This window comes from Pleurodeles waltl, chromosome 12 (assembly GCF_031143425.1).
Source record: "Pleurodeles waltl isolate 20211129_DDA chromosome 12, aPleWal1.hap1.20221129, whole genome shotgun sequence".
NCBI lineage: Eukaryota > Metazoa > Chordata > Amphibia > Caudata > Salamandridae > Pleurodeles > Pleurodeles waltl.
The window spans coordinates 633,948,929-634,021,017 of NC_090451.1; the positions used below are offsets into that span (position 1 = coordinate 633,948,929).

Consider the following 72,089-nt stretch of genomic DNA (forward strand, 5'->3'; position numbering starts at 1 on the left):
TGAGCCGTGCCTTTGCCTTTGTCTTCTTATGGCTGGAGTCAGAGTCTTGGATTTTAATGTTTTAGGGGTTTTACTGGTTGTCCGTGCTTTGGATCCTACATCACACGCCAGGCGCTTCATTGTGTGGTCAAGGACATTTACAGAAGATGCAACTATCGAGGGAGACAATGAAAGGGAGCCGGGGAGTAGCAAGCCGCATCCGCGCTAGGACAGACCACTTCCGCTGTACCCCTAGCACCTCGTTTGACCTTGCAGACTAGCTTAATGTTGCTGCAGCAGGTTGCTCAATCTCTTGTAGCCCATTTAGCAACTATTTTGAATCTTTTCTCTTCCCCTTTGCGCTAGTTCAGAGATGATTGTTTGCTTGACACAGTCAAGAGAACAATTCTATATATATGTACATAGGCAACCCACCTATCCTACATTCCTTGACCACCTGGACCCAGCATCCTTTTTAATTATTCTTGTACTTCCACGCCTAGTGGCCGAATGAGACGACACAATGGACGCACAGGGTAAAATATGAGGCTATTTCTCCTTTCACATGGTTGCTCAACCTTCAATGGTTCATGTAACAGTGCCACCAAGGATCATTTGAGCTACTATGTTCGTTGGGCAAATGGAAAGCCTCCTTTAGTTCAAACGCAGAATGTCTCAAAAGTTACGTTTATATTATTATTATTTTTTTTCCTCCTCCCCCTCGCACTAGATCGAAAATAATTGCATGCTCCATGTGGTCCAAAAAATCAACATGGACGAATACATTGTGCCGCTATCGCTCAGAGTGATATATCACCACCCGCCAGCCCCCTTAAGATTGGAAGGAAAGCCTCATCTCCCCTAGTGCTCTGGGAAGAGTTTGAACTGGATCAAAGCCCCAATACAGCTCTGAAACATCCACGCGTCCTCGAACTCACACAGCCCTGCCATCTTGCTGCCCCCCGGAAGGCTCAGTCACAGAGCATGACAGGAGCTCCACATGACTCACCACTGAACAAACCTTTTGCATTGTAAATATCCATTAGGAGGACGCACTTCAGAACTCACCTGATTACATCCTTACATTGCCTCTGAAAAAGAATACATCTTTGTCACCATGAATCCTCAAATATCTCCATCAATTAAAGGTATATACTGGCTGCTAAGCAGCCTTTAGATTTACTGATTAAATCAATTGCACATATTTACATTTCTTGTTTCTTCTTTTTTTACTGCCTGACTTTTCCTTGGATTTGCAGTACAGGTGGAGGGGGGAAGCCAACAGAGTAAAAGAGAGTCGAGCCATAGGTCTGGTCATGGCTCTAAGAGCCCTGGCATGAGCTGAGCTTTGAAAATATTTGACATGTAAATCAAGTTACGGATATCACATACTTCTTTAAAATGCGGAATGTTTTCACCTTAGATCATCAAAATATATCACTTCATTGAGAATCATTTATTAAAAGTGATAGCTTTTAACCATGAATTTAGAAGCGTTCGGTGCAGCATCAAACATGGAGTTATGTTACAGCAGTGCTCCGCACATTTCACATATTAGTGGTATCGTCCCCAGTCATATTTGGCACATTTCACGGTGCAGACGAATAATGCTATCCCACCCCATTACTGGTGTGCAAATGCTGCAGAAATACACACCGCACATTGCATGGTAAAAGCCTGGCACAAAATGAAAGGAGGAAGGGTCTTGGTCTAATATAATCGCCATCCTTCCCATTAACTGGCCACACAGGCCTGACAATAACTAGTAAACCTAAAGTAAGGCTCACGTAGACAAGCTTTGTATAACCAACATGGGCTATCTCTATTAGAAGAGCACATTTATAGAAAATGACACATTATTAACTAGTGAACCTAAACTAAGGCTCACCTAGACAAGTTTTGTATAACCAAATGGACAATCTCTATCAGAAGGGCACATTTATAAATATTGACACATTATTAACCAGTGAACCTAAGCTAAGGCTCATCTAGGCAAGCTTTATATAACCAGGTGGTTGCTCTCTCTCAGAAGCGCACAGTTAATAGATATCAATACATTATTAACTTGTGAACCTAAATTAAGACTCACCTAGACAAGCTTTTTATAACCAAATAGGCAAACTCTATCAGAAAGGCACATTTATATATATCAACAGATTATTAACTTGTGAACCTAAACTAAGGCTCACCCACACAAGCTTTGTATAATCAAATGGGCAAACTCTAACAGTACGGCACATTTATAAATATTGATACATTATTAGCTTGTAAACCTAAACTAAGGCACGCCTAGATAAGCTTTGTAAAACCAAATGGGCGATCTCAATCAGAAGGGTACAATTATAGATATCGACACATTATTAGCTTGTGAACCTTAAATAAGGCACTCCTAGACAAGCTTTGTAAAACCAATGGGCGATCTCTATCAGAAGGGCACATTTATAGATATCGTCTCATTTGCAAGCGTTGTGAGGCGTACATTGTTGAACACATTTTTATTTTGTCCCCTAAAGGCTGCATCTAAGGTGTACACAAAGTGGTTTCCGTAGAACCCCTTACTTTTAAGCCACTGGGTACATTAATAGATGCCAAGACATCCTGGATGTTAGTGACACTCTTGTACAATACTGGATCGCAAGAAGCCCTTGCGTGCATTCCTAATGCAAAAGAGAATTCGGAAAGTGCATTTAAAATATCATTGCCAGATACAGAATGGCAATACTGCTGCTCACAAGCCGCAGGAAGCTCCGTATAATGCTTTTCCCTTACTTGCACATGTTGTGCCACACTCCGCTAGCCCTGCACAGTGCCACAGATGTGGGGCTACGGGGGCTGATCGTGTGCACTTAGCTTGGAGCTGTTTGTGGATGTATATGACTAGTGGAAAGATAGTCTTGTCACTCTTTCAATAATAACTGGAGAGGAACGAGACTATATCCCAGAAGAGCATGGCTAGGCGTGGTGTGGGAGATCAGTAAAATGCCTAGGTAGCCAGTGGCGTTGGCTCCGCTGTTAGCAAACTAGGGCAGAAGGAAGGTGCAGTCTAGAAACCGTGAACATCAATAATGGTATATGGTAGTGGGTGACTGGAACTGTAGGCAGAGTTGCAGCCGCCTTCCTTGAGGACATGTGGGGCTCATTGACCAGCAAAGGGGAGGGGCTGTGGTCATACATTCTGGTGATGCCTGTGACCTGGCCTGCTACCATGAAGGGGAGTTGTAGTTAGTACGGGGTGATTTCCTTATATTCATTTCATATTTACAATATTCTCTGTTTAATGCCTGTTTGTGTTGGCGTGGAAAGTGCTGGTCAAGTCTCTTCGGGGCTGCTGGGATTCAGGGTTGTTCCGTTGCTCAGGAAACAACAGGTTAATGTTTTTGTGTAGTTAGCGCTGTTAGTGATACTGCACACATCCTGAACTCACATATATGAAGGTGCACTTGTGTGACAATGAAGAATAAAGCATTTGCAATGCAATGGGTCTCGCATTTGCTGGAGGTAGGACTATTTTCCTTGTAAATTCATAACTGTACCTTTCTTGCCACATATAAATTGATGAACCTTGCCTCATAATTTGGTCTTTTCCTGCAACATATTTTCAGTGGCCCTCCATATAACTAAAGCACTTCCATTTACCTTCTTCCTCTGTCTGCTGCCAAAAATGAAAAAGTTGCCATTTAGCATTCTAATTTAAATCTGCCATGCTAATTACGCTAGAATTCCACTTTCACTACCCCACCATCAGAGTTGCTGGCTGGCTAACACAATTCCCAAAACAAGACAGCCACAGAGGAATAACGAGATAAATAAACTAGAAGGGTCACACAACATATCAAGAGTGTTCAAACAGTCATAGTGTAATAAGAAAATCTGATGGAGACTTCTAGCTGCATATTCCTTACCTTAGAATTTCCTGGCGTCAGCTTGGAATCCAGAACTTTTGCTGAGCAATATTCTTGCGGGCGTGTCAGTGGCATAGTTCGGATCTGCGTGGTGTCATCGGTGCACTCGGGGAAGAGGCACAAGAAGAAGAAGAAGTCTAAGTGGACTTCGACTTCACCTAACCCATCGGCCGACGAGGCAAATCAGGAATGTCGACGTTTCACGCACAGTTCTGCAGAACCATTACTAGGGCTGACTCTGAGCCTCCCCCCTTTCTGGGAGCCAGAGTGAAATGCGTCTTGTATTTGAGTGGGCTGACCCCGCCAGCTCGCCTTTGTGCCCCATGGGGTTGGCAGGGGCCCCATCATGGTCTCTTGGATCCGACGTTGGATTCGTAACGACACTGAGTCCACACAGTCGGCTTCTTCTGATGTCACTCCCAAACTCAATGCCCCCGGCGCCAGCAGTGGCCGGAGCCTCATTCTAATAACTGATGATCCGGAGCCGGAACAGCGTAACCCAACGCCGATTTTGACGCTGACGGTGCCAATAGGTACCAGATCATTGCCTGAGCCTTTCTGTGATCAAGCAGGCATTGGTGAGGAATGGGAGGGATCGCAGGACCCTCTGGAGTCTCAATTGGAGCACATAGACTGGTCTGAGGAGTTAGGAGAGGCCAGTGGACTGGACACCTCTCCAGATACTGGCATGCTTTCTCCTCCTACGGTGGCTACGGAGGAGGGAGCATCATATGCTATGGTGGTGCGTAGGGTAGCTGAGGTCCTGGTCCTAGATCTGCCTACAGTGCCAGTCAGGGCTAACCTCCTGACTGAGGTGCTTCAGCCGGGGGTTACCACATCAAAACCGATGTTACCCTTTAATGAAGCCCTCACGGATGCCCTGCTGGGGGCGTGGCCTAAACCCAGCACAGGGGCTCCTGTAAATATGACAGTTGGCCGCCGCTATCGCCCAGCTCTGGGTGATCCTAGCTTCATCACACAACACCCTACCCCGGAGAGCTTGGTGGTCCAAGCCTCCACTTCCCACTCGCCTTCCCTTCTGCTCCCCCGGATAGGGAATCCAAGAGGCTGGACCAGCTTGGGAAGAAGATGATTTCTTCCTCCAGCCTGGCATTGAGGTCGGTAAACACCTCATGCCTAATGGGCCATTTTTCCCATATTTTATGGGATATGGTGGCGCAGGTGCTGCCTCAGGTCCCAGAGGGCATGCAGGACACTCTCTCACAGGCAGTCAAGATGGGAGAGATGCAGCCAAGTTAACTATCAGGTGTGGATTGGACATGACTGATTCGCTGGGTAGAGCGATTTCGTCGACTGTGGCCCTTCAATGCCATTCCTGGCTTTGTACATTTGGTTTTTCGGGGGATGTCCGGACAAACATTATGGGCATGCCTTTCGATGGGTCCCGCCTATTTGGTGAAACATCAGACTCGGCGCTCGAGACAGTCTCTGAGGCTGGTGGGCCTCATTGCATCCTGTTAGTAAAAAAAATTCCACATGGATTATGAGGGCTCTGCAATGGGACCTGAAATGCCACTGGGCACAGCATTAGGGAAATCTCACTGACACAGTTCAGATCTCGGAGGCAACTGCAAAAGATCTGCAGTGGTGGTTAATGAACCGCAATTAGGTCAGAGGCAGACTCCTCTTCCTTCCCCAACCAGATCCCACAGTAGTGACAGATGTGTCACTTACGGGATGGGGCGGCCATCTGGGAGAGGCTTCTGGTCTCCGTTGGAATCTGGACTCCATATCAATTTATTGGAGCTCCGGGTGATCTGACTAGCATTGAAAACATTTCTTCCTGTTGTCAAAGAGAAGATAGTGCAGGTGTTCACAGACAACACCACTGCAATGTGGTATGGCAACAGGCAGGGCGATGTGGGGTTGTGGACCATTGTCAAGAGGCTCTGCTTCTCTGGACATGGCTGGAACAGCAGGGCATAACCCTGATGGTTCAACACCTGGCAGGTTCTCTGAATGGCAGGGCAGACGACCTCAGCCGTCGATGCCTAGCGTATCACGAGTGGTGTCTCCATTAGGAGTTGGCACAAGGACTCTTTCAGCAGTGGGGAGAGCCTTGATTAGATCTGTCCGCCTCCGAAGGGAGTGCACAATGTCAGTAGTATTGCATGTTGGAGTTTCCAAGACGGCATTCGCTCGCCAAAGCTTTTAGTCGTGAGTGGAGCTCAGCTCCCCTCTACGCCTTTCCGCCCATAATACTTCTGCCCAGAGTTCCCAAGAAGATCAAGAACAACAGGGCTCAAGTAATCATGGTGGCTCCGAACTGGGCACGAAGAGTCTGGTATCCCGAGCTTCTGAAAATGAGCATTGATCCTCCAGTCAGGCTGCCCCTTCAGGAAATCTTCTGGCACAGCAGGGGAAGGTTCTCCCCCCGGAACCTGTGAACTCTATGCTTTCTTGCATAGAAATTGAGTGGCAACAGTTGACAGCGTTCAACCTTCCTCACGAAGTCTTAAATTTAGTTTGGCAGCCAGGCATCCCTCCACTAAGATATGCCTGCCGTTGGAAACATTTTGTAAATTATTGTACAAAAAGATCTATTGATCCTCTTTCTACTTCTCTCTCTGATATTCTTCTCTTTGTCTTATCACTTGCCCAGAAGGGCTGTGCCTTGGGCACTCTCAAAGGCTATCTTTCCTCCTTATCGGAGTTCCTTCGGGTGCCTGATCAGCCATCATTATTCAAATCATCTATTGAACATAGATTTCTCAAAGGGCCATGTGATGGGCGCTGGCCCCCATCGTAGAAGAAGAGGAAGACCCTGGGCTGTCAGCTGTACCCAGGGGGACTGGAAGGATCGAGGCATCGGCACGCATTAAAAGGCGCGATGACGAAGACGAGGCCGGAGAGGAAAGAGAAGACGGACGACAGAGAGAGGAGCATGCAATAAGGAAGATGGAAGAAAACAGGCAGAGGAAAGCGGAGAGGCGAGGAAGCAAACAGAGAAAGACGGAGAGGTGAGAAAGCAGACAGGACAACAGAGAAAACAAGATGCAGGCGGAGGAAAACGGAGAGGCGAGGAGACAGAAGGGGAAATGGAGAAGCAAGGAAAAAGACAAGCAGAGTGGGAGAATCGGAGGAGCGAAGAGATTTTTGGAGACAAGACCCAGAAGTCTGCCACATCCCTGGAGGGACGTGGCTTTCCCAGGTACGTGCCCGATTACGGGGTCTGGTGTCCGCATCCCGGAGGAGGGTAAGGGGAGGTGGGGAGGCATGAAGAGAAAGAAAGAACACACTCACTCAAGACGGAAGCTAGGTGAAGTCACAGGGCCAACACTAGAGCCCAGGTAACGTTGGGGACGTATGCTGGCTGGTGCGGTTTGGAAGTCACGTAAAGCAAGTGTGTGCAATCACCATTATTCTTTCTTCTTCTTCCCCGTTGCACTGATACCACACCTCTTCACCTGGGATCCCCCCCACCTCCTCTTTTGCATGTATATAAAGAAAGAACACACAGAAATAACAAACAATACACTAACATGAGGTTGGTCCTCTCTTTTCTTGGTCCCATATGTCTGAGTGCTGACACACCTCGAGGACACGAGAGCAGCTTGAAAGAGGAGCAAGAAAGAAAGCAGAGTGATGGACTGTACTAAAGTTCAAGTAATATAAGACAATACAATAGATTTCTTCAACAAATTCAGTTTTCAACCCACGAGAACTCTGTCACCTGGCTTAGTGTGGAATAGCAACATTATATGATTAGGGACCTCCCTGGTGGCCCTTGTACAGGCCATTACAATGTTTCCCCCAATGCCCTTTGTTAGGCCTCAGTGGGACTTAAATCTGGTTCGCACATTTCTTATGTGTGCTTGCTTTGAGCCGCTGCACAATTGTCCCCTCCGGCGGCTTACCATCAAGACGTCCTTGTTGTAGGGCTATTTTAGCCATGTTTTTAGACATGTTATTTTAGCAACTAGGCCTGCCTTTTGTGCACTCTAGCCCAGTTATATTTTATTCAGCTTCATTTTATTTTTCTAGCATAGGGCACATTTGCGGTGCTGTTTTATTTCCTTTATCTAGTTGTTCTTTCGCCTGGGAAAGCATTGCATTTCTAACAAGACATTAATTTCACCTTGTGCTTTCCTCAAGGCTGCTGCCAGATAGAGTTGCCACCAAAGTAGTACGCTGTGTCTCCAACATTCACAGAAACATACACATCCTTACATGGGGACATTGTCTTAGAACATCAGCTGTTTTATCGTAAAAACACGTCTCTGTCCCATACACGTTAGAGGGAGATACCAGCGAAATGACCACAACCGCATGCTGAATGCTGATTGCCTTCGCTACAGCTGCTTGCTTAGAGTACTGGATCCCTGGCCTACATGGGAATGGTGTCTTTCTAGACAACAAGCTTCCTTGCTCAGGTATGGGGGATGATGTCTTCCCAGGGGGAAATCTGAAGGGCAGATTAGGGCTTATCACACTGTGCTCTAACATAGCTTAGGTAGAAACCACAGATATTACTCCTAGTGACAGTATGGTGGGACCTTTCCTGTGTTTCACTCTTCTTGTCACCATTTTGCTTATAGCGTGTTTTATCATCCAAGTTATTGCAATTCATGCCATTTTATCTAAGATGCAGCTAGTTCAATAAACCTTATTGAACCATTCTCTGCCTCTGTTTGTCTTTGCATATGTGAGACTAATGTAACTGAGAGAAAAGGATAAGATCTGATTGACCGCGATTTCCCTGAGGAGTCAGTTCTGTCATGCACCCGATTGCCACAATCATCCCTGCTCTTGGGCAGAGATGAGATGCTGCTAGTTAGTCAGAAACCCAGATTAGGCCGACAGTTGTCACATGCTGTGGGATCGGACTAGTTTCCCTACAATTCAGGTGATTCCGCTGCCCGAATCCAGCAGCCTCCTTAGGATAATGAGAGCCTACGAAACAGCCTTCTTAGTGGCAATAACATCTGCCAAGAGGGTGAGTGAGATGCAGGCTCTTTCATCTAAACTGCCGTATTTCACCATGTTTCCGGACAAGTTGGTACTAAGAACTCGTGCCTCTTTCCTCCCTAAGGTAGTGACCCCATTTCATCTGGGTCAGAACATCCCCCTGCCCACTTTCTTTGCTCCACCGCATCCTTCAAAAGAAGAGGAGCGACTCCACTAACTGGACCTAAAAAGAGTGTTGTCATTCTACCTTAACTGCACAAAAGAGTTCCATGTGGGTGACCAACTTTTGTGGGGTATGTGGGAGCAAAGACAGGTCGGGCAGTGCTGCACCTAACCATTTCACACTGGGTCGTTGTCTGCATTAAGATCTGCTGTGCGCTGGCCAAGAAGCAGCCTCCTGAGGGCTTGAGAGCTCATTCCACCAGGGGCAAAGCTGCTACCACTGCGCTGCCACGAGGTGTTCCAGTCCTGGACATCTGTCAGGCAGCGACGTGGGCATCCTTGCACACGTTTGCAAGACATTACTGCCTGGACAATGAGGTCTGCAGAGACAGGCACTTTGCCCATTAGGTCCTGCAGGACTTTTTAGTGTGAAGAAGATGTGTCTGCAGCCCACCGCCAGGAGGTTATGGCTTAGGTGTCTATTCGAAGGTAAGAAATCTGCAGCTAGAAGTCTCTATCGGATGAACAAGTTACTTACCTTCTGTAACGCATTATCTGGTAGAGGCTCTATCTAGCTGCAGATTCCTCACATCCACCCATGCTTCCCCGCTCTGTGGAAACATCTTATAGGGTTAAGGATTGTCCCTTTCAAGGCCCTAGTTTTTTCCACAGACAATCTGGTAGTTCTTTCCATGGCTCTGCGCTTCTGGTGTGGAAGTTAGTGGAAAAGGAACAGACATACGTGCACCTGGGTGGTGCCTTTATAGGCGAAGTGATGTCACAGATGGCTCCAAGGAAGCCGACGACGCCACGCAGATCCGGACGACACCACCCAACAGCGCGCTCAAGGGTATTGCTCAGCAAAAGTTCTGGATTCCAAGCTGATGCCAGGAAATTCTAAGGGAAGGAATGCGCAGCTAGATAGAGTCTCTACCAGATAATGTGTTACCGAAGGTAAGTAACTTGTTTGTTAAGTTGGCCTGAATCATGGTCATAATTGCAATCAGGAGAGATTAATAAAACATGTACAAATATCATATAAACCCTATAAAAACCTTTAGCAGAAATTAATGTTTGCCATTAGAGTCTAATGCTCAGAACAGCTCCTAGAGGACACAACAATGAAAACAGCATTTGTAAGAAACATGGTCATGTTACCATATAGTTAGAACCTAGAGGGCATAACCACATAAAAAGAAAATTAAGCAGTGTTACCATATATTTGGCCCCTAGAGGGTATAGTGCATTACACATTTTCATGGCTACCAGATCTTCTGCAATGACTTTACAAACAAGACAATTAACTACTCTGAGCTGTAAAACAAAAGTTTAGGCTATGCGAGAGATTACAGAGACACTAAATGGAGGAAGGAGTTATTATTTTGGGGTCCCCATTAACCTAGTGTGGGACCCAGAGATGATCTGGAGGGAAAGTGCAGATTGTGTCGAATGTTTTGAAGGTGGTTCCATTGTCCTAGGACCACCACAGGGTGAGTTATGAGCAAAAATATTTGTCAAAGAATGCCCTGCAAAGCATTATGGGATGACTGAGTGCAGCAAATGTTGTAGTATGTTGACTGTAATGCTCAGAACAACCCCTAGAGAACACCACAATAAAATTATCATTTGTAAGAAACATGCTCATGTAACCATATAATTAGCACCTTGAGGCCATAACCACATGAAAATAGAATGGCACAAAGTAATGTAGTGCAACCATATATTTAGCCCCTAGAGGGCATAGTGCCTTTCAGGCCTAGCAGGCCTACTGCAATACTGCGGCCCATAGAACACAAACTACTCCAAGCTGTAAAACAAAAGTTCCAGCCATGAGAGTGCTAAAAAAAGGACTGAGTGGTGGTAGAGTTATTATTTTGGGGTCGCCACCCAGTGTGGGGACCCAGAGATGACCTAAACAGAAAGAGTGTGTCTTGCTGAATGTGTTGGTCATGGTTCCATTCTCCTAGGACCACCACAGGCTGAGTTATGGGAAAAAATGTTTTGAAAAGGAATGCTTGCAAAGCATTATGGGGCGACTTTTCCTGAGTGCAGTAAATATTGTAGTATTGGCTCTCCCGCTGTGCCTTGAGAGCTGCTTGTGGATTTCTGTGTTTTTTAGTAAAGCATTTATTAATTATAAGTGTTTTTGGGAAAGCTATGGAGCGTGATGGGGAGAGCCAAAATAAATGACTCTGATTAGGTAACAGGTGAACAACGTAACTAGCGCTCCAATAACTCCTATGGAGTTTGCGCTGTTGGCGCCATGGAGCACGAAGGGGGGAGTCAAAAGTAAAAAATTGTTCGCCGACGCTGAAGTATAAAGGCAATCGTGCAATCATCCATGGAACAGGGTTAGTCTGTAAGGCGGTAACAAAATCGCCCCAAGGTGGGACAAACGCAAAGCAATTACTATCAACATGGGATTTTTGAAAGGCAACCCCATGGACGAGTGGAAGTGATGGGCGTGAGGTCGGGGTGGTTAAAAGCCCACAATACTTATAACAGGTCAAAGCGCTTGCACCCTTGAACAAAAAAGGAGGCTCAGTGATATAAATATTTGCCTAGGATCACACAGTTCGATATTGTGGGGAAACCAGGATTTATTCCAGGTTTATCTGGTTTCACATTGTACAATTCAGCCACTAGATAGGTATCTCTTTCGCCCTCCTTTTTTATATGCAAGATCACTGTGTCGTTTTATTATTAATTCTTTGTGCATTGTTAGACTTTTCATCCTTGGTGTGGTCTCCCTTAACTTTTTGCCTCTGTTTCCCAGGTTGTTGATGTGTGCTGGACTCTGTTTTTGTTACTCTGGGCACTTTACCACTGCTAACCAGTGCTAAAGTGCAAGTGCTCCTATACAAAATGTATATGTAATTGGTTTATCCATGATTTACATATTTGATTTACTAGTAAGTCCCTAGTAAAGTGCACTAGAGGTGCCAGGCCTGTAAATCAAATGCTACTAGTGGGCCTGCAGCACTGGTTGTGCAACCATCAGTGTCACAAAGGGAGCTGGGGTGTAGTCTGCATTTCCTGATGAGCCATCTGTGCTAGGAGGGAGGGGAAGAGTGGTCACTCAAACCTGAAAGGGCTGTGCCTGCCCTCACACAATGCAGTCTCCAACCCCTTGGTGTGTATCTGGGGCCTGGCAGGGCAGCATCTCACAAACAAGAGAGACTTTGCTTTGAAGTAAGCCTACTTCAAAGGGCAAAATGGGTATAAGAAGGGCACCCAAAACCAGACTTTAGAACACTTCTGGAAACCAAGCGGAACCTCTGCCTGGAGAAGAGCAGAAGGGCTGAGGAAGAAGTGCTGCCCTGCCTGTGACTGTGCTTTGTGGAGCTATCCTGCAGTTGCAGCTTATGCCTGTGCTAGAGGACAAAGACTGGACTTTGTGTTGCCTTCCTTCTTGTGAAGAACTCTCTGAGGACTTGATTTAGAGCTTGCCTCCTGTTGCTTGAAGTCTCAGGGACAGCAAAGACTTCTCTCTGCCAGCACCTGAAGCCTCTGCTGAGACTCCTACTCTGCCCATTGGTGCCCATCCAGTTCCTGGGACCCTGAAAGGAGAAGCTGACAGACCAAGAGTGTGAAATCCATGCACCAACCGCCGTGCGGAGAAAAGATCGATGCAACTCCGATCCGCGGCTGAAAAATTTACGCTTCACCGGCTTTGCGGCTGAAAAGCGACGCCCGCCTGCAGCGCGACTGAAAGATCGACGCACGTGGCTGGAGAAAGGACGCGCAGCATCGCTGACAGAGGCTGGTGAGATCGGAACCCGCGCTGCGTGTTTTTTGGATCATCGTGCAGCAGGATTTCTGACGCAAACATCGTTGGGCATGTTAAAACGACACTAGGCCTGCCCGGCCCGAGAGTGCGCTTTGAATCGACGCATCACTCTCCTGCAGAGAGGAGAAATTACGTACACCGACTCGACTGAAGGAGAAACAACGCACGGTCTGGCTCGTGAGTGATATAGACGCATCGCAAGCCCTTTTTGACGCACACTCACCCGCGTGGGGTTATTTTTGACACACCCAGGTATATTTCCACGCTAACAGTGTTAGCGTTGTGTTTAAAATCCATGAAGACTCTTTTTGGTTTTTAATTGATAACTTGACTTGTGTATTGTGGATTTTTGTCGTTTTGGTCTTGTTTTGTTTAGATAAATATTTTCTATTTTTCTAAACGTGTGTTGTGTCATTTTGTACTGTTTTCATTAAGTTACTGTGTGTGTTGGTACAAATACTTTACACCTAGCACTCTGATGTTAAGCCTACTGCTTGTGCCAAGCATCCAAAGGGGTGAGCGGGGGTTAGCGGAGGGTGATTCTCTTTTACCCTAACTAGAGTGGGGGTTCTTGCTTGGACAGGGGGTAACCTGACTGCCAACCAAAGACCCCATTTCTAACATGCATGAAGTTGGAGTGTGGGTGGCAGGCAGAAGCCACATGAAAGCTTAGCTTCACCCTGCTTTGGGTTTGAGCATCCAAGGGATCTTTGAGTGGAGCCAGAGACAGACATCTGGCTCAAGTCTGGCTTCAGCCTTCAATCGCTCAATCACCTCTAAGTACAGGAGGCCACCTACCTTTCCTTTCAGCCAGAGGCACCTGACTGTCGGCATTATTCATTCTGGAATGTTTTTTTAAACAAAAGGGATGGAAAATGTTAATGTCAAAAGATTGGGAATGTCATTTCGAACAGATGCAGCCCTCCTCAACCAGTGAGGCCCAGGTGGAGGGCTCTTTGTTTTGTTTTTTTATTGCTTCTCAAGCCGAGCTCGCTCTGCTTAATCAGCCGGCTTGTAATGTGACCATAAAAGACATGGGCTCCGATTGGGATCTCTGCAGAGAGGAATTCCTGACTGCAATTCCATTCCACACAATTATAAGAGGTCTGGTGTTCATGCACTGAAATTTACTGGGTGGGGGAAGTATAGACCAGATTTTACTGGCTGGAAAATCCAGCATGTAAAATCACTGTAGCAAAATGCTCCATTGTAGCCCGGAGCCCTTCCATAATGCCTGGCCTCACCTCAGACAAGGCACCGAGAAAATGTACCTGCTCCCCATGCCAAGTAGATTCTCCATGCCTTCCTTCGCTCTTCTCACCACCTCTCTAACATCGGCCTTACAAAAGCTCTCTGCCCCCTTTTACCACAGCCCCCTGCACACTTGCACCACCGCCTCCGAGCAGTTGGTAAATGTACGCATTAAACCCCATGGGAAGGGCATACCATGCAGGATCCCACCTAGTAAAGCAGGGACCACAAGCAATTCCCCTTTTAGTGTGGATTAACTCGTAATTGCACAGTACTGGTGGATTGTTACTGCACAGTACCATAAAATAACTGGTGTGGAGATTGCACCCCTCCAGTACTATTTGGCTTGCAATCGGGCCATGCTGTGCTACATAAAGTGCATTGAAATAGAGCAACAGGGATGAAAGAACCAGTTATCAAATCCACCTTATCTACAAATAAAAGTATTGGGACTTCACCACAATTTAGCGTCAACAAAAGACAGAGAATGCACAAATCTATCAGAATGTAATAGAAAGGGGCAGTGATACTGTTTTGTATTCTAATTTATACTTATAGTACTTTCCTAACCATTGATTAGCCAAAACCAGAGATATGGTATAAGCATTCTTTTGTTTAATTTTGTTAACGCTTTCAACCATTCATAACATCAGATACTACCTAAACAGAAAAAGAACGAAAAAATATTATATCAGCAGCTTTTATCACTGATTAGAATTACTTTCCCTGCCCTCCAATGCCGATTCGCTTTCTTGATCACACATGTTGCCCAAAGCAAAGTGTAGTGTGGATGCTGCAGGCCCATTGTACTGTGAAATTATTATGGATTTTTCCTTCCACTGAACCTGTTTTAGAGTTGGTTGGGTGGGTGCACTTTCTGATCACATATCTGCCTCAATGTTTGGGTTTACTCCTCCTCAGTGTAGCTCTCTTCTTCTCTGTGCTCTCTCTTAGCCCCACGTTCTATGTGGCTCAAAATGAATGCTTGCAAACCACTCCATAGGTCGTTGAACCATGTTTTTCTTCACACGTCTTTCCTACACCCATGAGTAAGTGCAGCTAAAAGCTTATTTATGATGCAGTTTTGGCAGTTTCAGTCTTATCAACACACCCAAAAATGTCAAACGTAGTCCAGACTGCACTCACACACTTATGTTTAATTAGAATCAAAGGCTTAAACAAACTATCTCTCACTCATTTTATCTTTAAATTCATGTAGAGGCATGGCAAGGAAACCTACCTCTGGTCCTGATGCACAACATCAAAAAGACTTCCTATATAGGCACGAAGCAGACGATGGATTGCTAAAATAATGAGGCACGTATTATGGTGCCATTAAGGGGTATCCTAACCATATGACTGAACATTATTGGTGTTGGTTGGACTCAACTACATGCCCCCGTAGGATAATATGATTGCATTCAATTATGTGGGGGATGTGACTGTTCATCTAAGATTGAAACATGATATTTTGATGGAGTGAGGCCCTGGAAACGAAATGCGTTGGATGGCTGTATGTGCTGTCTATATTCAAGAACCTTTGGAAGGAAGTATACTTATGTCTTTGTGTGTGAAGCATCTGCCAAGATTGAGAACAAATGAAAGAGGAACTATTTAAAATGGACTTTTCTTGAGTCATGGATATTCATTGATGGTTCATCATCTTATGTCATTCTTTTACTTTGAGTGTGGTAAAAACAAATTGTTATTAGTTCAGCACCAAGATGTCATAGAGTGTTCATTGAACTTTAAAAGTTACAACTCAACTCATATCTTGCTTGTATATATTTCCAATATTTAGTGAGTGCCTTCAGGCACTAAACTCTGAGCCAGTGACAATTTTAGAAGAAATCAAGCAGAAATGATGGGTTGTTGCTATTTCCCTTTGCTGATGAATCATTGTCACCTGAGAGGTAGCTCAGGCGTCTGGTGCCTGACTTACGGCTAGACTGAAAAACAGCTCAACAGAGAGGCCTGAGCATATAATTCATGTCTAACCAGAGGCATACCTCTCCTGCCTAGAGCTAATGTCCCTTTCATCAGTTTCTCAGAGTGTATCGTAAGGCAGGTGTAGAATTTTCCTTTAAATACACTGAGTGTGTTTTTTTCTCTGGGATGGAGTCTATGCAGAGGAAGTACGCCAACACTCCCTTTGTGTATGCATTGCATCGCTGTCTTACCTCTACGACCTATTGTAGTTTTGCAGCAAAATGTTTATAAAACTTTAGTCTGTTGCTAAACTAGGTTTGAGTGTGTCAACAACCGTATAACTCTGATATTGGGTAGAGTAAGTTACTAAAACAAAAGCGTTGCACAACAAAAACCCTACTTTGTGCACTACTTCCTTCAGTGTTACAATGTCAAACTGGCATCCAGGTTGTCTGCTTGGTGCCTCTCTTGTTCTTTATTCACGGTTGTACTGTTCTCTACCTAGGCCTGGCTAACTTCTATAGTTACATATTTAGGGAAAACCTATATAGAGAATATGTTCATTCCTCTCAGGGAATTTCAGAAAAATTTGTAACAAGTGTATTTTACAATGCAATTGCCCCCAGCAGAACTAAAAAAACAACATTGATATTTTAGTGGCTTTGGCAATTTATGTGCTGTGGGTTTCAAAACAGAATTGAAAGCATGGTTGTTTTTACTGTAGCACATGATACTTACAGCCTCATTACGAGTTTGGCGGTCGGATGGCAGGACCGCCAAACTCGCGGGGAGGATGCCACCGCCATGACGGTGACTTCCCCACTGTGTGTATTACAATGTTCCCATCGGGCTGATGGCGGGAACCGTGCTACTATATAGGACTCTGCTCCCTTAAGATAGCTGAGTCCTATATGGTAGCACAGAGGGGTCCATCCAGCACCCTCGTAATGTGCACAGCCATGAAAAGGCTGGCAGAAGGTGGGGGTGCAATCAGAGAGGCAGCACTGAGTTCTGCGCCACTATGGCTGATTACAAGCCCGACTGCCGTCACCCCATCAGGATCTATGATCCTGGCGGGGACGGCGGGCTTCAGGCAGGTCCGCCTGCCAAAGTCGTAATTTGGCAACTGGACCTCCACAGCTGCGGCGGTCCGACCTCCACCACGAGGATGGAGATCCTAGGTTCGCCAGCCTCCTAATGAGGCCCTAAAAGCTTCAGTTTCTGATTTTTTAGGATAGGCCTTTTTACAGGATATTGCCTATCAGCCACACATTTTAGACGTTCTTGAGCTTGAAGAAATACTTGTACCCTTTGCTTGTGTGAACACAATTCATTTTTAAGTTATTTCAGGCAGTTACCTTTTTGTGAGTCTTTTAGGTCTGCTAGCTTCTCGTATGGATTTGCCTAAGTCATCTCATATGGGAACTGACCAGTCTGGTGTGCTAACAACAAATACTGAATTTTGATTTAGGATATCGCAGATTCCTGGCAGAGAAATAAAAAAATGGTAATATTGCCAAGGATTGCTATTCATTCTCAGAAGGAAAGAAAGATGCAATTAATTGTAAACCATTGGCTTGCCAGTCACAGATCCTAAAATGTGGTGTGTTAACCGTCTAAGCTCAATACTCTGAGACCTGTACCTATGAGTAACCTCAAAGAAGCATATGTTGCAACATCTCAATGAGCAGACTGAAAACGTACCTTGGGTCAGCAGTCATACAGGAGCCTATTTCTGAAGAAAGAATTAAAAATATTTTGTGAGTTTACTGTCATTTACCAGTAGGAATTGGAAAACAGGTCATTGTCTTGAAATAGCTTTGCGAAAACTGGCTTTAAGTGCTTTGTATTGAAATCTGTAGAAGTTACTTTTTAGTTGTCAATTCACTCTTTCCTCTTTTTTAAAGAGCTTTGTCAGTATCCTATATACATTGTCAAATGATTTAAAACGTGTTAGTTGTAATTGTATCTGAGTTCGCCAGTATGGTTAAAATGCACAATGTATCACTCTAGTTTCTTGTATTGGATCTAAGGATAGCACCACCCCATTGTTTGAAGTATTAACTCTACCTCCATTTTTTGACATATTAGCCCTGCCTTGAGGTAATGGTCTAGTTGTGCCCCTGATTTGATGCTACTGTCCTTCTCTCCCCCTAATCCTCCTCCTTACTGCTGATTATTATCTTAAATGAGGGGGGGATTTTATGTTTTTAGGTCAGGTCTTGGATGATTGTCTCAGCAGTGACTGGCCTGCCACACAAATTTTCCATTCCCTCTTCGCCATTACCACCTATTCATTCGCTACATTGGAAGTGTGAGGGAAGTGCGAGGAAGCTTAAGTGAGGAGAGGGGAGGGGGTGAAGGATAAATGTCAGGAGACAAATGAGTAGGATGAAGAAGTATGGACAAATGAACAGTCCCTGGTGGCCTTTAATAAATGAAAAACAGTTACCTAGGTCAGCTAAATAGGCCACCTCTCAAAATCTATGCGCCCTGGGCCTGGCCCAAAACCACCCATTCTCAAGGCCAGGTGTGCTGACCAGCCTTTGGTGAAATGACATTTCTATGCCCCCACCACTGCTTGTAAAATCTGAGTCAAAGATCGAAGCCTGAGCAAAGTAACACCCCACGTTTGAGTATGAGGACCTCTTGCAACCAAACCACCATGCTTTATCCATGACAAAGGGGGCAATGGTCCCTCATAGGTGAAAAAGAAGCCATCATCGTATTGAAATACGCAAGTGGCATTGCCACATGGAGGAGAAAAAGAACCTCAGGGGAATCCCATTCTGTCAGCGTGGGAAAAATATTCAGTCACAGAGAAAGCTCCCCAAGTCCCTCCCTGATCCTATTTTCCTCGCCGTCCATTCTACGTCTCACACCCCTACTGCTCAGCCAGCAGATATACAGAACACTTTATGTTGGGGCCTGCATTGCCTCCACTTTCCTCTGCTCTTGGCGTAGATAGCTGCGAAAGAACAACAGAATGAAAGAGTACACGGACAGAGTCCACTGGTACAAAATATTTATTATAAAAGCACATTTTGGCAGTGCTGGATTTTAATGCATTAATGTTTATCAGGACATATGTGCTTTTTCAGTATCGATGCAACGGCAACTATAAATGTGCCAAACTCTTGGAAAGTTACTTGCTTATCGCCATCGATGTCCATGTGGCCACAGATTCCCTTCAGCACATCCTCATCTTTTCCTGCTTTCTGTAGTAAGAAGGGAATGAAAGACATGTTTTGGTACAAGTGAATAAATTGAACACACTCTCAGTCCTTCCAAAGATGTGTCTTAAGAACTCTATGATTTCACCACAGAAATTACATTAATTACGCATCCTGCATAGCCCACCATTTGTCTGTTCTGTAGTCGCTAATAATATAAATGAATAATTATCCAGCACAACGACTGTCATCGAATGGAGGCAAACCAGCCTGTGGGCATTGTTAAATAACCATAATGATTTATATTTTAATGATAGTTTGCTATTGCACTGTGTGTGCCCAACGAGCTCACCAACCCATTTCTTTTTAGGTCAGTGTCTAACCACCGTAGGCCGTTTTATTAATTCTATTTCTGAATAAAACAGCATCACTTTTTATTCGAATTCCATATGAGCCTACAGTGTCCAACATCACTTCCTGTTCCAGGTCTACATCCGGATGAGAGGCCAAGCATCACTTCCTAATCCAAATCTACCTGCTGCAGTGTGGTCTCTCACCACTTCCTGTTTCAAGTCTAAATACTGGAGCTGCCAATCCTCTCTTACTATTCCAGCTCTGTGAGGTGCTGTGGCACTTCCTATTTCAACCCTACATAGGATGAGCCGCACAAAAACACGTCCAGTTCCAGCTCTATCCCTAGCCACCTAGAGGATCGCATCACTTTCTCCCATATTCTACTCCATCTGAAAGGACCTACATCACTTCTACTTCCAACTGCGTCCTTTGCACGTATGCCCCTTAGAAGCTCCTATAACAACTCTACCGGAAGCTGGGAGGCTCTGCATCACTTTCTGTTCCAACTCTGTGCATAGCTGAAAAGTACTCGCATTCGCTTGCTGAGAGGGCCTGTACCGCTCAGTGCATTACATGCAATACAGTTTAATGGTATTGTTTGTCCATATTCTTAATCTGTAGCTGCCGCTGTTTCATCAAGAGAGGCTCACCCACCTGCCCAGTTTTCTTGGAAATAGTCGTCTGTTGTGCTTTCCCTGAAAATCAGAGGAAGGGCATAAAAATGGACTCAAGAATTCAAGGGCAGGGTAATTGACTATCCTACACCTGTCCTTGAATATTTGCGTAAGCTCCTTTTCGTGTGCCTTGACATACTGTTGGCAGGCAGGGAGAGATACAATAGGAATATGTTCAGGGGTGTAATGCAAGCCCCTGCTCCGCTGGGAGGTGAGGGGAGCTGACCATTAAAGGGCCCCACTCCACTTGAGGGGCCCCTGTTCAACCCAAGGCCTATGAATAGCTGTGAGATATGGGCGACTCAGGGTCCTTTTCACATTTTGCAAGGGGGGTCATCGTTTCTCGTTATGCCACTGGGCATGCTAGTGCACATGCGTGTAGTGCATTTGCATGCGCTGCAGCAGGGCATGGACAACTGGGAAGCTTCCACAGACAATGCACCCGCCTGGCGCATTCAGCTGTGAGTGTACAGAAAGTTGTTGCATCTGACTCTGCATCACCCCCTCACTTGGACTGGAGGATGTGCCTTGCGCCAAGCCCTCCTGGCTGTGCGCGAAGTATCGCAGAAGGCCCCACCTTCGAGGAATGACTCCTGCAGTACAACACAGGCCAGTCCACCTTGCTGCCTGGTGTGCTTCCAATAAGGAGTTTGTTCCCTGGTCCCAGGGGCTGCAAGGACATATAAGCCCCTTTGACCCAACCTTACTCCCACCCCTGGGAATATTTTGGTGGCCAGGGGTCATGTATCATGGTTGTCACGTGTTCTATCACCACTCCCACACGATGGCAAGGAGTACCATTTTACACCTCTCATGTGGACAATAATTTCTGCCCCTCTGAGTGTGGTGGGCAGGCTCTGCTGGGTCTAGTCCAGAGCAAGTTTAAAAACCTAACTGCTCTCTAGGATGAGGGAATGGTTTACTCAAGCGTAATTCAACATTATTGGAGACCGTTTTTAGACATAAGAATGCTTTTGTCACTAGCTGTTCACTGAGAGGAGAGTCTGCTGAGCAGAAACAAGATCTGGCAGGTACCTGTGAGCACGGAGTGCTGCGGCTGCATGCACTGTGCTAGCAATGTTCAACGCCTCACTTTACGAACATTGAAAGGACATTGAGCAAATATCTTGCGTGACTTAGGTATACGATGTCATACCTCATACAATTTCCTTACGGGTCACTGCCTAGCATCATTTTTCGTAATATACGTAACTTTCACGAAAATTATTTTTGTATGCATAAAAAAGATCACATACTCTTACTCTTACACATACTCTTCTTTACTTACAGAGAGTGATGGGAATTCTGCCTTGGCCAGTTTGATCAGCTCACCCTGGCTCAGCGAACTGCTGTCCCCATCTGTGCAAGCATACTTGTCAAAGGTTTGAATTAACTTCACCATTAGGATTTCAAGATTCATGTCGTACGTTTTAGATGCCTGAAATATAGAAAATGACAAAAAGAAACATTATCTCTTATTTTTGCTCGCAAAGTAATTTACAGACAAGGGTTGTTAAACATTCTACAAATTCCTGTGGGGCGTCTCTGCTTAATTTGTGTTTGTGTGTGATTTTAAATTACTTTATCTAAATAAGATCTTTAGGTGCTTAGATGCTCTTACTTTCAGCATGTCAGAAAGTGCTGTGGACTTCCCGTAATCAGTTGTAACAATGCAGATGCATTTTGATTTGTGCTGCGAAGTAGTCTGCTTTCAGTTAGAGGGCGTGACAGGGTTCAGGGGAGGTACTCATGATAACAGTATACTAACTATCATAAGGCGGTGACATTTTAAAAATGTGTGAGGCCCCAGACAAGATATATTTTGCGGCCTCCTGTTGGGAACAGCTTTGAATTTATTAGACATTTTTAGGTAATTCTAAACCCTTGTGATGCCAAGCATATTGAATAATATGTCAGACCATCAGAAAAGTCAGGCAAAAACAGGTGAAAACTCAAACTGCCTGATGTCCACCACCCACAAAGTACCAAAGTAAAATTAGAACAAGAATTGATGAAGCCATTTCTTTTTGGGTTGAATCTATATTTTTTACTTTCAACCATAAGTGTTTATGACGAATTCGGCGGCGAACCAACTTGTTACTCCATAACATATGCTTTGATTGCCGATTAAGTGTAAAAAAAAGTATTCCCCCCCCATGTCTCCCCACCATTGGCGTTATTGCTGCAACAGTGAATCAAAGTGCTGCACTGAAGATTTTCAGAACACTGACACTATACTAGTGGTTCCTACACATTAAATGATGTTCCTCTGATGATTGGTTATGAGGTCCAGGGAAATTGACTCCATTAGGAATCTGGAGATAAAAAAAGTGCAATTAATGTAATAGATTGCATACTCTACAAAACAAATATGCTAATACTTTGAAATGTAGTACAAAGAAGTGAGTAAAGTAAATAAATTAAAAGTTATTATAGCCCATTGTTTGTGAATGTTCTGAATATCAATGGAAGTCTCATTGATTGATATTGTTTAAGGAAATTTGACTGTCCCATTAACTTTACCCGGGGGCCCCTTGGAAGGTGTGAGACATTGGCAATTGCCTATCTTTCCCCGTGCCTTAAAATGCCGGGCATACATTTAATGAAGGCAGGTGATGGGAAGTCACGGGTTCATTCTTGAAACTAACCCTTTTCGGGCACAATCCCCTGCAATTTTATTCCGTTGCTGTTCACATTTTACAAATACCTTATTACACCTACAAACTATACATCAGCAGTCCGATTTTTGTATCCCAGTCTCGTCGGCTCTGATTGTGGATTTTTTTTTTTTTTTTACTCTCCAGTAAAGTAGATTGATGATGTTTTAAACATCTCTCCTTGTCCAAGTACTGAGGCATTGGTGTCTCCATATAGGCATTGCTTATTCATTAGAAAGCGCAGAGCGAGAAGGAGCCACGACACACCAAGATTATTTGTCATGGTGGTTAAAGAGGTTATAAGAAACGCCTTCAAACTGCAAGGGAGTTTGGGACGTTCCTCAGCCAAGTAGAGGTGGAATATAACTTGATGAGAATTCTTGGCAAAATATACACAATCCAGTGTGTGCTCGTTGCTGCATAGGCAGTGGGCAACTGGGCTGGAATCCTAGCAATATTTAAGCTGAGGGTGACTCTTGAAAGTGCTTTTTTCATCTTCTGGATTCCAATGCTTTCAGTTACTGCTTCTGATACAGTGAGAATGCAGGAAGGGTGATGATTGAGAGGGTGATAGGACATAGTACCCAAGGCCCATGGGAGCTCTCAGTGTAGTGGGTGGTAAAGTGTTTAGCAAGCTCCATTGCTTGAGAGGAGTGTGAACGTTCGTTCATTAACAGTGGAATTGTATCATCGGCAAATGAAATGCAGTCACCACCCTTTCACTGACTAACCTTCGGTTGTTCCAAAAATAAAGGTCGAAAATCACAGTTTTTTTTTTTTTTTCAAAACCTTTTTCATGGTTGCCAAGTGGCTAATTGTCCGTTGTGATTCCTTCGGTCAGCCTTAACTTTTCAGGCACCACATTGCCACATTCTCGAACTTACAGATTTTTTTCTTTGTGTGTGTATTTTGTAACATTGTACATACTACTTACAAATTCACATGTGCAGTGTTGCTGTCTAAGAAGCAGGACTGTTTGAAAAAGTAATCTGAGACACTTGGAGACTATTATTACATTTTGCAAAGTGGGTTGGTCCATTTCCATCAATGTTAGTGCTTCATCTGCATAAGGAAACCAAATCTAAAGTCTTTTCGCCTATTTTGAGGAAAGACTTTACTTCGTGCACATTGTACATGAAAACGAACAAGCATTGACAATGCCATTTCTTTTGACATTGGAATAACAATAGAAAAAATGTTTTACAAAGCTTCATAAGGCCGCAGGCTTCATGTACTACTGGAGGAACTAGAAAGGCCTGTTTCTTAACCTCTGTATACCTTGTTATTGTTGGAATCAATATCTTCAATATATGCAAAGACTGACATGGTTAACCACGCAATAAAAGTTATGCATATGCTTTGTCTCAGGTGATCTCTAAATGGTAATGTTGAACATGGTAACATATATCTAACATCAAAATGCGTTCACAACAACACTAAGAGGTATAGCGGCAAACACTCGCAAACCTTATAGGTCTTTCTTTTAATAGGTGAATAGGACTTATTGGCTTGGCACTCAAATAGAAAAAGATGCCAACTCGGCAAGACACATGCATGTGCGCGCATTGCCACCCATGCACATGTATTTTTGAGATGCTTGCACACAGATGCCTTGAGACACAGCTATTTTGTCTTTTTCTACTTTACCATATGCGATGGGCATTTAAGAGTTATAAAACAAAAATAAAAAGTAAAGTATACAGTAGCCCATTAAAGGGAAGTGAGTAACTCAGTAGCGCTTTGCAGCTGTTAGGCCCTAAAAATAAATAAATAAAATAATGAAATAAAATACAAAGGAGGGCGGGCAGTGTGTCACTGAGTGATGCATGAGGGAGCATCGGAGCTCAGTGGAGAATGAGCCGGTGTAAGTATGTGTGAGAGAAGGAGGAGATGTTCTACTCTTAGGATGGTCATATACGCAAAACGCTATGGGCTTATAGCAGCGCTGACTAGCCCTTTTAGGCAGCACCTCAAATCAGCTGAAATAGAAGCCGGTGTCTGGAAGGGACTGTCCAAAAGGTCCTTTCTTTGCATATTTCTGTATATGTGTGTTTGTTGTGTATTGTGGTGGTTTGTGTTGTGCTTTGTGTGACGACAATAGGTTTCTCTACGACAAGACCTAAAAATTGACACTTGCATTAGTGTTTGTTTCTGCTGCCAGGAGCCAAGAGAGAAAATAGCACATGGTGAACTTCTTCTGAATTGCTTATTAGTAATGCAGGTATATCCTTCATTATTTTTAATTTTTCAATTAGTTTGATTGATGTCCTGGAGAGTCTGGGAGTAATTGTCATGTATTGTGTACGGGTTAAGAACAACAAAGACAGTTGAGGGATTCCTTAATGAGTGTATGACATTTAGGGGACTCTGGTCAATCCTACAGACGGTGTACTTTAAAAAAAGACATTGCAGGGTGCTTTGATTGCGTGAAGAGACACTCTTGAACAGGGTAATCAGGGGCAGGAGCTGAGGTTCGTGGGCAGAGAGTATGATAAATTTGGCCGTCATTGACAGACCGTGTGAAGTTCTTGGGATGCATAGGCAGAGGATGGTGATATTCAGGCACATGGACACGATGTGATGGGATTGAGCCATTACAGGGTGCTTGCGGGAGGGGGAGGCTGAGTGGGTTTTATGCCCATAGACGATGCACTTTTGCAGAGTCACGTACCACTCCGTTAAAATCTATTTATAGGTTTCTAAATCAAGCATGTCGGTTCTTTTATTATTAATGATGGGAAGTCAGCATAAAAACGCCACTATATGGTGCTAGATGCTGTGGCTGCTGTGCTTTCTGTTTCTCAGGAGGATATTTTTAGGTCTTAGGGTTACTAATAACATACATGGACTTGGAACTGCCCCACATTACTTGTCAATGGTTGGCTTTCCTGTCATTCTCATTTGCTTGCTACCCATATTCCAGTTTTTCAGTTTTGTGTTTCTTCCTCACATGAAGTATTTCCTCTTTACCATCACTTATGATTGGCTGGCTTCTGTGCTTTTAATGTTTGCGCGCGACCCTAAAAAGTAGTGCTTGAAAAGCAAAGCGCTCTGTCTCTGGTGTAATCTCTCTGTGGGCTTTTAACCATGCCCATGTCAAGCCCATCAGTTTGGCTGGCTTGCCTTTTAAAATTAGCTTGATTTAATTAGTGAATGGCATGCTTATGTCATGCCTTTTCCGGTGTTTAGCCTGCCTCGAGCGAACCGACCAACTACTGAAAACATACGAGACTCCATGTTTTCCGTATGGTTTCTGTACTATTTTGTCTCTTTATTTTATAGGCAACTCGATCTCCCTGGGCAGTAGTAGAGCGCTTTGCATGACATCGACCCTGTTACATGGATATTTGCACTTTTGCCGGTTACATGGATAATTGCACTTTTGCCAGTTACATGGATAATTGCACTTTTTCCGATACGTATCACTGCAAGCAAACTTCTGTTTCCTTTTGTGTGTTTGCTTTGCGCTCATGGCAGCCGTCGGCTTGCTTATGTGAAACTGTTTTACTTTTCAGTTTATTTTGCAAGAAAAGGCCTTAGGAGTTTACAACGCTAAATAGCTTTAACTCGAGTAAACGCAAGACCCATTGCATTGCAAATGCTTGTTTCTTTTGGGTTCAGTACTCCATGAAATGCATGCTTTTTACAGCTGTTTCTTTCATGTAATTCTCTCCCAGGGACTCTGTGTTGCTCTCTGCCGCCCATATACTTTCCCCCATACCCCTTCCATTTTGCCTTCGCCCCATTGCTTCCCATGTCTTCTTTTTAAAATGTTTTTTTAAGTTACCAATCCAATTTGCATCTGTAACTAAGCAGAATAAACATGCCTGCATCATTTTGTAGGTGTGTATATGCATGGTGCATGCACCTACAAAATGATGCGATGGACACATCAAGGTTTTTTTTCATTATCCTTTAGCTATACTGCACAGCATCAGAGATCAAAGATGCTGTGTATCATTGCTAAAAACCTTTGGCAAAGCCAGTAGGTCCAGAACTAAGACCCACTGGCTTTGTCAATGCTTGTTTAGCTCATACCATCTGGCATAAACAGAATAATTGGGGCTCTGGTTTTAGTTTTTGACCCGGATCCTGCATAAACGTCTGACAAGACTCAGGCACGTAGGCAATAGTGTGGTGAGACTGAGGCACATAGGCACAGTGTGAGGATGTCTAGGCATGTGGGCACAGTGTAAGGAGATTATTAGGGTAAATGGAAATTGTCAGAGAAGTTTGGTGCTCATGAACAGTGTGAGGATGGAGGGGCAGTGGGCAATGCAAGTAGATTAGAACTCAGTGAAAGGAAGTTCGATGGTATTGGTGCAATGTTACCTATTTGACCATGACACATTTTAGCAACCTCAAAATTGTGCAGATGTACAGAGATAGCTGCATGCCCTCAGCCCTTGGCTGATTTACTTCTGTTGTAATATAGTTACATCCTTTCTGTTTACGTGTAACTTCTAGACCCCATAACCAGAGTGGGACCAACCTAAAGGGTTATCTGGCAATGTCAAAGGGCTTGTCTGTGAGGTCAGTGTATGGGCCGATTTTTGGCTGTTAGGGGGCCTATCTTATTGTCTAGTGGGTTCGTTTTTACTTTTGAGTTCCCTGATATTACATCAAACGTTGACTGTAGCGAGAATGAACACATTCAGTCTCCCATACCTTGCAAAACAGCTCAACAGTGTGTCTTTATAAGAGGCAAACTTCCCCAATTTGCAAAGTGGGCCAGTTTTTTAGGTATATGATTCAAAAATCGGGGTCACTTTAATTTGTGTGCCCATGTCAATTTTCTGTACCAGTCTGACCATACCCATAACCTATTTCTTGTGAGCCACCTTTATTTTGATTTCTTTGTATCTGTGGACACTCTGCTCCTTTCATTTGTACCAGTGGTGGGCACCATCCCTGATTTATTCAGACCAGGACTTATATTCATCATTAAACTTTGACCCTGAACAAGAAGGAGAAGAGCAGAAGGAGGAGGAAGAGACAAATAAGAAAAGAGTTGTAGAAGAAATCAGAACCTCGATGGAAAGTGTAATCCGACTGCATAGGAAATAATTACAATTGGGCCACAGGGGCGTGGTTGGATCATGGCAATCCATCCTGCTCTGAACATACTCCAGAGCATGCAGCTGGCCGGTAAAAAAAGAACAGCAACATAATAGCATGTCCAGCCCTGGAAGAATGCAGAGATGAAGCCGAACCTGATAGACTGAGATGGGAAGATGGAGCCGATGTCACATAAAGTGAGCACTGGGAGATCTAAGTTAAGACAGAGGCCCTCATTATGACCTTGGCGGTCCAAAGACCACCATGGCCGCGGTGGCGGTCTCAACGCCGATGGGCCAGCGGTGAAGACCACCAAATTACAAGTTTGGTGGTTGCGCAGATACTCCACCCATCCTGACGCTTTTCGGCGGTCTGCCGGGCTGGAGGTGAGCACCTCCGGCCCAGCAGATGCCGTAATAGCGGTATTACGACGTGGAAGACTGCCAGTATTTTTCTGGTGGTCACACTGCCAGAAAAAGCTGCCGGTCCTGTATCCTGGCAACATAAATTTGCATTCCTGTCACCAACATACTCCCATACACACGTCCACATACCCGCCCACATGCACCCACATATTCCCACACACAAACACACCCTCGCATCATACACCCCCATTCACACTAACATACATACACAAACACCAAACTCACACGCACTCACTCCCCCCTCCAGCGCATACATACATTCACACACTCCTCCCCCCTGCACTGTATACATGCACTCACCTGCTCTCCCCGTTCACTCACACACAAACACGCACCCCGTCCCCGTCTACTTACATACACATGCACATGCATACACACACTCACCTCTTCCATCCTCTCAATCTCACTCATGCGCTCAATCGCTCACCCGCTCCCCATCCACAAACACTTGCACACCCCCACCACATAAATCACTCACACACTCAGACACTCACCCGCAAACACCCCCTCCCCCTGCAATCACAACATTCACACACACACTCACACATGCACCCCTCCCCTATCCGACGATCCACTTACCTCATCTGTCGAGGAGGTCGTCTGGAAGGGGATGGGTCCCGGCGCTTCCACCGCCGGCAGCTTCCCGCCATCAGGACACCGCCACACTTTATTATGTGTCGTACTATCGTGTGCAGTCCCTTTTTGCCGTGGCGGTGCCGTCGGTGGAACCGCCTCTTCACTGCCGACCACCAGCACCACTGGTGTCGGAATTCCTCTTGATTTCGGGCAGAATTCCGAAATCAGTCGTAATATGCCAGTCTTACGACCGCCAGCACTGGCGGTCTTTCGGCAGCCACAGCTTCAGCGGTCTGACGAAAAGACGACCGAAGTCATGAGGGCCAGATTCTTTGCCACTATATCAGACTGAGTGGTGTCTTCATTAGTTGAAGAACTGGAGCAGTGCTATTTCACCACCTTACATGGCTTTAAATGGTTGCTTGTCTCAGGAAATATCAAGGCATGTGCTGCTTTTGGCTGAAAACATTCCAGCACAAAGCGACATAAGACAATTAAAACATAGCAGAGTACATCACACCAAAATTGTCAAATAGAACACAGCACAAAAACCACAGTACGACACATCAAATGCACATTGCATTAACACTAAACAAAAATACAGCTGTTCAAAAGCAACAATGAAGCACTTCACCACCACATTAAAATGACAGACAATTTAAATGTTCTTGTCACACATTACCACTTGGAGAACCTTGTTCTCACAACAGTGAATAAAAAGTTGTTTGGAACAAGCACTGCATTAACTTTCCATCAACATGAAAAATCGCGATCTGGCCTAAGAAGTGTAGTCGGCGCTTAATTTATAAAATAATAATTTCCTGGGCCCAAAGCTTTGCACGGAAGCCTGCGGCGGATGATAATGAAGGTTGGGGTGCTGAATACCAAGGCTGTGTAGTCTGGCTGGAGTCCTGCAGATACCTCTTTTATGCACAACCCAAAACTCCATCTTTCTTTACCTCAGTCTTGCAGGTTATATTGTATCCCTGCTTTCTCCTTTTGTCACTGTTTTTCTGTCTTTCTCTTCCTCTTTCTTTCACGCTTCTGTGTTTTTCAGTCTCTTGCTCTGGATCAAAGTCTGTTGAAGAATAATAAAAGTGCCTGTCCACAAAAATGAGAGCCAGGGGCCCCACCTGCAACCACTGGGTGTAGGACAGTGGAAGAAAGAGGCGGTATATGAAATCATCACCAGGGCAGGATGGCCTAATGAGCATTGGGCACTTCCCCGGGAAGTTGGAATGGTGGCGGGCCAGTTTTATTACTGGTGGACTATTTTGCAGCAGTACTGCAAAATCAGCCACCAGTAACAAAGCAGGACTGGCCAGCATTGCATAGTCACTCACTTCTCACTCTTGCCGCAGAGTTTCTTGTATATCCAACAGTTTTCAGGCAACAATAAAAGTGACAAGATTGATATCTCTGATGCTTAATCTTTCTGCTGTAGCAGGCTAAGAGTTTTGCCTGTTGGCATTTTTTACTCAGCTGAAGTAGAGCAGAGGGTTATCATGCCTGCTGCTGTACCATGTAGATAATGGAATTGTATTTTAAGTGCGTATGTCAGCGGGCTACTGCTTTTGTCACAGAGATCCTTTTGTTTCTTGCTGTTAATAGGTTACAATCCTAATGTATCACAGTGAGCTATGAACTTCCATGAAAGAGCTGCATGCAAACTGCATATTGCAGTCTTGAACGTTAAGGTTTTTCCCCAGTCTGTCATTATCCTGATGTTGCTAAAATTGGGTTGTTTGGGTAGAAATACAGCCTTACAAGTGAATCTAACTTAAGCCACTGATTTACATTTTGAATCCTAAATTTGTTCTTCTCAGACCAAGCACTCTTAAAAAATGCATGCCAGTATGAATGTCCTGAATCTTACACTTTGTATTCCGTTTTATATTATGTAACATTTTCTATACATCGACTTACACATGGATTATTAATTGTGTGTGTGTGTGTGTGTGTGTGTGTGTGTTTTAAAGTGCTCCAACACCCTAGACTGGTATGAGGGCCCTATAAAACAAATGAAATACATTTGAGAGAGGGGCTATGGAGAGATTGAGGGGTCTGATCGAGTGTTATATTGAGGGAATCATTGAAGGGCCCACACAAACATTTTTGTACCCAGGTGCACTGTAAGTGCATCATTTACTATACTTTATAGATAATACCATTGAATAGATAATTAAAATTGAATAGATAATTAAACATGTTTTGTAGAAGTAGAATGCACAATTGTTGCAATTTTTCCCCATATTTTCTTGGAGGGAGAACCCTCAACCCCCTTCTACTACAGGCCAGGCCTACTCGTTGTGCTCGCCCGCTTTACACTGTACCGGGTCTGGTCTGAACATTTGCCAGGGCAGCTTTGGGTTTCCAGTCAGGTCCTTATCTTAACTAGGCAGCCGTAGCATTCGACAGATCCCTCCTTCGGAAGCGCTGTGGCAGGCTCCCGCGAATAACTACGGGCACTCGCACTCATTAATATTATAATTATAAATTTAACAGCCTGGGCGCGGATTGTTACAAATCTAACAAAATTCCGTTCACCTGCTTTATTCCTTTATTATGACAGCTAAAATCGGACTTTCATCGCTTTACAGCAGCCTCGAAGGACCGTCAGCGCCATTCAAACAAGCCCCTGCACCCGCACGCCCCCGAAAACGCAAACGCCGTTCACAGATGTCACAAGCCCAAGCTGTATCTGCCACATCAACAAGACATGCCACGAAAACTTACCATGGAAGCAGTCAGCGCGGTGCAAAGTTTAAAGGAAGAAATGTGCGGATGTGTGTGTTTGGGACGGGATAAAGATCTTTTATACGCTTAAAAAAGAAAGCCCCACCCCCTCACACACACACACACAAACACACGCGCATACATCGGGACAAACATACATTGACACTCATTTCTAGTGCAAAAGGTCATTTATTTAGGACAGGATTTAACATAAACAACAACAACTTTGAACTGTATGAAATCCCTTCTCGCCCAACTTTCAACTTAAAAGCTTCCTCATGCCCTTCCTTCTTTTCTAATAGCTTTCTTCCAATCCCCTCCCCTAGACACTCCCCTCTTCCTTCCATGCCCTCCTTGTTTGTAAACAAACCTCCCCCCATTCTGATCCTTCACCTCATTTTTCCCCCTGGAAGGGGGGAACAAGCCCGCATCTGGCTCTCCCCCCTCCCCCATTTCCTGCCAACTCTTATGCACCGCACCTGTCCTGACTGACGTCAAACCTAACCCTACCTACCTAATCCCGCCTTTCCCTTGACAAACCCTCCCCTGCTGCCTACCTTCTATGCAGGGTGGGTGGGTGGTCCAAAACTTCCTCCCTGTAATGGTCGGCCTGGAAAGAGGCCGACCCCACCCCTCTACCCCCTTTTAACCCATCCCTAACGCCCACCCCCACTTACCTGTCCGCCAATCCTGGCGCACCCGCGCCACTTCCTGTCGTCCCGAAAAGACCCGCGGAGAGACTAGAGCGAGTCTCTCTCTCCGCGGGCCCCCCCATCGGGACAAACATACATTGACACTCATTTCTAGTGCAAAAGGTCATTTATTTAGGACAGGATTTAACATAAACAACAACAACTTTGAACTGTATGAAATCCCTTCTCGCCCAACTTTCAACTTAAAAGCTTCCTCATGCCCTTCCTTCTTTTCTAATAGCTTTCTTCCAATCCCCTCCCCTAGACACTCCCCTCTTCCTTCCATGCCCTCCTTGTTTGTAAACAAACCTCCCCCCATTCTGATCCTTCACCTCATTTTTCCCCCTGGAAGGGGGGAACAAGCCCGCATCTGGCTCTCCCCCCTCCCCCATTTCCTGCCACCCAGAAAAACCCATGTGGCGTTTTTCTGCCCCACCCGGCAAATCTTCGTTTGCCCCCTGAATTCTACTCATTTTGTAATCCACAGGTTCTCCCCGCATAACTTCTCTAGCATCGGCCTCAAACCCATCCAATAATACGCATTTCCCAATTGCGATAAATGTACTCCATCATCTCTGAACAATGTCCCCTCATGTTCCGTAATATCCTCGTGCCTCCGCACCTTAATCCCTTGTGCCCAGCAAAATCCCCTCATTGCCTTATTCAACTTTTTCCGAGCCCGCTCAATGGCTCCATGATTGATTGCCCCTCTCCATACCCGCCTGGGTATAAACTCTGTCCATACCAGACATGTCCCCGCACAGGTTTTGCTTCAATAGCACCAAATCTTTTTACATAAATTGTATCAATGTGGGCCCTGATTGCCTCACCAAATCATTTTCTCCCAAGTGTATCAGCAACAAATCCGGGCATCCCCACTGCAGCAAATTCCCTGTAATATATGGTAGTACACTCCCCACCTCATTCCGCTCTTTCCCACCAACGCACTTCTTGGTGTCTGCTGGGCAGTCCCATTGATCTGCCGTATATCTGTTTCTCAGCGAATTTTGCCGCCCAATGTACGAATGAATGGCCGACCAGCCAAGTCACTGTCTTATCGTTCCTCTGTCCGGCCACACACCCTGTAAAGAAAAAACACTATAACAACTGTGATGTACTTCTAAACCCCCCCCACCCCTGGGTTTCATCATGGCCTAACATAGCGCTCGCAGCATCTGGATTTCCATCTACCTATTGCTTTAATCTTAGCCCAATCCCATCCTAAATGAGCTGCTGCTGTTGCTGCCCCGATCCTAAAGGAGTGCGTTCCAAAATCCCCTGCTTGCCGACCAGTCCTATCCAAAGCCGTCCTCAAAACCTGCAGGAACTGATAGCTAGTGGTTTTCTTCCCTGAAGCATGCACAACACCCCTGCTTCCCCCGCCTGTCCCCACTTTTGTTTGAAAACCATCCCCTCCTTCACTGGGCATGCTAGATCATCACCTCCTTTCTCCACCCATACCCACTTCCCTTTCCCTAACTGGTCCGTCTTGGACTTCCTGAGCCATATGCCCAATCTCCCTTGATGCATGCCGATCTCCCTCTCCTTCACACCGCGGTCCTTGCCTATACCCAACAATTCAGATACCCTAAAAACCCCGAAAAACATCCACACCATACACCACCTGAAGAGTCCTGCTTCGTGTTCATCTGTGCCACATACTGGCAAAACATGCAAAAGTATTTTTTTTTTTTTTTTTTTTTTTTTTATTATCCCACAGGTAATGGGCTCTCTTGCCTTACTTCCCTCCCCGGCCCTAAACCTGCCCCATCCCTTCAAAATTTTTTCAAGTAAATCATTCCGTGCTGGATCCGTACCGAAGAAAAGCTTCCCATAAAATGAGACACCTGTTAATTTCCCGCCTATCGTGGCCGGGGATAGCCCCTCCTTGATCAAATACAGCACAAAGCGTAAGGCCCGTGCTTCCAACGCTCAGACCCCTGAGCCCAGAAATTGCCCTCAAACTCTTCAAAAGATTGAAAGTCCAACCATGCCAGCCTGTAACTTTGCCGCGTAGAGACTGCCAAAGACATCTCCACCAACCCCGAGATCATCATGCCCCCCACTCCCAAATGTCTGCCGGGAACGTAATGTTGGACTGCTCCGCTCCTGGCGCCAGGTCGCGAAAACGCCGCCACTGCGAACGAGATAGGGAGTCTATAATCTCGTTGTATACCCCTGGTATGTGTGCAGCTTTAAAGATAACATTGAGAGATAAACATTGCAACATAAAATGACGCAAAAACCCAAAACTCTTAAATCCCTGGCTCTCTGTCTGTTTACCAATTCCTCTACTGTCATATTGTCCACCTGGAAAACTACCGTCCTGTTGGCCAGTTCCCATCCCCAGACTGCCAGTGCCACCAACAAAGGAAAAAACTCCAGAAACGCAATACTCCTCCCTTGTTGCAACCACTGCCGTGGCCATGTCTCCGCGCACCACCTACCGTCCCAGTAAATGCCAAAACCCGACGCGCGTGCTGCGTCTGAAAATATTTGAACTTGCCATACTGTGTCCGCATCTCCAAAACATTGGTACCCCATTAAATTTCTTCAGGAACATCTCCCATACCTTTATGTCCTCCCTCAGACCCAAAGAAACTCATCCTATGGTGAGGTAACACCGCCCCTGACATGGACAGTCCGAGTCTTCCACAAAAATACGTCTTCCCCTCCCTACTCTACAAGCACGGTTGAGATAACCTAGTAGTTTTTGTGTAGTCCGTAACTCCCTTTTGTGCCGAGTTCGCACAGATGCTAGGTATTCTAGTATTTCCTTCACTTTTGACGCTGGCAATCTTGCCACCATTAGCTCCGCATCTAGCTCAATGCCCAAAAAAGGTCATGATTGACAGCGGGCCCTCTGTCTTTTCCGGTGCCAATGGCACTCCTGTCTGCTGCATTAGACTCTGGAAAGGCTGCCAAAGCCCGTCCACATGCCCCATATGCCGCTTCCCTTACAAACAGAAAATCATCCATATAGTGTGTCCCTGCTTCGTGGACGCTTGTTTTCACAACAAACCCACTGCAGAGAAGGTACTGAAAGTTTCAAATAGCACGCATGATATCGCGCAAACCATAGGTAGAACCCTGTCCACCTATATGGCTCCATCTAACTGCATGCCTAGCAGGTCGAAATCTGCTGGATGAATTGGTAACAGACGGAAAGCAGACTGTATATCGCATTTCGCCATCTCCGCTTTTAAACCGCACCTCAATACTAATTTTACTGCATCCTCCACAGACGCATAAATTACCTTGGTATCTTCCTGTGCGATAAAATCATTTACCAACGCCCCCTCAAGCCATGACAGATGATGTATAAGCCGGAATTCGCCTGGCGCTTTCTTAGGTACTACCCCTAGTGGGGATATCATCAATTGATCCGATGGCCAGTTGAGGAATGGACCTGCTATTCTCCCAAGTGTCACCTCTTTATCTATTTTGTCGCGTATTACTTGCGGCTGCTCTTTTGCAGACCGCAAATTGTCTGCCCATCGCCTCTGCCGAGGACCTTGATAACCTACCCTACCACCTTCTCGAAAACCCCATTCCAGTTGTCTGGCCCTATTCTTGTCCGGGTACCTGTGCTGCCACGGCAACAAAAAACTTCTAACCTAACTGGTGTAGGCCCCTTTTGACGCAGGAGCACCTTGTGAGCCTCTTCCTCTTGTCGCCCTCCATTGCTCTGCTGGGCTGTTGAGGGAGAAACATTGTATGACTGGATGACGACCCCCGCACTTGGAGCAGTCATGTTTGACCTACACTGAGCCCTTGAACAGCAACCCTTGTTGAAGTTCCAACAAGCCCCTGTGTTACCCACCTGCGTTTTTTTTTTTTTTTTTTTTTTTTTGGTATTTCCCGCCCCTCCCAAGGCGGGGCGCGCCTGAAAGGGCTTATATGTTGCCGGCAAACCGCTCGCCGTATGAGTGGATGCCGCTGCCTGTGCTGACGCCATCCATTGCCTCCATCGCTCCGGATCCCCGTCCCCCATGGTTTCTCGGGGTTGATGCTCACCCGGGCCCTAAATTTCTCATCATAGTTTTGCCATGCAAAAACCCCCAAAATACATCTGGGCCTTTCTAATGATATCCATGTACTTGAATGGCGCTATGGCCCGGTCTGGGTATTTTTCGCAGTATATACTAGCAAAAATCAAAAACTGCGGACATCCAGTTGTCCATGCGCGTCACCTTGCTAGCTACACCCCCGTCACCCCAGACTGACCACCATCTCCCCTTACCTCCAATTGGTTCATCCACGTACGCGGTGGTTGCCTTGTCATTCCGCCCCATGGCCTTGCTGGCCTCACACTTGACGGCCCTTCGGCCATGACGTCGTCCTGGAAAAGAAAAACAGAGGCAAGGGGTTGCGCCGCACTTGCGCCCCGCTCCCCCCCCCCCTTTCTTCACCCCGATCACATTCTCATCACGCAATTCTCCATCCTCCCAATCTCCTTCCTCTTCGTCATAGACCAATTCCAAATCATCTTCCTCTTCCCAACCTCCTTTGTTTTCCCTATACCCTTGAGATTTGGTCGCCGGTGGTTCTGTTGTACTTTGCCCCACATGGCGTCCGCCAACCTGCTGCTGTCCCCGTTCCCACGGTGTAGAGAAGGCCGCCGTAGACCCCTCTATTGCTTCGTTCCAACGCGCTTGGGCCGTGTTGCGCCCCGTTGGTACCCCTTTTACCTTGCCAACCTCTGACGTTGACATTGTGCTGCCTTTCCCCACATGGCCGCCTGAACCACTGGGGCTTCCCAAGCCAACCTGTCCTTCGGCCGCACCAGCCTCTTGAACCCTACCTTCTCCTGCCTGCGGTACCCAGACCCAGCTTCCTGCTCCAGCCCCTGCTGCCTGTACCCCCTTCCTGTCTGTGACTTCTCGTGCCGCCTCCCCATCTCCTCCCTGTCCCTGCATAATTTTGCCCACCTGGCCTCCGTTTTCGCCACGGCCCTGCGCTGCTCGCGAATTCTAGCTTCCAGGTCCCATGTGGACGGGCCTGCCAGCCCGTTCCTGTGTCACCTGTACCCGGGTCCTGTGTGCCCTGCGACTCCCCCACGAACATTAGTGGGCTAAATGTGTTAGGGAACTCTGGCCGTACCTCTGTAGCCTGTTCTTGCCTCACTGGGACTTCATCCTTGTCCCCTTCAGAAACCTGTGAGTCGCATGTTGCGATTGCCGCCGCTACGCTGCTTGATGCGGCCCGCGTAGGACGTGTCATGCCCACCCAGGCCTGATCTAATACCCCTGGCCTAAGCAAGTCCGCCCATCAGGCCTCCCCCAGGACCCGGAGCGCCTCTGCATCATGAATGTTGGCCATGTCCCCCACTACACTGCCCTTGACCCTTCCTTCTTGAAAAAACCTAAAGAATGTATATATATATATATGTTTTTTTTTTTTTTTTTTTAGGGGCCCCCAATGCTGTGACTCTAGTCCCTGTGGTGTGGCCCGTGTGTCCGTTACCTATATACATCTGCTGTGGGCTGCCGCGCCTCAGGCTCCCAGAAAATATACATATATATACATATATATATACATATACACATATATTTATTTATTTATTTTTTTTTTTTTTAAAGGGCCCGCCCAGGCGCTGTGTTCTATGAGGGCCCTAGTGGCCTGGCCCTATTTAGGAACTTTGCGCCGCGTTTCTGACGCGCGCGCGTGTCGTTGTGGGCCCCCGGCGTCTAAAAGCCGGTAATTATACCTAATCTGGCCGGGGGGGGGGGGGCCTTAAAACCCCCGGCGTTGCCCGAGGCCGTCTCGTGGCCTGGAGCGCGTCCTCTCGTGCACCGCGTTGATGTCCGCGGTCACTTGAAAACAGGCCTTCACGCCTGTATCTACAAAATTATTTGTCTCCCTGCCTGAGCAGGGAGCGCCCCCGCGTCCTCAGAGGGCGCGCACCGGGGCGCTGCTGCGACCCGCGCCGACCGCAAAAACCTTGCACGCCGCCTCCGTGCTTTCCCTTGCACGGCCAGGGAAAAACCCCTGGCGTGCACACACTCCCGTCTCCCACCGAGGCCCCCCAAGGGGAAGGTGAAAGAGCCCGGGTGCCCTCCCCGATTCCCCCCGACACGCCTGACTAACCTGGCCTGGGCCCCGCCGCGAAATCCTCCCTACCAAAACTTCCTCCCTGTAATGGTCGGCCTGGAAAGAGGCCGACCCCACCCCTCTACCCCCTTTTAACCCATCCCTAACGCCCACCCCCACTTACCTGTCCGCCAATCCTGGCGCACCCGCGCCACTTCCTGTCGTCCCGAAAAGACCCGCGGAGAGACTAGAGCGAGTCTCTCTCTCCGCGGGCCCCCCCATACACACACGCTCAACAGTGACGAGCAAACGTGCTTGTATGCAGTTTTTCTTCTATGCGTATTTCTTTACTGTAAGCGGGAAGCTGTTTTACTGCATTCCCTTCGTGCCGTAGGCTGGTTTTACCGCACACATTTTGGGTGAGACCCGCCTGTCACCAAGCACACACAAAGTGCCTTGAAACACAGTGATGTTTGCGAATGGAGGTTGTGAGAAGATGGCTTACAAAGCGCATACATCCCTTCTTTCCTTGTTAGCTTGCGAAGCAACATGTGTCAGGCAGTGGAGACGTCAGTGTGCTTTGAATGGGCCACAGAACAGGAGTTAAAATGCAGTGCCAAACCTGGGCACTATGTAAAATGAAAACATGAATAATTCAAAAGCACTAACACCAAGGACAGGAGGGGCTTTCAATCTCTCTTTTCAGCGTTAGATTTTTAAAAAATGCTACAAGGGACCCGTGCCAGCTTTGAGAAAGCACCTCATTGTGTGCCAATCGGCAGGGTGAGTATTCTGAATCTTGCCCCACTTACCAAGCCTGTGGGTTCACCGGGGCAGGCTGAGGGTCTTCCTCTGTTTCCTGTACACAGTAACTCCTACTCCCCTGTGAAGGCTCCTTTCGGATTTCATGCAAGTCGTTAAGAGTAGATGATATTCAGTGGCGTAACAAAACCTTAACTAGGCTCTTTGCTGGGAACAGTGACCCCACCCACCCCCTTTACACTCTAGTCCCGTGGTTCCCAACCTGTGGTCCGGGAACCCCTGGGGGTCCGCAAAGCCTCCTCAGGGGGTCCGCGACTGCTCAGAAAATTAAATAATATTAACAGATTAGGTCCCCAGCTTTCAGTAATGACTCAGTGGGTGGTCCCCGGATTCCAATAATGATTCAGTGGGGGTCCCCTGGTTCCGGTAATGATAAAGTGGGGGTCCACAGAAGTCAAAAGGTTGGGAACCACTGCTCTAGTCTCCTCTTTGCACCCCACCTCCCGCCTTCATGCAGTCTTACAAAGCTGAACTATCACAAAGGTTACATACTCCCACAGGCTCTAGATTTTGACTATAGAGCTTTCTCACAGGTGAGGCAAACCTTCAGACTTGGCACATCAGACCTACTGTCAGCTACAAATATTTGACAGTCTTACACCTTAGACACCAGAGCTAGTCATTATATTAAACTGGCACTGTTGTATGACTACTTAAACATCAATCAGATTAAAGAACAGTTGCCTAATCAGTCCAAGAATCTTACTTCCTCTCTTGCTCCCCCTCTTAGATGAACGATCAGTCTGTGAGTTTCCATACTGGAGTTTTGCTTGGGTTATTTTAACTAACTGTAATAGTTTCAGTTGTGTGGCAAATCTAGTTGTCTGGTGCATTAACATCAAGGCTGCCTTCAGGAGTTTCACAATAATTTGGAATGCAGTCATTTTGTACCGGGAATTTGGAAAATGGCATGTTGTGTGGGAGCACCTACCTGATAGCAATAACAACGCTGATTCTATGCACGTTACAGGAGAGCAATCAGGCTTAACTACGAGGCAGTGTGTTATTAATAAATAAAACAAGACCAGAATTACAAAAATCCATTCAATAGAACCAGCAACACCGAACTTTAAAGCTTGTATAAAAAATAGAGCATAAGAGCACAAAGTGCCAAATGTGGTTATCTGGTCGCATCAGACCTGGACAAAGTCACAAGTTTAGACCAACCATGATGGAGTGCGAGTCAGCTACAGGGATCCACTTGAGACTGATGAACACAGTGCCATAAATTCTGGTATGTGGTGTGCGCAGTGTTGCTTTGCAAGGCTTTGCATGGCATTCTGAGAAGTTGTGCAGGGATGCTTTGCAGGGGTTGGCATTGCTTTGCATTGGTCCCAGGGAGATGTGAGCTGAAGCTTTGTGGGACTTGGCGTCGCTTTGTGTCAGTCTTCGGGAGTGGTGCAGTGACACTTTGCTGGGGTTGGTGTCGATTGTTATCCATTAGAATGGGCTTCCAGCAGTGTGGCAAGACATTGCAGGGCTTTGCGCTGCTTGGCATCAATTCCCATGAAGCTGGCAGCTATGGAGTAAAGTCCTGCTGGGCTTCACGCTGCTTTGGTCGGTTTCATTTAGGACCACAGCAGGGTTTGACAAAAGCACCTTCAGGCCCACTTCCAAGGTTCAGGACTGGGGTGGCACCACTTGGGAAGGCAGAACCATCAGATGGCAGAGTCCAGGTGCTGTGTTCAAGGTTGTTGGAAGCCTGTTATGTACCTGAGGTGCCTGATCAGGAGGTTGGCCAACTAGCCCTTTGACTTACCCTGACTTCTGCATTCAAGAGGTGCAGGTCCAGTCCTCACCCAGAGAAGAGAGCAGCAGGCAGCAGGTCAACACAGCAGGGTAGCAAACCTTCAGAGCAGTAGTCCTTTAGAGCAGCAGTTCAGCACAATGGCAGTTGTTAGACTTGGCATCCTTGGCGTGGTCTCCCCTAACTTTTTGCCTCTGTTTCCAAGGTTGTTGATGTGTGCTGGACTCTGTTTTTGCTGTTTTTGATACACTAGGCACTTTACCACTGCTATCCAGTGCTAAAGTGCAAGTGCTCCTATGTAAAATGTATGTGTAAATGGCTTTCCTTGATTGGCATATTTGATTTACTAGTAAGTCCATAGTACAGTGCACTAGAGGTGCGCACAGCCTGTAGATCAAATGCTGCTAGTGGGCCTGCAGCACTGGTTGTGCCACCCACATGAGTAGCCCTGTAAACATGGCTCAGACCTGCCACTGCAGTGTCTGTGCAGTTTTAAACTACCAGTTTGACTTGGCAAGTGTACCCACTTGCCAGGCCTAAACCTTCCCTTTTCTTAACATGGAAGTCACCCCTAAGGTAGGCCCTAGGTAGCCCCATTGGCTGGGTGCAGTGTATGTTTAAGGTAGAATATATACTAAGGAGGTTTTGTATGTCCTGACAGTGAAATACTGCCAAACGTGGTTTTCTCTGTTCAAGGCCTATCTCTTTCATAGGTTAACAGTGGGGCTGCTTTAAATATTATTAAAGTCAGATTCCCTTTGGGAGCAGATAGAAATATGGAGTTTAGGGTCTCTGAACTCACAATTTAAAAAATACATATTTTATTAAAGTTTGTCTGTAGATTGTGTGGTTGAAAATGCCACTTTTAGAAAGTAGGTATTTTCTTGCTTAAACCATTCTGTGACTCTGCTCTGTTTGTAGATCCCCTCTCTGAGTCAGTTTGACAGTTGGGCTGTTTACACCTCTCCCCAGACAGTGACACAAAGGGAGCTGGGTGTAGCCTGCATATCCTGATGAGCCATCTGTGCTGGGAGGGAGGAAGGAGCGGTCACTCACAACTGAAAGGGCTGTAGCTGCCCTCACACAATGCAGTCTCAAACCCCCTGGTATGTGTCTGGGGCCTGGCCTGGGCAAGGCAGGATCTTACAAACAAGAGAGACTTTCCTTTTAAGTTTACCTACTTCAAAGGCAGAAAGGAGTATAAGTAGTGGAGCCAAAACCCTTGAAAATTAGATCACTTCTGGAATCAAGGGGAACCTCTGCCAAGGAAAAGAGCTGAAGAGCTGAGGAGAAGTGCTGCCCCTGCCTGTGACTGTGCTTTGTGGGCCATCCTGCAGTTGGTGCTTCTGCCTGTGAAAGGGGACAAAGACTGGACTTTGTTGTATATTCCTGCTTGAGAAGAATCTCCAAGGGCTTGGACTGAGCTTGCCCACTATTCTGAAGTCTCAGGGCCATCAAAGAGTTCCTCTACCAGCACCTGGACCCTCTGCTGGGACTCCTGCCATGCCACGTGGTGCCCTATCCAGTCCCTGAGCCATTGAAAGGAGAAGCTGGTGAAAATCCAAGAAAACTGACTGCGGACAACTCCCGACCGATGCTACTGCTGAATCCCATGACATTGCCTGCAACCGAAGCCGTGGTCCTTGTTGGAGAGTGATGACCCTCGAAGGCTTGACACCGCGGCAGCTCTGCCGAAGTCCGCGACTCCGTGGAAGTTGCCACACCCCTTCATGACCGCCGGATATAAACTCCGCCCGAAGTACGAGGATTCAACGCTTCGTACCAACGCCACCTCACCTCCACTGCTCCGCAGCAAGGACCTGATGCCTCTTCGTGATGCTTACGCTCCTTTGCCCCGCAGCACCGGAACCGACGTGGCCTGGGATCCAGCAACACCGCGGTCCCTGACTTCGTGCACAGGCTTGTTTTCACATTTCACTAAGGTACTGTACCTGGGGTTCTGCATTACTCCGTACCTGGCGCCATTGGCATCGGATTGTCGTGAACGGCTCTGTCACTATGCCGTTATCACCTCATCAAAGCATTTAGGGGGTCATTCCAACCCTGGCGGTCGGTGTTAAAGCGGCGGCCAACCCGCCAACAGGCTGGCGGTCCAAAAAATGGAATTCCGACCCTGGCGGGAACCGCCAACACAGCCCGCCACTTTAACACTCCGACCATCACGGCGGTACAAACAAACAGCTCGGCAGTCACCGCCAACAGACAGGCGGCAGACAATGTACCGCCCACACTATCACGACCCACCAATCCGCCACCTTTTCCGGGGCGGTTGCCCCGCCGATAAAAGCACGGCGGAAACAGACTTTCCTAACGGAAAACGCTCACCTCTACACATTCCACGAGGAATCGGGACAGCATGGAACCAGAACTACACATCCTCCCAGCCATTGTCTTCCTGCTCCTCTACCAGGAGCACGAACGCCGGCGCAGACGACAACGGTGAGTACTGCACCTACGACACAGGGGAGGGGGGAGGCAAAAAATTACGGGGACACACATACGCCACACACCCACCCCCACCCTCACCCACTACAACACACACATCAATGCAGAGCAACAAGTCAGAGTGACACCCCCCAAACCCCCCGGAAGAATGCAAAGACAAAATAAAATGATCATTAAAATAGAAGTATATTATAGCATATTTGAAGTTAAGTGAATTATGAAATATCTAAATAAAATATATTACATCATCAACAATATATACATAGGTCAAAAGTCCGGTCCATATTGTCTATCATCCATTGTTCGTGGGCCAATGGGCCTAAACACATGGGCAAAGCCCACACACGAGAACCGATTCCATTGGAGAGAACACTGCAGGGGCATCAGATAGTAAAACTACAGGCACCTCAGGGGGAAGGGAAGGGGGGGGCACCTCAGCCACATGAGTCCACGATGCCAGATCCACGAGGGGCCTCCATGCCCACTGGACCATCCTGGGGAGTGCAAAGCCACAGTCTCACAAGTCTCTACAGTGGGTGGGTTGCCCACTGGACCATCCTGGGGAGTGCAAAGCCACAGTCCATCAAGTGGATTACAGACTCCACTGGTTCTGGAGGAGGCATGGTGGCCAGAGTGCTTCGTGAAGCCCTGCCCGACACAGATCCGGCCCTGCCAATGGGCCAGCGGTGCTTGCGATGAAGGCCCCAGCGGAGCGGTTCAGAGACGGCGGTGCCCAGCGGAGCGGTGCTTGAGATGAAGGGCCCAGCGGAGCGGTGCTTGAGACGGCGGTGCCCAGCGGAGCGGTGCTTGAGAGGAAGGGCCCAGTGGAGCGGTGCTTGAGATGAAGGGCCCAGCAGAGCGGTGCTTGAGATGAAGGGCCCAGCGGAGCGGTGCTTGAGAGGAAGGGCCCAGCGGAGCAGTTCAGAGACAACAGTGCCCAGCGGAGCGGTGCTTGAGATGAAGGGCCCAGCGGAGCGGTGCTTGAGACGGCGGTGCCCAGCGGAGCGGTGCTTGAGAGGAAGGGCCCAGCGGAGCGGTGCTTGAGATGAAGGGCCCAGTGGAGCGGTGTTGAGATGAAGGGCCCAGCGGAGCGGTGCTTGAGAGGAAGGGCCCAGCGGAGCAGTTCAGAGACGGCGGTGCCCAGCGGAGCGGTGCTTGAGATGAAGGGCCCAGCGGAGCGGTGCTTGAGACGGCGGTGCCCAGCGGAGCGGTGCTTGAGAGGAAGAGCCCAGCAGAGCGGTGCTTGAGAGGAAGGGCCCAGCGGAGCGGTGCTTGAGAGGAAGGGCCCAGCGGAGCAGTGCTTGTCTTGAAGGGCCCAGTTCAGCGGTGCTTGTCTTGAAGGGCCCTGTTCAGCGGTTCTTGTCACGGCGGTGCCCTGTTCAGCGGTTCTTGTCTTGAAGGGCCCAGTTCAGCGGTGCTTGTCTTGAAGGGCCCTGTTCAGCGGTGCTTGTCACGGCGGTGCCCTGTTCAGCAGTGCTTGTCTTGAAGGGCCCAGTTCAGCGGTGCTTGTCTTGAAGGGCCCTGTTCAGCGGTTCTTGTCACGGCGGTGCCCTGTTCAGCGGTTCTTGTCTTGAAGGGCCCAGTTCAGCGGTGCTTGTCTTGAAGGGCCCTGTTCAGCGGCGAGGAGATGGAGGACTGTTCCCGTGTACAGGCCGCTGGTGGACCTGTCGACAATGGAAGAATGACATGTCATACTCACATACAGACTTGACTGAGCCACCATTAATGAACTGTGTGCCCAGCTGGACCAGACCTGATATCACCCATCCGCCAACCCACAGGGATTCCCCCTCTAGTGCAGGTTCTGTCAGTGCTCCATTTTTTGGCAAGTGGATCATTCCAAACAACAGTGGCCATTTCATCTGGGATGTCTCAACCTATGTTTTCTAAGGTTTTGTCCAGAGTGTTGTCTGCCCTGATGAAATACATGCGGAGCTACATTGTTTTCCCTGAGGTGGGCGATTTGGCTACAGTGAAGGGTGATTTCTATGCTCTTGGACATATTCCCAACATCATTGGTGCCATTGATGGGACCCATGTGGCTTTGGTACCCCCCAGAGGAAGTGAACAGGTGTACAGGAACAGAAAAAGTTATCATTCGATGAATGTCCAGGTGGTCTGTTTGGCAGACCAGTACATCTCCCATGTAAATGCCAAGTTCCCTGGGTCAGTGCATGACGCGTACATCATGCGAAATAGCAGCATCCCTTATGTGGTGGAACAGCTACAGAGACACCGTGTGTGGCTAATTGGTGACTCTGGTTACCCCAACCTGTCCTGGCTACTGACCCCAGTAAGGAATCCCAGGACAAGGGCAGAGGAACGGTACAATGAGGCCCATGGGCGTACTAGGAGGGTGATCGAGCGGACCTTCGGCCTCCTGAAGGCCAGGTTTAGGTGCCTGCATATGACAGGTGGATCCCTAATGTACTCACCAAAGAAGGTGTGTTATATCATCGTGGCCTGCTGTATGCTTCACAACCTGGCTTTGCGACGCCAGGTGCCTTTCCTGCAGGAGGATGGTCCAGATGGTGGTGTTGTGGCAGCGGTGGAACCTGTGGAGAGTGAAGAGGAGGAAGACGACGGGGACGACACAGACAACAGGGACAGAGTGATACTACAGTATTTTCAATAGCACACAGGTAAAATTCAACCCCGGCATTTTACAATTACTTACAGTCTCCTGCCTCTCTACTGTCTGTCCTATTCCCCCAGTGTATGTTAACTGAGTTGTGACTTTCCCTTTAAATTTCAGAGATGTGGCCCCCACTGTGTGACCTCTGCTTTGTTTCCCCATGGACTACAGCTGTGTGACAGTGGTATGTTCTCATCACTTGGTAACTGGACATTTTGGCTGCGTTATGTTTAATACATTTGTTCACAATACAGGCAGACTCCAGATTGTTTTTGTGCAATAAGTGTTTTTATTTAAGTGCAGAATTTAGGGACATGGATGGAAAATCGGTGATGGGTGATGGTGGAGGAATGTCCATGGCAGAGTCCAGCTTTTCAGTCTCACAGGTGCATTGTCCATATGCCTGTGGAAGGTGGAGCTGGGGCAGTTTCAGGTTGGACAGGGTGACAATGTGGGACAGTGGGAGGACATCAGGGGATATCCTTTGCTGGCAGGGGTCTTGACATCCTACTCTGTCTTCTTACGAGATCTCAGGCCCCGCTTGCGGGTGGTTCTTCTTCTGCAGGAGGTGGGGTTCTGGTGGCCTGTTGTTGTGTGGGGGCCTCCTGTCCACTAGCGCCGGCGGAGGTGGTTGCCTGTTCTTGGTCCATGCTAGTGACAGGGGCCCTTTGTGGTGCCACATGGTCCCGCAATGTGGTGACAATCTGGTTGAGTGCCCCTACGATGGTGCCCATTGCGGAACTGATGCTTCGGAGTTCCTCCCCGAACCCCATGTACTGTTGCTCCTGCATGACCTGGATCTCCTGGAACCTGGCCAGTACCGTCGCCATCGTCTCCTTGGAGTGGTGGTACGCTCCCATGATGGAGGAGAGGGCCTCGTGGAGAGTGGGTTCCCTGGGCCTGTCCCCCCCCTGTTGCACAGCAGCCCTCCCAGTTCCCCTGTTTCACTGGGCCTCTGTCCCCTGGACCGTGTGCCCACTACCACTGCCCCCAGGTCCCTGTTGTTGTTGGGGTGGTGGGTTAACCTGGGTGCCCTGTAGTGGTGGACACACCGCTGATTGACGTGTCCTGGAGACAGAGGCATGGGCCCGCTGGGTGGGTGCTGTGCTGGTGTTCCCAGAGGGGGGTAGGTCTGCTGTGGCCTGTGGCTGTGTGAGGGGAACCGACTGTCCCGAGGTCCCCGATGGTCCGGGCTGGTCATCTGGGTCCAGGGAGACAGAGCTGCTGTCATCACTGGTGGCCTCTTCTGGGGGTGGGATGGACATTTCTGGACCCTCCTGGGCGGTGTGGTGGCGTTCGGGTCCTGCAGGGGTATAGAGGTATGGTTATTGCTTCAGTGTGTGCAATATCGGTCAATGGGTGGGTGCCCGTGTACCCCAGGGCTGGCATTCCTGTGTGGGGGCTTTTGTGAGGGTGGCTTGTGGGGGAGATGTGTATGTGCAGTGGGCATGCTTTGGTGATGGGTGTCCATGCTTTGTGGACGCATGCAGGGCTAGGTGTTGGGATGGGTGGGTTGTGATGGTGAGACATTTGCAGGGAGTAGGTGTGATGGGGTGGGGGTGAGGGTGGGGGTATGATTTGGGATGCAGGTGGGGTGGGGGTGGGAAGAAGTAGTTAAGATTTGACTTACCAGAGTCCATTCCTCCAGATACTCCTGCAAGGCCTTCAGGATGCAGGATGTGCAAGACTTCCTCCTCCCATGCTGTGAATTCTGGGGGAGTAGGTGGGGGTCCGCCGCCAGGCTTCTGCACCGCGATGTTGTGCCTTGATACCATGGAACGCACCTTCCCCCGTAGGTCGTTCCACCGCTTCCTGATGTCATCCCGATTTCGTGGATGCTGTCCCACAGCGTTGACCCTGTCGACTATCCTTTGCCATAGCTCCATCTTCCTGGCAATGGTGGTGTGCTGCACCTGTGTCCCGAAGAGCTGGGGCTCTACCTGAACTATTTCCTCCACCATGACCCGGAGTTTGGCGTCTGAGAACCGGGGGTGTCTTTGCGGTGCCATAGGGTGGTGTGGATGAGGTGTGGGGTGGTGTATGTGTTGTAGAGTGTGGTGAGTGTGGTGATGCGTGGTGTTTTGTGCGTGGATATTGTGTGGGTGATGGTGTGGTTTGCCTCTGTGTGATGGTGTTGTCTAAGCAGTGCTGTCTATCTCTGGCTTTCTGTCGGATTTTTTTGTCGTAGGGGTTTGTGGGTGATGTGGGTGTGTGTTTTATATTGTGTTGGGTGTGTGGGAGTGTTGTTTGTATGTGTATCAGGTGTGTGTATTTTGAATTGTCCAATGTGGTGGTGTTTTGGAGATGTGTGTGTATTTTGACCGTGGCGGTGTGTACCGCCAATGGAATACCGCGGTTGAAAGACCGCCGCGTGGATTCGTGGGTCGGAATGGCATGGGCGTATTTCTGTTGGCATGACGGTGGAGGTTTGGTCATCGCCAGTTTTTCGCTGGCCGTTGGTGTGGCGGACTTTTGTTGTTGTCGGGTTTTTGGCGGTTTGCCAGTTGCGGGTCAGAATGACCGTTGCGGTTTACCGCGGCGGTGTTATGGCGGTCTTCTGACCGGCGGTAAGCGCCTTTTACCGCCGAGGTCAGAATGACCCCCTTAGTGTTTCTAAGCGCTATTTTTTAGTTTAATCCTTAAAAATTCAGAACTTGACTTGTGTATGTTGAATTTTTGTCGTTTTGGTCTTGTTTTGTTCAGATAAATATTGGCTATTGTTCTAACCTGGTGTTGAGTCATTTTGCAGTGTTTTTACTGTATTACTGTGTGTGTTGGTACAAATACTGTACACATTGTCTCTGAAGTTAAGCCTGCCTGCTCGTGCCAAGCTGCCAAGGGGGTGAGCGGGGTTAAGTAAGTGTGATTCTCATTTACCCTGACTAGAGTGAGGGACTTTGCTTGGACAAGGGGTAACCAGACTGCCAACCAAAGACCCCATTTCTAACAGTCCTTTCAGCTGGGCAGTTATCTGTCTTCCACAGGTCCAGAAGTGTACTGAAGTGGTGGTGTCCGAGGTCCATTGTTTATTTCCTGGTGTCCTGGTTCTTGATGGTGGGAGAAGCTTCAAGACAGTGGCTTTGAAGTCCAAAGAATTCCCTGCCTCGGCTTCAAGCTGTCTAGAGTGTCAATGCAGGGTCAATAGGCCCTTAGCTTGTGGACAGGACACAGCTTATTCAGGTGTAGATAAGGCTGTGTCCAGCTCTTCCCTCTCATTCTGCCAGTGATGGCCCACCAAGTCACACCTAAGCTCCTATTGTGTGTGGCTTTTCAGGAGGAATGCGCAAAGCCGAACTGCCAGCAACACCAATTCATTTCACCAGAGACATGCTGCAGGCATCAAATTGCTAAGGGAAGGAAATGCCAACTTTCTAAAAGTGGCTTTTTCAGAATTGCAATTTTAAATCAGACTTCACTGTAAGTTAGCAGTTCAAATTGTTATTGTCCTCAACCCAGGTATTAAGCTGGTCCAACAGACACCTAGTGAAGACCTTGCCTAACGCACACCCTTTTTATATAATGGTAAAATACAATTTCTGGTCCATGAAAGGGGCACTGTAGAATTAATATAACAAAGTTTGAAGACCGGAAATTATAGCATAGCCCAAAGCATTACCCAAAGTTTAACTTATTTTTTATTAACGACATCCTCACTTCATCTGGGCACATTGCACTGGAAGTCCGCCTTATGTGGATTGAACCCTTGATCTCATGCGTGGAAGGAGTGCCACAGCTAGCTGTTGCCAACTCAGGGCCAGTAGAAAGATCTTCAATATGAAATGTATCTCCTGTATTCACTGCTTTTAGCACTGAAATAAAGCTTCCCCAACTGTCCTTGCCTATGGGGGAAGGGCAGGCCCTCACTCTAGACCCACAGCAAGCTGCAATAATCTCCCAGAATCTTATCATTTTTTTCCTATGCACAGCTTCTCTTAAGTCTATCCACCTATGATCGAAATAATTCAGCCTTTATATACTAGCCTTCAAGTGATTTCTTTTCCTCTTCAGAAGAAATATACATCTATCTCTTTCCTTTAAAAATGAAACAAACTGCATTCTAATCAGTCTATTTATTTCTTTATTCAAGGAAAGAATGGACAGTCATGATGGTTTATAGGAAGACTTGGTATACATCTGATCAGCGTTGTTTGTAATCTGCTTCATGAAGTATCAGAAGAAGCTTAAGCTGTCACCTTTCCAGAGGTATAGATTGTTGACAGCCCTCTCCAATAGCCCTTTTAAATTAGACATTTTACTGGGGTACCATTGTGTTCTACCAGAGTTCTTATTAAATTTTGAGTTGGGGCTGTCAATTTTCCCTGACCCTACTGAGAGCATATTGGCGTCAAGGGAGAAGGCTAAGAGTTTATGATCGCTGAGTGTATAGTCTATAATTTTCAAATCAGATCAAGAAAATCATGGAATAAGAAACAATAAGGTAATCAATAATAGAATATCCCATTAAAGATTTATGGTTATATTGAGCAGGGGAATAATGGAATGCTGTTCCATCTCCCACAAATCGTTATGCAATGAATCTTTTGATGTCAAAAGGAGAGTTGAAGGGAGTTAACATTCAGCAATTTAAATTGCAATTTACAGTGTTGCTTGATTGGTCACACCATAAGAACCAGAAATCGAAAATAAAGCTAAGGAGTTTATTACAAGTTAACAGTCAGGTTACAACTCTTAAAAACATGCTGTAAAGATACACGATAACAGCAGGATAGCCAAACCTCCAAAAGACGTCTAGGTGAATCGGCATAAGTCAAACCAGGAATTCACTTGCAGTATTCCAGATTATTAGCAATAAAATGTGACGCTCAGACAAAAGTCTTACATCTTCTCTCCTATACATGAGTAATATTTAAAGTAATCTGTCTAAATCAATCAATGAGAATTAATAAAGAAAAAAAACCTCAAAAAGTGAGGAAAAAATATATGCATGTGCATATATAGATGGTTTCAGCGTTTCAGAAGCTCAGTCTAGAGCAGTGGTCTTCAAACTTTTTAATGCTGCGCCCCCCCCAGTTGAAAAATAAAAATCATTGGGCCCCCCCTTCAGAATTTTTCACAATTATTTTAGAAAGATGGCAATGTTTATATAGGTCTAAACCTATTTAAACATTGCAGTTAGGTACCGTTACCTTTTTAAAACTGCAATAATATGCTTCTGCTTGAAACAAAGGCATGTTATCTGTATAATATTTCTTTTGGCCGGAGTTTGGCGCCCCCCCTGGGATCACTTGAGGCCCCCCAGTTTGAAGACCTCTGGTCTAGAGGCTTCTAGAGAAAGTTAAATATTAGCCTAAGCCACACTCAGCATGGGAAAATTATACGAAAGAACAAGAGAAAAGCTTAAAGGTCTGCACCTCTCAAAGTCTGAAGGATTGTGTCTGAACTCAGCTTGTGAGAACACTAGCTAATACCACATGTTTCAACTAGGTAAAACCCGTCATCATGCCATTATGATATCAATTGTCCTCTTCATTCTTACGTTATGAGCTGCAACATTTACAGATTTGCCCCGACCAGTCCTGAATATGATGTTGTCCTTGGACACCTGAAATTCTTTGTTACATTACTGAATGAGGGACTGTCAGTTAGCGCTCTGGCTCTCCATGTTCTTCTCCAAGTTCCTCTTCTCAGACTCTCTATCACTAGTACAATAGTGCATCTATTCACAAACTAATAATTCATGTTAATGCACCTGCAAAGAAAGACATCCAAGCAGAAATGGAAAACAATTTCTCATGCTGAAAGAAATACAGGCCTAGTCATGTCAATTTGAACGTATTTTACAATGGTGCACATTTAATTTGTGCCATTTGTGCACAAATTAACTTCAAATAATGAAAATGTCAGTTACACAAACTCATATTAAGTTTCCTGTTACAGTTAAAGCAAATGGAATGCAACTTTTGAATATATGAATATAAATACAACTAAGAACTGCATGATAACGTAGAAATGTGAAGAATTAATGCACACGTTCATGTAAATCTTTCTCGTTTCTAAAATAAACACATGTCAGCAATGTGAGTACGTTTTTTTCCAGTCTCTAAGATGACATTTAAACTTAATAAGGTTAAGGCACACAATGTGTATGGATTTCTAGTTCTATAGTAAGTGCACAACAGTATTGAACTTGAGTGCAACACTTCACATTAATAACGTTAGAATACACATTATGTGTAGTGCTACGTGCAAATATAGATTGCTATTTGTGATGTATGGGGTGGAGCCAAAATTTCACTGCACCAATAATCTTGGGTAAATCTTCCATTTACAATCACACGTTCACTCTTTCTCAGTTGGTTAAGGAGTAATTGCCCTCTCTTATGTCTTCTTATTTTCGATGGAAAAAGTAATGCGGGATACTGATTGTTTCTTATTTTTTGACATCCAAAAATAAACTAATAAAATGGTTGCAGACTTTATAATTTAAGTTTAAGTCTGCAACGAAAATAGCCTGAAGTTCACCCTCCTTATCCATGGCCTTGTTTATAAAGGCAAAAATATCACATAATAGATTATTATAAGATACATCTGAAGCAATATAAACGTTTACCAGTAAAATGGGGACCTCAAACTCTCACCAACAATTAGAGCTATTATTACTGCTTGAAAGAGATCGGAGAAGTCTTTGAAACTATTGTACTTCCATTTATTCTTATTATTTAAATTAATAGCTATCCCTCCCTTTCCATCCCCTATCCTAGATGGGATAGAATTACAATTCATTTAAAAATAACCATTGCACTGAAAATCAGAGACTCACCAGGCTTCCTCGATGCTGATTACACCAGCTTTTATTTAGGCAATTTAAAAATGTCATTTTCTCCAAATTATTCATTAAACTTGCTGCAATCCAGGAAACCACTTTTAAATCATTGCTGATTATAGGGTTTAGATAATGGGCCCGAACTACGGGGGTGAGGGTTGGGGGTGGAGGAATCTAGAATCCAAAGTGCCATGATGCACCACAAGTCTTCCACCATTAACAACAGTGACCAGCAAGAGTTTTGGATTTCCATCTGATAATTCCTTTAAAGGCGAGGGGTAAAAATGAAGGTGTGAATTACGTGATTTATCATATTGATGGTATTACGTCAATCCCTCTACATTGGAAGAAGTCACTGTTTTGCATAATCAAATTTGCAACAATTTTAGACTGAAACAAAACCATTGCTTTAGTCTCTGATGGTGAGTGTACTAAGAAAAAATGTCAATACTTTGAATAAACTTTAAATTTACATTATCTGCAAAGAAGATAATACAAATGTTTGATTCAGAATTAAATCATATTCAAATAAAGCTACAAAGGCCAATGTAGAGGTATCTGCAGGGAGGGAAGAGAGAAGGGGATCATTCCCGACATTGAATAGAGAGTTTGTTTTATCTTCTGACACTACACCAAAAGGTTCAGCCACTTGATTGAGAGTAAAGCGCGTCCAAAAGGGAGAAGGGGGTGGCAGCAACACCGAGGGCAGGAGCCCTTTAAAAATAAACTCGCGCTCCGGCCCCGCGGGAAGCGCGTCCAAAAGGGAGGAGGCGGCGGCAGCAACACCGAGGGCAGGAGCCCTTTAAAAATAAACTTGCGCTCCCGCAGGATGCGTGTCCAAAATGGAGGAGGCGGCGGCAGCAACACCGAGGGCAGGAGCCCTTTAAAAATAAATCTGCGCTCCCGCCCCGCGGGAAGCGCGTCCAAAAGGGGGGAGGCGGCAGCAGCAACACAGAGGGCAGGAGCCCTTTAAAAATAAACTTGCGCTTCCGGCCTTGCGGGACGCGCGCAGGCGGCACCCGGGCAAAGCCCGGGCCAAGGGCAGGCCCATCCTGCGCCCGTCAGCGCCTGACAGAGGCTGGGCTGGGCCACCCCCCTGACATCTTTATTTTTTGGCAATTACTGGTTTTGCACCTACACATTGTAGGGACGTGCTCCTTCTCAGACTGATCCTCGTATGGACCACATTATCCAGCGTGTTATAGGGCCACGAGGAGACGCCTAAGACTTTGAGCTGCAGCTGGTGATGGCTCTGTGGACAGGGGCAGGCGCCCTCTAATAACTCATTTTTTGCACTCCCGCTTTGCACTTGTAGTTGGTACCGGCTTTGTGGACAGGGGCAGGAGCCCCATAATAACTTCTTTTGCGCTCCTGCCAGAGCCCGGAGAAGGTTGGGCTGAACTCATTCTGATGATATCTGGTTTAGAGACTTGCATATATTTTGTCGTGACTAGATAGGAGTGTTTAATATAGTAACCCATATACATAATATACATAATGGGGAAAAGAAAGCAAAACCAAATGGGGAACGGTATCAATAAAAAAAAACAGTGAAGTGCTAATACGATCACTAATTATCTCACAGATGCAATGGGGAAAATTAATGAAGAAATTATTAATGCTGAAGCACGTTTAGTGGCAACAAAAAATGTCTTACATTAGGCAATCACTGAAGTGAGCACTGAGGCTGTAGGTTTAATCTCTGAACTAAAATCCCCAAAGGAAAAATGTACTGGGGTGGTTCCTAGTTTTTCCTTAGGTCCGTTATTACCTATAGACATAATAGAAGAAATCGATTCCTTGAACAGTACAGATGACCAAATTCCTTCACCACCAAAGAAAAAAAGAAGTAGCCAGACTGCTAAATCTAAGCTTATGCCACCATCTTCACAGTCTTCTAAAGGTAGCAAAATAATAACTGAAATGCATGTGGGTCACGCAGCAGCACAATCACCAGACAACGATGGTCCCTTACTAAAACGTATGGAAACTCTTTTCAAGAAACTGCATGGCAAGCTAGACCAGATAGAGTCAAAAGTATTGTTAGAATTCAAAGAGATAAAAGAACGTATAACTAAGATAGAAGTAAGGGTTAATTCAATGACTAAAGCGGAAATTTTGTCCCATGGTTGTGACACTATATCAAATGAGAGGCAAGCGGCTGTAGATATAAGGAATAGTGCAATGATAGGGAAAGCAGATTCTAACAAAAGAAGTATAGAATATCGGCACCCCATACAGAACGAAATTCCCTTGTCCAAGGAACCCATAATCAATCATATGGAGCAATTGGATAGGAATCATAGATGCCAGTCCTTGACTAGAAATAGACCTGTGAAAGAGGTATTACAAACATAATTGAGACCTGGGCAGAATTACGGAACAAGGTAGTACACTGGATGGCAGGGAATATATGTACACCAGATATACTATTTTGTGAAATCTGAAGTTTGAGCCAACCATCTATAGTGATCATCACCCCTTGTTATTAACTATGAGATTGGCTAAACCCTTTAATACAGGTGAACGATTGGCAATGAATATAGGCATAAGAAGGGAAAATTGTATTTTAATTAAATGGACTGGGGTAAATGAAATAGATGTGATGAAAAAAGTTGTGACACAACACTGTCAAGAAATTCTTACATGTACAGAATATAACCAAAGCCCATATGAGATCTTAGAATCCTTTAACCAGCTTAGAAATGCCATTGCAGGAAGCCTGGTGAGAACATTGGGGAACAAAAAGAGTGAAAAAGTGGGGTGGTTTGATCACAATTGTTCACTAGCAAGCCAGGAATTAAAACAAGCCCTGCAGGCTCAACCAAGAAATAGGGAAGAGGTAATTACTAAACGCTCTAACTACAAACATGCACTAATGACGAGGAAGGCACAACTGAGAGCCAGGGCATGGGCTACTCTTGAGCAAGAAACGACATTAAAAGATAGTACTTTATTCTGGAAAACAATTAATCAACCATTCCTAAAAAACAACGATGTACCCCAAATAACAGTACACGTTCCATCATCAGAATGGCTTTCACATATTGGCTTAACTTTTAATCCAGATAATTTGACTACTCACACATCAAATATTGGGATAATTGAGATAACGCCACCTTTTTAGGAACCAGTTAGTATAGGGGAAGTGAAATCTGCTATGGGAAGAAGCTTGAAAGGGAAGGCACCAGGCCCTGACGGGGTGCCAGTAAATGCCTATTTGACATATATCAATCTATGGTTCCCTATTCTGACTCAAGTCTTTCTGAGTGTGACAAAGGGATATATTTTAACATCTTGGACTGAAAGCATAATTATTCCTATTTTCAAAAAGGGAGATAGAGGCGACCCCAAATGCTATTGGCCAATCTCACTTTTAGATACCTCTGTCAAATTGCTGGGAAGACTACTCCTAGAAAGATTAGAATTTTGGGCAACCAAAAACCATATACTCACAGAGGCTCAATTGGGATTTAGGCCTGGGGTTGGTACTCTGGAACAATGTATAAACCTTAATTTAATAATAAGCAAATATACAAAAGTAAGGAAGGGTCATATCTTCCTTTGTTTTGACGATCTTAGCAGTGCTTTTGATTTGGTGAACCATGCTAAGCTGTGGAAAGTTTTAACAGATATGGGTGCACCCTTGGATATAATAAGCTTCTTGGCGCAATTATCTAAGCATCTAACAGCGCGGGTGAGATATGGAAGAAATGGCGAGTGTACCCCAGGTTTTAGGATAGGGAAAGGAATACGTCAAGGCTGTGTTTTGGCACCTCTTCTATTCTCCCTTTATGTAAATTGAATAGATGCCCATTTAAAAAATATGGAAATTGATACCCCTAAAATAGGAGAATGCTCTATCCTAGTCCTTTTATAACCAGATGATTCTGTACTGCTGTCACGAACTGCAAATGGGTTGCAGCGGTTAATCGAGGGCTTTGTGGAATTTATGGAGGAAAGAGATATGTTGTTGAATATGAATAAAACTGTTGTAATGACTTGTGGACAGGGAAACGTCAGGAAGAAAGCTTTTTTATCAAAGGCTATAAATGTGAAGAGGTGAATGGATTTACATATCTGGGTATACAGTTTACTAATATGGGTCATTGGAAACAACATCTAGAAATTATCAAGATGAAGTATGTTAGGACAACTGAGGCCGTTTTTACATTCTCAAAATAAATTGGCAATAAACCCCTAAGGGAAATGCTGCAAATCTATAAAAGTAAATCAGTTAACAGCATTACGTATAGTTCCGCCCTTTGGGGTTCGATGCCCGAGATCCGTTCATTACAAGTGCTAGAGAATAAATTATTTTGCAGACTACTTGCAGTTCCAAATACCACCTCCACATTTATGGTACACAAGGAGTTGGGTTGCCGTAATGTGGAAGATCTAATATACACCAATGCGCTGTTGGCTTGGCATGGTATATGGTCTAAAGAAGGGACGCATTTTACCCAAAAGATTATTAAAGATTGCCTTACACTAGAATATTGGGATAGAATTCCATGGTTCATGCATTAAAAAAAATTGTTGAAAGGTATAAATCTAGTTCCAAATGTGGACAATCCAGGCATTATCCTCCAATTTAGTAAGAAAGAATTGAAAAATCAACTTATGGTATGGAGGGTTAGTGATAGAGAAAATAGAGAATGTAGGAAGTCAACAGTACCACTTTATATGACTGAAAGTAATGAGGTAATGCCAAATTATTTGCTGAAAGTAGTAAACATCCAGGATAGATTTTATCTGACTCTAATGCGTTTTAAAATGTTGCATTTTTCTGGTAGCGTTCCCAAAGGTGAGGATTTGGAGTAAAAGCCTACCGAAGTGCCCCTGTGTGGGTCAATTTGCACAATCCACAATGCACTTTATTATATCTTGTAAATTTTATCACAATATTAGGAAGCAATTTTTAAAACCTTTATTTATTATTAACAAACTATTTTATTGTAGAGAAGCTTTTAACTACTTATGTAAATTGGATACTAATGAGAAATGTGATGCAGTGATAAAATATATCCAAAATGTCATAGAACAAAGGAAAAAGCTATCGTACTTAGAAAATCTTCGGTATGAGAACGAATAATTCCTCAATTTGTAGTAGCAAGGGTTTTTTTATTTATTTGATTTATTATCAGTAATGTTTTCTTGAAGTATTTTACTGTATATTTTTTATCATTTTAAAGAGATTGTTTATCTTTTATGGAGTAAAATCCGAATAAACATTAGTTTGATTTGATTTGATTGAGAGTAGAAAGCTGTAGATTAGTAAATGGTTGGGCTGCCACAGCTGCATCAATGTCTCTGCTGTCCAGAGAGTCATTGGAAGATGGGACTACTTTTGCAGAATGACCCATTTGTATGTTAGGACATTAGAGTAAAGAGTAGCAGATTCATTTGTCATAGCCTTTAAAGCAGAATCCCTGAAATCTTGAAAGTGAAGTTTATTTGGGCCTTTTTTTGGAATTCTCCATTTATTCTTTTCCTTAAGCTCCGTTTTTTGCTTTGGCTTTTTCTTTAGATTGAGCAGGCTCTGATGTGTCGACAAGCCTGTTTGGCCAAGTCTTTAAGCCTGAAAATGAGAAAAGCCTCTGGCCCAGAACAAGATGCCTTCACTGATGAACAGGGCACTACTGGATTCATGGAGCATCAGTCAAAAACGTTTTTTATTGAGTAGATAGAACTTTCCACATTATTTTGCATTGTGATAGCTCCTGGAATTTTCTTCAATAGGGTTTTACCAGCTTGTGTCCCATGGTCTTCTTTTTTCAAAGGTTGAGTGGAGCTATCTACCCCAAAGCATATAGGTGAATCGACTTGTAAACCATGATCAATAAGCCCCAACTTCCCACATGACTCATTTATTGCCAACTGTAAGGACTGATTAAGGAGTATTTGATCTCCCTTTGGGCCCATCAGCACTTACAGAACTGCAAGCAATGTATCTTGGATATGATCTTCATTATTTACAGATTTTTCTGAAAGGGGTATGATAGAAGACAGAATTCTCTCCAGACACTTAAGGGAGTCAGGGACTTGCACGTATTGGCCCAGAAGATAACAGGACACGTTGAGCACCAAGGAATGCTGTAGTGCTTTCCTCTTATTTAGTTTCTAAAGCACTAACATAACACAACAGAAATGCACTTCTGAGGTCAAAGAAGACTTTTATTGTTGTTAATTCTTCCCCAACCACAATATTTATGAATGACGAATTAGTAGCTTTCAAGTCCGCATTAATCAAACAAAATATATCAGTTTGAAATATACACAGCAGGTTATATTTATAAGATATTGAATGCAAAGCAAAACAAATACTTCACCGTGTGGGAACTATCTACAGCTTCATCTTTCTAAGGTCTGCAAGCTGATGACCCTGTCAGCCGCGAGAAAGAGAGATTCATCTACCCACACGGGATTGCTGGCAGCTGGCGCCAAGCTCCAGCACGAGGTCCGGCAGATTCGAATCTGACTCTCTGCAGCCTGTGTCATTCGTTACAAAGGTGTGCCCCCTCCTCTCAGACCTGGGAAACTGAGCAAGCCTTTTGGAGACTGGCCAGGTCTCCAAGACTACTCCCGTTCCCAAGCTCAAGCAGAGAGAACAACACCCATGTACTCTCTCTTATCATGTCTAGTCTACTGTGAGAAAAACATCTTGGTTCTCTTGTGCAAAAACACAGCTTGGAAAAATACAGCTTGGATTCTCAACTGCAATGTCTAACTCCACGTTAAAGGCAATAGGCAGCTAACCTAGATATCAAATGCAATGTCATCTTAAAGGCAATAGGCCGTTAAACTGAATATAAAATGCAATGTATAATATCATGTCAAAGCCCATAGGCAGCTGAGCTGAATACAAAATGCAATGTATAATATCATGTCAAAGCCAATAGGCAACTGAGCTGAATACAAAATGCAATGTATAATATCATGTCAAAGCCCATAGGCAGCTGAGCTGAATACAAAATGCAATGTATAATATCATGTCAAAGCCAATAGGCAGCGGAGCTGAATACAAAGTGTAATGTATAATATCATGTCAAAGCCAATAGGCAGCGGAGCTGAATACAAAGTGTAATGTATAATATCATGTCAAAGCCAATAGGCATGCAATGTCAAAGCCAATAGGCGGCTAGACTGGATACAGCATGTCAAAGCCAATAGGCAGAATACAGAATGTAATGGCTAATGCAATGTCAAAGCCCATAGGCGGCTAAACTGAATACAGAAAGCAATGGCTAATGCCATGTCAAAGCCCATAGGCGGCTCAACTGAACAAAACATACCATGTGCTACTGGTGAACATTGAGCAACTAATATGCGCAGTGGTGAAACACAAAGTCATTGGTCAAAACAAACTTTATCAAATGGCAGTACATTCCGCCCTTTGACCAATGAATTTTTGTTTCACATATCTCTTGTTTCAAACAAAAAAAAATTGAATGATCAAAGCAATCCCTGTAAAGCAATAGAAGTGAATTAACACATTGATTTCATAACCTTTCACATCAGATACATCTACATAGAAAAGACTGGGCAATTTTTATACTCTGAGTGAGTCTCTAATTCAACAGTGTTAGCAATTTGATGTGGCATGAGTTCTGCTCATGTAAAGGGGCACGGTCCACCTGAAAGGTTTGCTGGAAGATAAGCAAAAGTCAGAGTTCCATACGAGAAGGGAAAAAAAAAAAAAACACAGCTTAGTTCCAGTGGAAGAATGCAATCAAACAAGTTGAACTTGAACTGAAGGCGCAGTTTGCGCAAAATGGATCCATGGTGCTGGCACTTCACTCAGCCAGGTTCAGGTTGGGGATTCGGTCCCTTCCCCGACCCCACACGCACACACCGGAAGGGGGACCACACAGCACACTCAGGGACAGTGGCGAAACGTGGTAGGATCTGCAAAAGAAACAAGTATGACTTTTCTTGCAAATAACATTTTTCATTTAAACTGCACCCTTCCTCTTTCTTTCCCTGTTTTATAATCAGCAGGACGTTTTTGAGGCCCTTTGTTATATTCTCTGCAGGTTCTGGAGGATCACTTGGGGCTTCAGCCCACACATCAGCACTGAGGTTTTTATCTGCTGCGCCACAGCTTCCCTTTTCTTGCACTGTCAGAAGGGCTGGGGCAGACTCCTTCTTTACCAAACCTCCATTCACTGCATTTTTGCCAAGTTGGGCCATTCTGTCTCCAATTTGTATGAATGAATCAGATTCTTTTCTAGGTATCAGCATAATTTCGATTTTTCCTTGGTAATTTGCAGCAATCACTCTCCCTAAAACCTGATCAATTTGCCATTTCTGTTCTGGTAACTTTCCTCTCCCCAACTGCTCTGTGACTGCTTGCATGACAGATTGCTTTTGTGCGTGCTGCACAGTTTTTATCAAATCTAGGGGAATGTGCATCTCTCTCATCTCTGCCCACCTGTAAGTGGCTTTTTCTCTCAGCTGTTCACATTTCTGGGGCACCCACTTAGCCATCCCCACTAAGGCAGAATTCTGGGTGTACACTTCTCTCTCTGAATTTTTCTCATTAACATCTGCAAGGTAATTGAACCAGTTAGGTACAAGCCATGTGGCTAAAACATTATCAAAGAACCAAAAATCAACATAAAAATGACACATCTCACGTAGCTCTTGCTTTAAAATCTGACACACATTATACAACGCTGTTCCTTCTCCTGTGCCAGAAAACAACATTTCAGTCAATGAATCATTAGTAAAACAAACATGCTTTTTATCTTCAGTAGACACGAATTCAAATGGTGCACACAACTTCATTGATAACTCTTTTACCTGTGGTACTCTAGCCCTGTCTTGCAAGTACCAGATCCATTGTATGATTCTATCTAGGGGCACTATTTTCTTTCCTTGTTCTTGATTTACATGTACATCAGTTTTTCCTTCTTGCACTGCGCAAAAACCTAAAGTCTGCATTATTTCATTTGCCAAATCACAAGCGCGCAACTGCATATAATTTTTCACAGTGACCATATACAAAAGTGTTAGCATTTCTCTCAAATGAGGGCTATTCTTTTTCCAAAAATCAAACAAGCTAATGAAACTCGGGGTGTCTTGCTCTAAAATCCTTCATTTTACTTGTGCATTTTGCAACGGTAACTCGTAAATCACATTCTGGCTGCCAAAAACCCTGGCTCACACGAAAACTCAGTGCAGCTCGGAGCTGTCTTAACCCCCTCATTACTGGAATGGGACAAGAAAGATTCTTCAAAAACAGCCCTTTTATAACTTTCAGTCGGGCTAATTTGCTCACGTAAATTCCTATTTTCATGTTCCAACTGCCTACATTTCTCCTGCATTTCTCTGTAAGCAGATAAAGGTATCCAGACCTTTCTGTCATCATTACTTCCAAAACACACGTTTTCTACATCAGGCATTTTAGCTACACATGCATTTTCTTCTGTAATTCCCCAAACAGAAAACAATTCACAGTTTTTCGTAGCACCATCAGGCAGTTTATCAACACATGTATTCTCAGACATGGTCTGCCGTGCTACTGTGATTCCCCAAACAGAAAACAATTTCTGTAATTCTCCAAACAACAAAAAACAATTACACTTTTAAAGTGTGCACTTAGAAATCTACCAACTCGTCAACACCCTCTTAATCACCTCTTAATGACCGACCCCACGACTCCTGGTACCAATCGTAGTGCTTTCCTCTTATTTAGTTTCTAAAGCACTAACATAACACAACAGAAATGCACTTCTGAGGTCAAAGAAGACTTTTATTGTTGTTAATTCTTCCCCAACCACAATATTTATGAATGACGAATTAGTAGCTTTCAAGTCCGCGTTAATCAAACAAAATATATCAGTTTGCAATATACACAGCAGGTTATATTTATAAGATATTGAATGCAAAGCAAAACAAATACTTCACCGTGTGGGAACTATCTACAGCTTCATTTTTCTAAGGTCTGCAAGCTGATGACCCCTGTCAGCCGCGAGAAAGAGAGATTCATCTACCCACACGGGATTGCTGGCAGCTGGCGCCAAGATCCAGCACGAGGTCCGGCAGATTCGAATCTGACTCTCTGCAGCCTGTGTCATTCGTTACAAAGGTGTGCCCCCTCCTCTCAGACCTGGGAAACTGAGCAAGCCTTTTGGAGACTGGCCAGGTCTCCAAGACTACTCCCGTTCCCAAGCTCAAGCAGAGAGAACAACACCCATGTACTCTCTCTTATCATGTCTAGTCTACTGTGAGAAAAACATCTTGGTTCTCTTGTGCAAAAACACAGCTTGGAAAAATACAGCTTGGATTCTCAACTGCAATGTCTAACTCCACGTTAAAGGCAATAGGCAGCTAACCTAGATATCAAATGCAATGTCATGTTAAAGGCAATAGGCCGTTAAACTGAATATAAAATGCAATGTATAATATCATGTCAAAGCCCATAGGCAGCTGAGCTGAATACAAAATGCAATGTATAATATCATGTCAAAGCCCATAGGCAACTGAGCTGAATACAAAATGCAATGTATAATATCATGTCAAAGCCCATAGGCAGCTGAGCTGAATACAAAATGCAATGTATAATATCATGTCAAAGCCAATAGGCAGCGGAGCTGAATACAAAGTGTAATGTATAATATCATGTCAAAGCCAATAGGCAGCGGAGCTGAATACAAAGTGTAATGTATAATATCATGTCAAAGCCAATAGGCATGCAATGTCAAAGCCAATAGGCGGCTAGACTGGATACAGCATGTCAAAGCCAATAGGCAGAATACAGAATGTAATGGCTAATGCAATGTCAAAGCCCATAGGCGGCTAAACTGAATACAGAAAGCAATGGCTAATGCCATGTCAAAGCCCATAGGCGGCTCAACTGAACAAAACATACCATGTGCTACTGGTGAACATTGAGCAACTAATATGCGCAGTGGTGAAACACAAAGTCATTGGTCAAAACAAACTTTATCAAATGGCAGTACAAATGCCCATGTGGAATTCTCTATCATTATTGATATGTTGTTCCAACAGACCTGGTTTTATCGGCTGAAAATGTAGCTGGTGGAATCAGCTTGGAAAAGCAGTGCTGCCTGGCCCTATTCCCTGGAACTCACCTGAACCCTTTATAAGGGACAGGGAGAGCGTGTAATGTTACCCCTTGTAAGCAACACCCTACCCTTCTCTCTACAGCCCTCGACACCTCCCTTCCTCGCACCAGCCCTCTGCTCACATTTACCCACTGCTCAGTGCAGTGGGTAAATATGAGTGTTAATCCTCATGGAAAAAGGAATACCATGCGAAATTCTGACTAGTAAAACTGGGTCCAGAGTTATTCCCCATTGCTTTGGATGTTAACCTATAATTGCATGTTACAGTGGGGTATTACAGCCCAGTACAAGTGTTCAGATGTACAGATACCAAGCGGCCAGAGCCATTGAAGCTGTAACTGTGGTCTTAGACTCAAACACAGCTGACACCCATCCTCCCACGTTTGACGATCGAATGCTAAACATTTTGTACCATGGTATGCAACAAGAACTTACTGACACCAGTACTTCGTTTAAGCTGGTGACTGCTGGTAGCTCTTATTTTTGGGGAACAGCACTTTTTTTTGCACAAGACATTTACCAAGAGAAAAAAAATAAAAGGCAGAGGAAGAGGGAAAAACCATCACAAAGAGTAGTGGATTACAGAAGCTTGAGGTAAATAGTAGACTACACAGCTTTGGTAATTGGCACGCTGGCACATAATTGCACTAGCTCTGGGCTTCTGAGAAGAGATCTGGGCACTTGCACTCATTCATTTACAAATTAAGCGTAGGTTGACACTAAATGCACTATCAGAAGGCAGGGATAGAAGTGGTGCTGAGCACAGCTTCAAGCAGACCCTTTTCCAGTGAAGAGTCTCAGTATACCGTAAAGGAACTCCATCATAGAGGTCAGGGTAGACAACTGTGCTACCCTGAGCGGCAACGTTTTTAACAGAAGCAGTGAACTCCTTAGGGCCACCAAGTACAACATAAATCCAACCCTCAAGCACCAATGGGAATAGAGCTCCATCAAAAAATATTTCAAGGAAAAATGCAATAAAATCGGACAACACTTCAACAGCACTGAAAGCAATTCCCAAAACAGCCCCACCTTGTAACACACTGAATTGATAAACATTGCCAGTCGTTCTTTCAACACTACTCAAGATTATTGTATTCACCAAAGGCCAAATCTTGTAAGGTCAACATTATCCCAGGTTAAACAGTAAAGACCATCACCAGAAAGACTCTCAGTCTGCTCCTTGGCATAGTCAAAACAGCCCTCTTTTATGGAATCTGGTCCAAAAAACTCAAATCCTGCCTGTGCCACAAACGTCTCAACTGGAACCTGGCAATCTCAGATACAACGTTCAGCTGTATGAAAAGAACAACTCCATCCTTCAGGACTACCAGCGGTGGCTGCCGCATAACACAGGGGAGGGTGGGGGGGGCAGGCGAGACTGAGACAAGGTAAAAATAAAAAATATAAAAAGCACTTATCTTGCCTCCGTCCCTGCCGCTTTGCGCTTCTCTTCTTCTGGTGTCCCAGCATTCACTGCTGGGACACCAGCACAGGCTCTCGAGCAATCCTGGTGCTGCTTTCATGCAAAACCTTGCATGAAAGCAGAGCCAGGATTGGTCTGAGCAGTAGTGACTGCCGTTTAGACACAGCCCTGGGGTCTGTGCAGTTTCTCCAGCCCAGCTGTTAAACACAGCAGGGCTGGAGAAGCCTAAGTGTGCATGTGTGTTTGACCGACCTCAGGTGGCTGGCCAAACAGACATGCGCACTTAGATGCACCCTCCCCTCCCAGCTCCCATAGCCCAGCCATGCCCTCCCTGCACTGCTGGCTAGGCCAGAAGCAGCAAAATAAAACAATAGTAAACTATTGTTTTATTTTCTGCTTTTGGTACAGCCAGGGGGGCGACGCTCTCTCACCATAGCAAAGGAGCCGCCCCTGAGGACTACCAGTCTGGTTACACACCAGGCTCACAGACTCACAACCAATGCCAATCAGTGGCAATTGCTGTCACTGTCTGTTGACCTTACTAGACCTTTCATCAACCTTTGACAGCATCCAGCAACAACTATCGACCTACAGTGTTTTTATTATCGTGCATGCATGAGCCTGTCCCAGCCACCTGCACCAACAAGCTCAACAACATCTGGTAGGGCGATATTGGCAAACTAAGGCCAAAAACTGCCAACAGACAGCTTCTGCAAAATGTTAGTGCAAAGAAACACAAACATTAGTGTCAATTAGCTATTTGGCACAATAGCAGATTTGCATTTAAAGTAAATGTCAGCCGGCCAGATGACATTGCCTAGAGCAAAAGCACCAATAATGAATGCAAAACACTATAACAAGACGTGTACAACACCAACTTTCATAACCTTTGCCACTAATGTAGCGCAACAGAACAAATAGTGCTAAAACCTTGTGCTAAACGTTAACAAGTGCAATAAATGGGCAACGATCAGAAGCATATAAATGGTTCATGGAACCCATGCACCCTTTTCTCAACAAGCCTCAAAGAAGGTTGTAATTACGGGCCATATGTGCGAAAGCTTTTTCCCATAGGCACAGAATGGGGAAAATCCTTTGACACATCCGGCCCATAGTGACACAGAGAGACACTGCAGCGGTTACCAGAGTGACCCCAGGAGAAACCAGCAAAGAGCAATCTATCCCGCATGAGAATTACAGTTTGGTTAACAAGAAGATACCATCAAACAATGTTATAGGCTGGGAGAAGTTAAATAATAATAATGCTCCCTGAACAAACATAACTGTTCCTTAGGGCAACAGCTAGCAAATTTCAATTTATCCCTGTATGTTTCAAATTACTTGCTGTACCACATCTACTAAGGTCTGGCTTTTTCTCGAGAAGTTATTACAAAAGCCACTTTATGAATTTCTGAAATGTGTTTTGGAGGTGGGTTTGGTCATACCACCACGGTACCCCTTGTTCCTCAGACCAGACCTCCATCTTCAGAAAGTGAAACCTTTCTACTGCACCATAGTCAACTTTGGATACGTCACAGGTCACATGTCACATTTATTACATGAACTCACAAGAACAGGATGCATAGATACCCTATAATTTTGCAGGCAGTCTGTGATGCTAAGTACTGCTTCACAGATGAAGTGTTTATGTTCCTAGATCCCATGAGAGTGGATATGATTCCTACATTTCCAGGCAAAGTACCATCAATTACACCTGCTGATAGATTTGCATAGCACTCATGGATACAAGAATATTTGTGATCAGATGTCTGTCAACATTTAACAAGAGTAAATATTCTGTACTCCACCACAAAGTTAACCCGGTTTACGTTTCAAGACCATGGTTGATGATACAATGCATCCATCCTATGACTGCAGGAGCAGAAACATACAACACTACAGACAGGACGACACACAGCATCAATTAGATGTGTTTTAGCACCCTAAAATCAAGATTCAGAAATCTTGACCTGTCTGATTTTAGGCTGTTGCTCAGTGCAAACATTCTAAGTGACTTGTTTTGTGTGTAATTTACAAGACCTATCTGTACCACATGTAGTGTTACTTGTTCAATACTTATGAGGCAAAATTTAACCTCACAATGTTTACATAAACATTGTCAAAGACTCACAGGAAAGAAGTATGAGGAGGCTCGAGACCACATAGAAATTATTTACGGGTGAGTCGTTTCTGCATTGATTTAGTGGTGTTCTCTTACATTAAAATTACTCCAGCACCATAACTTCATGGTTCTGCTGCTGCATGGTTCTTTGTGATATGGCAACATGTCCAGTACTTTGTGTGCCTTTGTCCATTATTCTCATTCCACCAACACAAAATGGGAACATTAGATAACGTGCACCGTCGTGTCAGCTTGCATCAGTTACAAATTGTTTACATACGTTATGAGACGTGTTTGTATGCCATTAAAATGCAAAGAACGGGTTTACCATGAGATAACAAATGAAGGAGGAAGATGGACGGGTTTCATTCCGTGTTTTAATAGAGATGCACCATAAGGACGCAATGTCCCATGATCCTATGCAGTGACTACGAACGCACAAATGGAGTGTTCTTTTAAAGTGGGGCCGCAATGTATTCCTGTTTGAAGAAGAGGGTGTATGCTGACCCTTCAGGTCCTTGCCTTACTCAGCTCCTGTGGGCAAGTGGTAAGAGTGCCATCCATATGCCTGATGAGGCTTTCACAGTCATGTACACATCCACTGAGCATTAATTAATGGCCCAGTGTCACATGTCATAGAAGATGCGTGGGTGGCTATGCCTGCCTTGACTCCTTTATCCTTAATTCGATTGTCAGTTCCTCCTCATTACTTCTTGGCACTTCTAAGACTTGAAAACTCTCTGCCGTGTGAATGAAAGTATGACTATTACTATCCCACATTACCCTGAGAGATACTCAGTAAATCTCTTCATGTATCAAAAGTATTTATTTACTGATATTTTGATCGAGATTTTCCACAGCTGTCCGACATTGGGCCTCAGGGATGACAGCATTCACATGTCTTAAATATTCCTGGGTATCATTTACATAGTTAGTGTTTTTCCTCAAAATCTGGTATGCTCCCGGTCTTTGAAACCACCGTTAACACACCTGCACATCTTTAAATATTTCCGACAAAAGTATGGTTTGTTTCTCCCAAGCCCTCTTCAGCATTCGTTCTTATTATTGTAGCTTACAGTTAAAAACCTGGAAAGCTTGTGTTGTACAATTTAATGTAGATTTTTCCTTGCATCCTCCCTAATTTCTTAGGTACTGTGAGTTATGTTAATCCAATTAAAGATGCAGCTAGTAAAAAGTTGCTTAATAAAGCGTTACAGTGTCTGACACCTGTTCAAATTCTTTATCGGAAGCCAAATAATGTGAACCCTATACAATTGGTCCTTAAATTCTAAATCAATCAACTTTTCATGTGGAGAGAGTAGGTTAATTGTTATGGGCCCTATTTAGGAAGGTTAATGTACATAGGCAGATTTATTCACATGTACATTTACTATTCCGCCTAGATGTAAGCCTACACTTTTCGCTATTCACTAGTTATGAGAGGAGACTTAAAAACATGTCTCACTCCCGGATGGCCCCTCCTACGGCAAGATTTAGGAGTGTAACATAACTGCTAGTAGCTTGTCACACATTGGTGACAATCTCCCTTTGGAAAAGTATTGTGAGAACTATTAGAGTTTATTAATCTTTAAAAAAACGATAAAAATTATTACTAAACAATATAATTGTAAAATTATTAGAAATATTTACTAGATTTAATAAAACAATATATTACCACAGTGGTTTCCAACCCGTGGTCCGGTGGACCCCTGGGGGTCCACGAAGCCTCCTCAGTGGGTCCGCAACTGCTTAGAATATTAAATAAGAATAACAGATTAGGTCCCTAGCTTTCAGTAATGACTCAGTGGGGGTCCCCGGATTCTAATAATGATTAATTGGGGGTCCACGGGTGCCAATATTGATAAAGTGGGGGTCCACAGAAGTCAAAAGGTTGGGAACCACTGTGTTACAGCACATTTACTCATCAAGTCAAATGTGTATTAAATAATGAATAAAATAAAATATTGATTCATAAATAATAATTTTTGCCCGTATATGAGTGATTAGCATTTTGTAGGATGTGAGTGGTAGTAGTTTATTGGATTGGCCCATTTTGGAAATCTTAGAAAGCAAATCATAGTTTTACATTTTTTAAATTACCCTCTTTTAAATGTGCTGTCTTCAACCTTCTCACTGTGTTTTCTAAACAGTTTCCTTTGTTCCTAAACAGATACAGGGACGTTCTGCCCACGTGTCTCTTCTGTTTTTCAAAGGATAGCAATCGTTTCAACTCTCTGTATGCTCGTGGGCCACCGCCACCACAGAGCAAGGTCTTTCCTGCTTATTGTATCTGGGACCCCAAGGTTGTTCGTTTTGGCACACCAACACTTGAAGATATGCATGCTTTCAGAACTCCCACCCTCGCAGTTGTGGGGTAGGTTACAGCTTCTTACACATTTTTGTCTAATCCCATAATGACGGAGACTCCCTGTTTCCAACTAGATAGCCTTCCTACTTTGTCTAAAAGCCTTGTGGTTTAGACGTCTGCCTTTTGATGCCAGATGATTTGCAGTGCACAGTGGATTCTTTTGTTTCTTCTGTATAATTAGTATTGCAGCGTGGCGGAAGGGATTTGGTGCTGTTGGTGCTCTTCAGGACTTCTTGCAGGATCCTCTTCCTCTTGTTTCTTCCAAGTTGTAATCATCACTTTGATAGATGTAGGGCTATTGAGCTAGAACTGGGCTCAATCTTTCACACTAATGCCTTTGTTTTCCCTTGTTCCTTGTTCCCCCACGGCCATTACACATCTGAAGATATTCTAAAGAATCTCAGCACTGGTGCAAAGAGGAGGACACATTTATTTTGCTGTTTGTGTAATGCGAAACAGATGCAAGGTTTGCAGTCAAACTTTGCCATAGCACCTAAATTAGAGAAAGGTTCTCACAAAAGGCCAAACATGGCAAACATGCATTACACAAGCCTTGATAAACAAATGTTCAACGCTTTTTGACTTATACACATTATTATTACATATGAAATAGAGATGTTAACTAAGATATCTTAGTGTATGAATGCACTTTTTAAAATGTAATTAACAAATACTCATTATGCCTCTTGTCTCTTATGTAGGCCATTTTTCACATGTGAAAAGTGGAGTGGCTATTGTTGGTTATTGCAGTTAGTCATGCCCTCAAAAAATGGCATGCATTTACTCCAGTTACTGTGTGATATTTTAATACCAGGTAGATGTGATCATTACTGGGCGCTATGTGCTTTCAGGTGAATGGTTGGTGCAATAGGCTGGTGGAGATTAGGTAATGTTAGATTTCAGGGATAGAATTATAAAGAAAGAGGTTGAGAACTCCAAAGAAAATGTAAAAATTAATCAAAGGTAATGGTTAACAGTCTAGTTGCAGAGTGAGTGAATGACCAAATAAATGAATGACAAATTATGAAGCACGCATTTACCGCAAAATGGGGCGCCCTGTAGTGGTGTTTGTATTTAAATCGTATCCGAAGTTCAGCTGGTCGAAGTGAAATGTAGTAATTATAAAGGGATATATTAGCAGACAGGCCTGTTGTCACCTTGAGATATGAGGGAAATCTCTCACTCTCCAAGATGGAAATGAACTATGTATAGGCATCACATGTTTTAATTTTTTTGGAGGTGAGTGAGGGCGAAGGAAGTAGAAAATGGTGGAGGGACACTTGACACTGTTTTGTTTAATCTAATAAAGGAAGTGTTTTAGATCTCTGAGGGAGTTTCACCAAATAGGGGCGGCTGGCCCCCCTCACCAGCCCAGCTGCGGCCTTCTTTGCACAGTTAAAAATCTTGGCACTAATGGTGTTGATGTTTGCGTCGATCGTTCTTCAGCTAATTACCCGCGTGCAGTTTAGGCAAAAAAAAAAAAAACACATTGCCAGCTGGTCTTCCATGCTCTGGTGGCATGATGGCACTGACAGCATGTTTTCAAAGTGTGTGTGGGGGGGGGTTGGAAAATAACGAACTGGTGTCCTTGGTGCCTGGGACTTTTCTACCAGCGTGTAAGAGATATTGGTTGCTTTTTCTTCCATTGCATGGGGGCCATTAGCATGAAGAAACATGGAAAGTTGGCTCTAAATAGAGAGGCCCTGCCCCACGTTGCCATGCGCGCCCCTGAATGGCAGTGGCTGGCATACCGTAATGGAATTGCTGGCTGCAGCTGGGCCTTGAGAAACACTGTGGTGCCCTACCTGTAAATGAGCTGAAGAAACAAAAGTTGTTGGGCAAACAGGACGAAAATACATTGGTGATAGGATTTCATCAGAGCGGAACTCTAAATTTCTCTAAAGCGTTATAAAACTTTTTTATACATCTGTCTTTTTCAAATTTGAGAATGTATATAGACGATCAACTGATTGTTTCACTTTTAACCGCACTTATATTCTAGTGACATGTTTGCTTTAAAAAAAAAAAAGATCACTTTTTGAAAAAATTGAAGGAATAATCATGTAATTATGAAAAAAAGAAAAAGGCGAAGCTGAAATTGTGTGTTAATTTGAAGTGAGAGGAGTCATTGCAAAGAGGGTCGTTTTGAGGTGAGTTATTTCACCGAGATTAGTGCTGGTGAAGTGCTGTCACAACTTTTTCTCCCTTCATGCCTGCCCTCCTGCCCCGACGGTCTAATTTGGTAAATCTTCCAAAATTAAATGACAGGATCTGACTTAGGACCCGATTTAGATTTCGGCAGACGG

At 45.1% G+C, this 72,089-nt stretch overlaps 1 protein-coding gene across 2 annotated transcripts; it reads right to left on the reverse strand.

Annotated features, from left to right (window-relative positions):
* Window positions 1–18,952: 18,952 nt before the first annotated feature.
* Window positions 18,953–31,733, reverse strand: LOC138268437 (uncharacterized). Of its 2 annotated transcripts, none has more exons than XR_011199997.1 (3): window positions 31,596–31,733; window positions 21,432–21,581; window positions 18,953–19,160 (listed from the first exon to the last, which is right to left on the reverse strand). XR_011199997.1 is itself a non-coding variant. In XM_069218061.1 (3 exons), the coding sequence occupies exons 1-3, from the start codon at window positions 30,185–30,187 to the stop codon at window positions 19,011–19,013; spliced, it is 669 nt and encodes a 222-aa protein (XP_069074162.1). In that variant the 5' UTR covers window positions 30,188–30,202; the 3' UTR covers window positions 18,953–19,010. The 2 variants fall into 2 exon arrangements, 1 of the variants encoding a protein (XP_069074162.1); XM_069218061.1 differs by lacking the exon at window positions 31,596–31,733 and adding an exon at window positions 29,819–30,202.
* Between the last annotated feature and the right edge of the window lie 40,356 nt (window positions 31,734–72,089).

What these genes read in the sequence shown, in the direction of transcription:
- LOC138268437 (XM_069218061.1), bottom strand. Translation starts at nt 30,187, where the DNA reads ATGCTGGCCAGTCCTGCTTTGTTACTGGTGGCTGATTTTGCAGTACTG. An exon ending in ATATAACCTGCAAGACTGAG is followed by an intron (nt 21,582 to 29,818) that starts GTAAAGAAAGAT and finishes TCTATATTTCAG; the next exon opens with GCATCTAAAACGTACGACAT. An exon ending in CAGAATTCCCATCACTCTCT is followed by an intron (nt 19,161 to 21,431) that starts GTAAGTAAAGAA and finishes TTCTTACTACAG; the next exon opens with AAAGCAGGAAAAGATGAGGA.